Source organism: Leuciscus leuciscus, assembly GCF_965113295.1.
Source record: "Leuciscus leuciscus genome assembly, chromosome: 3".
NCBI lineage: Eukaryota > Metazoa > Chordata > Actinopteri > Cypriniformes > Leuciscidae > Leuciscus > Leuciscus leuciscus.
The window spans coordinates 22,534,923-22,601,943 of NC_138727.1; the positions used below are offsets into that span (position 1 = coordinate 22,534,923).

The 67,021-nt window shown below is 40.7% G+C and overlaps 1 long non-coding RNA gene across 1 annotated transcript; it reads right to left on the bottom strand.

Moving 5' to 3' along the window:
* Nucleotides 1-6,390: 6,390 nt before the first annotated feature.
* LOC309495077 lies at nucleotides 6,391-59,575 on the bottom strand. Its single transcript, XR_014204545.1, has 3 exons — nucleotides 58,981-59,575; nucleotides 51,283-52,873; nucleotides 6,391-6,508 (listed from the first exon to the last, which is right to left on the bottom strand). It is a non-coding gene; the product is annotated as an uncharacterized lncRNA (long non-coding RNA).
* Nucleotides 59,576-67,021: the final 7,446 nt, after the last annotated feature.

Genomic DNA, 67,021 nt, shown 5'->3' on the forward strand with positions numbered 1-67,021 from the left:
AGGCCTTACGGTTTGTCCTGCACGATGCGTTTTACGAATCCTTACAATTACAATAGGGTTTCAGCATTTCATGCTTGAACCCCTAATTAAAGCTGCAAGCAGCATTTATCGGGGTTCAAGCAGTTAAGGCCTTTAAGGCCTTTAAGCACACAAGCATCAAAAGACATTAAGTTTTATTTAGCAAGCATTTAACAACTGACATAATAGACGGAAAAGACCATTTACAGCCAATACAGGCAGTTTACCATGGGAAATATATGGTTTTAAAGCTTTTTAACAGTTATAGCGCCACCTTTGGTCCGATCTCCATAAAATTTGGCATGCTTGTTAATGATGTTATGTCACATATGCGCACCAATTTTTGTGAAGTTCTGAGTTTTCATTTATGATTTATAGGCTTTTTAGTGTATTTTGCCACGCCCCTTTTATAAATTACCCTATTACAGCCACCCAAATGCAAAAGTTCAACTTTTTTTCGATAATTATTTATCTAGAGAGTCCAGAGAATTGTCCTAGACTGGTCTGGTTCCGATCGGGCGAAAAACCAGGGACTAGTTCGCAAAAGTAGGTTTTTAACATATTCATGAATATTTAATGAACGGTTTGATTGACAGCAATGGTTCTTGAGGCAAAGTTGTTCAGCATGAGCAGATCTATCAGATGATATGCATTTTGTGATGATAAGTATAACACCACGTGATTGGAGAGCCATAAAACTCGTTAGCGCCAACTAGTGGCCAATTTCTTTCAAAATTCTTACAGACCTCTAGGGGCTTGAGCCGAACATGCCCACCGAGTTTCGCTCCGATCGGACTTCGTTAACGGTGCTCAAACCTCATTGGCCAATGGCGGCCATGTTTTTCGAGATACGCCAATATCCTTTTAGACATACATGGCCCCTTGGGCCAAGACACTGCATACCAAATTTCAAGTAATTCGGAAAAACGGTCAGGTGTCTATATGTTTATTTTTGTTTATAGCGCCACCATGTGGCCAATCGACGAAATTTTTTTTACTGTGACCTTAGATTGACCTCTTAAACACGTGTGCCAAGTTTGGTGAAGATATCTCATTTACTTCTCGAGTTATAGCCATTTTAGTGAAATAGGCTCCTCCCACAACCTTAATTTATCACCCCCTAGCGACCATGAATCGGAATTTCGAAATTTTTTCGATAATTATTGATATTCAGACTCCAGAGAACAATTCTGCACTGGTTTGGTTCCGATCGGAAAAAAAACCAGGGACTAGTTCACAAAAGTAGGTTTTTGACAAAATTCAAAATGGCGGAAAATCTATCATGGCGGAAATAAAATCGGAGATATACGTTTTGTTCGACATGCGTCCAGCTTTCCAATGATATAAGACACTTGAGTCTATGACTTACCGTCTAGGAGTTATGACCAGTTTCGCGCTTTTGGTTGCTATAGCGCCACCTATGGGCCAATCAGCGTCATAATTTGATAACCTCTCCTCGATTTTTGTACTACCATCTGGCAAAGTTTCAAGGCTCCAGCCCTTACGGTTTGGGCTGCACGATGCGTTTTACGGCAGAAGAATAATAATAATAAAAATCAGTACAATTACAATAGGGTTTCAGCACTTCGTGCTTGAACCCCTAATAATAAAAATCAGGGCAATAACAATAGGGTTTCAGCACTTCGTGCTTGAACCCCTAATAAGAAGAGACGTTTTTGCCAGTTATAGCGCCACCTATTGTCCGATCTTCACGAAACTTGGCATGCTTCTTCACCATGTTAGGACACATATGTCCATCGATTTTTGTGAAGTTTGATGTTTTCCCTTAGGTTGTATAGGCTTTTGAGTGTTTTTTGTCCCTCCACTTTCCTAAATGACCCTGTTACAGCCAGGCAAATGCTAAAGTTCAACTTTTTTTCGATAATTATTTATCTAGAGAGTCCAGAGAATTGTCCTAGACTGGTCTGGTTCCAATTGGACCAAAAACCAGGGACTAGTTCGCCAAAGTAGGCTTTGGACAAAAGTGGCCATATAAATTTTTTTTTTGCTCAAATCGCGATTTGGAGATAGCCAGGTTGTTCGTCTGGAGCCAGGGATCACAGTGATGCTAAATTTGAGCCTCTATGACAAAGTATGTAGGAGTTATGACCAATTTAGTAAATGTGGTCATTATAGCACCACCTATGGGCCGATTGGGCTCAGTCCGTGTATCTGAGTAGCGAGCAATACTACTACCATCTGGCCAAGTTTCAAGTCTCTAGGTCTTACGGTTTGGGCTGCACGATGCGTTTTAGGGAAGAATAATAATAATAATAAAAATCAGGGCAATAACAATAGGGTTTCAGCACTTCGTGCTTGAACCCCTAATAAGAAGAGACGTTTTTGCCAGTTATAGCGCCACCTATTGTCCGATCTTCACGAAACTTGGCATGCTTCTTCACCATGTTAGGACACATATGTCCATCGATTTTTGTGAAGTTTGATGTTTTCCCTTAGGTTGTATAGGCTTTTGAGTGTTTTTTGTCCCTCCACTTTCCTAAATGACCCTGTTACAGCCAGGCAAATGCTAAAGTTCAACTTTTTTTCGATAATTATTTATCTAGAGAGTCCAGAGAATTGTCCTAGACTGGTCTGGTTCCAATTGGACCAAAAACCAGGGACTAGTTCGCCAAAGTAGGCTTTGGACAAAAGTGGCCATATAAATTTTTTTTTTGCTCAAATCGCGATTTGGAGATAGCCAGGTTGTTCGTCTGGAGCCAGGGATCACAGTGATGCTAAATTTGAGCCTCTATGACAAAGTATGTAGGAGTTATGACCAATTTAGTAAATGTGGTCATTATAGCACCACCTATGGGCCGATTGGGCTCAGTCCGTGTATCTGAGTAGCGAGCAATACTACTACCATCTGGCCAAGTTTCAAGTCTCTAGGTCTTACGGTTTGGGCTGCACGATGCGTTTTAGGGAAGAATAATAATAATAATAAAAATCAGGGCAATAACAATAGGGTTTCAGCACTTCGTGCTTGAACCCCTAATAAGAAGAGACGTTTTTGCCAGTTATAGCGCCACCTATTGTCCGATCTTCACGAAACTTGGCATGCTTCTTCACCATGTTAGGACACATATGTCCATCGATTTTTGTGAAGTTTGATGTTTTCCCTTAGGTTGTATAGGCTTTTGAGTGTTTTTTGTCCCTCCACTTTCCTAAATGACCCTGTTACAGCCAGGCAAATGCTAAAGTTCAACTTTTTTTCGATAATTATTTATCTAGAGAGTCCAGAGAATTGTCCTAGACTGGTCTGGTTCCAATTGGACCAAAAACCAGGGACTAGTTCGCCAAAGTAGGCTTTGGACAAAAGTGGCCATATAAATTTTTTTTTTGCTCAAATCGCGATTTGGAGATAGCCAGGTTGTTCGTCTGGAGCCAGGGATCACAGTGATGCTAAATTTGAGCCTCTATGACAAAGTATGTAGGAGTTATGACCAATTTAGTAAATGTGGTCATTATAGCACCACCTATGGGCCGATTGGGCTCAGTCCGTGTATCTGAGTAGCGAGCAATACTACTACCATCTGGCCAAGTTTCAAGTCTCTAGGTCTTACGGTTTGGGCTGCACGATGCGTTTTAGGGAAGAATAATAATAATAATAAAAATCAGGGCAATAACAATAGGGTTTCAGCACTTCGTGCTTGAACCCCTAAAAATCAGTACAATTACAATAGGGTTTCAGCACTTCGTGCTTGAACCCCTAAAAATCAGTACAATTACAATAGGGTTTCAGCACTTCGTGCTTGAACCCCTAATTAAAGCTGCAAGCAGCATTTATCGGGGTTCAAGCAGTTAAGGCCTTTAAGGCATTTAAGCACAAAAGCATCAAAAGTTATTAAGTTTTATTTAACAAACCAAAAATCTCGCTAGCGCCAACTAGTGGCTGATTTCTTTCAAAATTCTTACAGACCTCTAGAGCCATGATTTGAACATGCCTACCGAGTTTTGTTCCGATCGGCCTCCGTTAACCTTGTCTAATAGATGCTCAAACTTCATTGGCCGATGGCGGCCATGTTTTTTGAGATACGCCAATGTCCTCATAGACATACATGGCACCTTGGACCAAGACACTGCATACCAATTTTCAAGTCATTTGGACTAACGGTCAGGTGGTTATAGCCCTTTTCATGTTTTTTTCATGTTATAGCGCCACCTATTGTTCAATCGTCGAGATTTATTTACTGTGACCCCAGATTGAACTCATACACATGTGTACCAAGTTTGGTGAAGATATCTCATTTACTTCTCGAGTTATAGCCATTTTAGTAAAATAGGCTCCTCCTACAACGTTCAATTAGCGCCCCCTATCGACCATGAATCAAAATTTCAACTTTTTTTCGATAATTATTGATATTCAGACTCCAGAGAACATTTCTGCACTGGTTTGGTTCCGATCGGACAAAAAACCAGGGACTAGTTCGCAAAAGTAGGTTTTTGACATAATTCAAAATGGCGGAAAATTTACATACCAGAAATGAAATCGGAGATATACGTTTTGACCTTTAGTCGTTAAGCTTTCCAACGATATAAGACACTTGAGCCTACGACATAAGGTCTAGGAGTTATGAGCAGTTTCGCGCTTTTGGTCGCTATAGCGCCACCTATGGGCCAATCGAGGTCATAATTTGATAACCTCTCCTCGATTTTTGTACTACCATATGGCAAAGTTTCAAGGTTCCTGGTCTTACGGTTTGGGCTGCACGATGCGTTTTACGGCGGAATAATAATAATAATAATAATAATAATTAAAGCTGCAAGCAGCATTTATCGGGGTTCAAGCATTTAAGGCCTTTAAGCACATAAGCATTTAAGACATTACGTTTTATTTAGCAAGCTTTTAACCACTGAAATAATAGATGGAAAAATCCATTTACAGCCAATAAAGGCAATTTACCATAGGAAATATGTGGTTTTCAAACCTTTTTGCCAGTTATAGCGCCACCTATGGTCCAATCTCCATGAAACTCTGCATGCTTCTTCACCATGTTATGACACATATGCCCACCAATTTTCGTGAAGTTCTGAGTTTTCATTTATGATTTATAGGCATTTTAGTGTATTTTGCCACGCCCCTTTTATAAATTACCCTATTACAGCCACCCAAATGCAAAAGTTCAACTTTTTTTTGATAATTATTGATCTAGAGAGTCCAGAGAATTGTCCTAGACTGGTCTGGTTCCGATCGGGCGAAAAACCAGGGACTAGTTCGCAAAAGTAGGTTTTTAACATATTCATGAATATTTAATGAACGGTTTGATTGACAGCAATGGTTCTTGAGGCAAAGTTGTTCAGCATGAGCAGATCTATCAAATTATATGCATAATGTGACAATAAGTTTAACACCACGTGATTACAGAGCCATAAAACTCGTTAGCGCCAACTAGTGGCCGATTTCTTTCAAAATTCTTACAGACCTCTAGGGGCTTGAGCCGAACATGCCCACCGAGTTTCACTCCGATCGGACTTCGTTAACGGTGCTCAAATTTCATTGGCCAATGGCGGCCATGTTTTTCGAGATACGCCAATATCCTTTTAGACATACATGGCCCCTTGGACCAAGACACTGCATACCAAATTTCAAGTCATTCGGAAAAACGGTCAGGTGTCTATACGTTTTTTTTGTTTTATAGCGCCACCATGTGGCCAATCGACGCAATTTTTTTACTGTGACCTCAGATTGACGTCTTACACATGTGTACCAAGTTTGGTGAAGTTTACTTAATTAGTTCTTGAGTTATAGCCGTTTTAGTAAAATAGGCTCCTCCCACAACGTTAATTTTGCACCCCCTAGCGACCATTAATCGAAATTTCAACTTTTTTTCGATAATTATTGATCTTCAGACTCCAGAGAACAATTCTGCACTGGTTTGGTTCCGATCGGGCGAAAAACCAGGGACTAGTTCGCAAAAGTAGGTTTTTGACAAAATTCAAAATGGCGGAAAAATTTGCATACTACAAATAAAATCGGAGATATACGTTTTGACCTTCAGATGTCCAGCTGTCCAATGATATAAGACACTTGAGTCTACGACATACGGTCTAGGAGTTATGACCAGTTTCGCGCTTTTGGTTGCTATAGCGCCACCTATGGGCCAATCGGGGTCATAATTTGATAACCTCTCCTCGATTTTTGTACTACCATCTGGCCAAGTTTCAAGTCTCTAGCACTTACGGTTTTGGCTGCACGATGCGTTTTACGGCGGAAGAATAATAATAATAATAATAATAATAATAAAAATCAGTACAATTACAATAGGGTTTCAGCACTTCGTGCTTGAACCCCTAATAATAATAAAAATCAGTACAAATACAATAGGTGTTCAGCACTTCGTGCTTGAACCCCTAATAAAAATCAGTACAAATACAATAGGTGTTCAGCACTTCGTGCTTGAACCCCTAATAATAATAATAATAATAATAAAAATCAGTACAAATACAATAGGTGTTCAGCACTTCGTGCTTGAACCCCTAATAATTAAAGCTGCAAGCAGCATTTATCGGGGTTCAAGCAGTTAAGGCCTTTAAGGCATTTAAGCACAAAAGCATCAAAAGTTATTAAGTTTTATTTAACAAACCAAAAATCTCGCTAGCGCCAACTAGTGGCTGATTTCTTTCAAAATTCTTACAGACCTCTAGAGCCATGATTTGAACATGCCTACCGAGTTTTGTTCCGATCGGCCTCCGTTAACCTTGTCTAATAGGTGCTCAAACTTCATTGGCCGATGGCGGCCATGTTTTTTGAGATACGCCAATGTCCTCATAGACATACATGGCACCTTGGACCAAGACACTGCATATCAATTTTCAAGTCATTTGGACTAACGGTCAGGTGGTTATAGCCCTTTTCGTGTTTTTTTCATGTTATAGCGCCACCTATTTTTCAATCGTCGAGATTTATTCACTGTGACCCCAGATTGACCTCATACACATGTGTACCAAGTTTGGTGAAGATATCTCATTTACTTCTCGAGTTATAGCCATTTTAGTAAAATAGGCTCCTCCCACAACATTAATTTATCACCCCCTAGCGACCAACAATCGAAATTTCGACTTTTTTTCGATAACTATTGATATTCAGACTCCAGAGAACATTTCTGCACTGGTTTGGTTCCGATCGAACAAAAAACCAGGGACTAGTTCGCAAAAGTAGGTTTTTGACATAATTCAAAATGGCGGAAAATTTACATACCAGAAATGAAATCGGAGATATACGTTTTGACCTTTAGTCGTTAAGCTTTCCAACGATATAAGACACTTGAGCCTACGACATACGGTCTAGGAGTTATGAGCAGTTTCGCGCTTTTGGTCGCTATAGCGCCACCTATGGGCCAATCGAGGTCATAATTTGATAACCTCTCCTCGATTTTTGTACTACCATATGGCAAAGTTTCAAGGTTCCTGGTCTTACGGTTTGGGCTGCACGATGCGTTTTACGGCGGAATAATAATAATAATTAAAGCTGCAAGCAGCATTTATCGGGGTTCAAGCAGTTAAGGCCTTTAAGGCCTTTAAGCACACAAGCATCAAAAGACATTAAGTTTTATTTAGCAAGCATTTAACAACTGACATAATAGACGGAAAAGACCATTTACAGCCAATACAGGCAGTTTACCATGGGAAATATATGGTTTTAAAGCTTTTTAACAGTTATAGCGCCACCTTTGGTCCGATCTCCATAAAATTTGGCATGCTTGTTAATGATGTTATGTCACATATGCGCACCAATTTTTGTGAAGTTCTGAGTTTTCATTTATGATTTATAGGCATTTTAGTGTATTTTGCCACGCCCCTTTTATTAATTATCCTATTACAGCCACCCAAATGCAAAAGTTCAACTTTTTTTCGATAATTATTGATCTAGAGAGTCTAGAGAATTGTCCTAGACTGGTCTGGTTCCGATCGGGCGAAAAACCAGGGACTAGTTCGCAAAAGTAGGTTTTTAACATATTCATGAATATTAAATGAACGGTTTGATTGACAGCGATGGTTCTTGAGGCAAAGTTGTTCAGCATGAGCAGATATATCAGATGATATGCATTTTGTGATGATAAGTGTAACACCACGTGATTACAGAGCCATAAAACTCGTTAGCGCCAACTAGTGGCCAATTTCTTTCAAAATTCTTACAGACCTCTAGGGGCTTGAGCCGAACATGCCCACCGAGTTTCGCTCCGATCGGCCTCTGTTAACCTTGTCTAATAGGTGCTCAAACTTCATTGGCCGATGGCGGCCATGTTTTTTGAGATACACCAATGTCCTCATAGACATACATGGCACCTTGGACCAAGACACTGCATACCAATTTTCAAGTCAATCGGACTAACGGTCAGGTGGTTATAGCCATTTTTGTCCTGTTATAGCACCCCCTAGTGGCCAATCGTCACGATTTTTTGCACGTGACCAAACATTAATCTCAAACACAGGTGTTCCAAATTTGGTAAAGATATCTCATTCCATTGACGAGTTATAGCCATTTTAGTCAAATTGGCTCCACCCACTTCGAACAATTTGGCGCCCCTTAGCAACCTTGAATCGAAATTTCAACTTTTTTTTGATAATTATTGATCTTCAGACTCCAGAGAACATTTCTGCACTGGTTTGATTCTGATCGGACGAAAAACCTAGGACTAGTTCACAAAAGTAGGTTTTTGACAAATTCAAAATGGTGAAAAATCGTCATGACGGAATTGAAATCGGAGATATACATTTTGTCCTTCTTGACCCAAGGATTCCAATGATATAGGACACTTGAGTCTACGATTAACGAACTATGAGTTATGAGCAGTTTCGCGTTTTTGATTGCTATAGCGCCACCTATGGGCCGATTGGTCTGAGTCCGTGTATCTGAGTAGCGAGCAATAGTACTACCATCTGGCCAAGTTTCAAGTCTCTAGGCCTTACGGTTTTGGCTGCACGATGCGTTTTATGGCGGAAAAATAATAATAATAATAATAATTAAAGCTGCAAGCAGCATTTATCGGGGTTCAAGCATTTAAGGCCTTTAAGCACATAAGCATTTAAGACATTAAGTTTTATTTAGCAAGCTTTTAACCACTGAAATAATTGATGGAAAAATCCATTTACAGCCAATACAGGCAATTTACCATAGGAAATATGTGGTTTTCCAACCTTTTTGCCAGTTATAGCGCCACCTATTGTCCGATCTTCACGAAACTGGGCATGCTTCTTCACCATGCTATGACACATATGCCCACCAATTTTCGTGAAGTTCTGAATTTTCATTTATGATTTATGGGCATTTTAGTGTATTTTGCCACGCCCCTTTTATAGATTGCCCTATTACAGCCACCCAAATGCCAAAGGTCAACTTTTTTTCGATAATTATTTATCTAGAGAGTCCAGAGAATTGTCCTAGACTGGTCTGGTTCCAATCGGGCGAAAAACCAGGGACTAGTTCGCAAAAGTAGGTTTTTAACATATTCATGAATATTTAATGAACGGTTTGATTGACAGCAATGGTTCTTGAGGCAAAGTTGTTCAGCATGAGGAGGTCTATCAAATGATATGCATTTTGTGACAATAAGTGTAACACCACGTGATTAAAGAGCCTTAAAACTCGTTAGCGCCAACTAGTGGCCGATTTCTTTCAAAATTCTTACAGACCTCTAGGGGCTTGAGCCGAACATGCCCACCGAGTTTCGCTCCGATCGGACTTCGTTAACGGTGCTCAAACCTCATTGGCCAATGGCGGCCATGTTTTTCGAGATACACCAATATCCTTTTAGACATACATGGCCCCTTGGGCCAAGACACTGCATACCAAATTTCAAGTAATTCGGAAAAACGGTCAGTTGTCTATACGTTTTTTTTGTTTTATAGCACCACCCTGTGGCCAATCGACGCACTTTTTTTTACTGTGACCTCAGATTGACCTCTTACACATGTGTACCAAGTTTGGTGAAGTTTACTTAATTACTTCTTGAGTTATAGCCATTTTAGTAAAATAGGCTCCTCCCACAACGTTAATTTTGCACCCCCTTGCGACCATGAATCGAAATTTCAACTTTTTTTCGATAATTATTGATCTTCAGACTCCAGAGAACAATTCTGCACTGGTTTGGTTCCGATCGGGCGAAAAACCAGGGACTAGTTCGCAAAAGTAGGTTTTTGACAAAATTCAAAATGGCGAAAAATCTATCATGGCGGAAATGAAATCGGAGATATACGTTTTTTTCTTCAGGAGCTCTGGATTTCAATGATATAAGACACTTGAAGCTACGCCTTACGGTCTGGGAGTTCTGAGCAGTTTCGCGCTTTTGATTGCTATAGCGCCACCTATGGGCCGATTGGGCTGAGTCCGTGTATCTGAGTAGCGAGCAATAGTACTACCATCTGGCAAAGTTTCAAGTCTCTAGGTCTTACGGTTTGGGCTGCACGATGCGTTTTATGGCGGAAAAATAATAATAATAAAAATCAGGACAATTACAATAGGGTTTCAGCACTTCGTGCTTGAACCCCTAATTAAAGCTGCAAGCAGCATTTAGCGGGGTTCAAGCAATCAAGGCCTTTAAGCACAAAAGCATCAAAAGTTATTACGTTTTATTTAGCAAGCATGACATAATAGACGGAAAAGACCATTTACAGCAAATACAGGTAGTTTACCATGGGAAATATATGGTTTTAAAGCTTTTTAACAGTTATAGCGCCACCTATGGTCCAATCTCCATAAAAATGTCCATGCTTCTTTAGCATATTATGTCACATATGCTCATCAATTTTTGTGAAGTTCTGAGTTTTTATTAAGGATTTATTAGCTTTTTAGTGTATTTTGCCACGCCCATTTTCTAAATGACCCTATTACAGCCATTCAAATGCAAAAGTTCAACTTTTTTTCGATAATTATTGATCTAGAGAGTCCAGAGAATTGCCCTAGACTGGTCTGGTTCTGATCGGGCGAAAAACCAGGGACTAGTTCGCAAAAGTAGGTTTTTAACATGTTTGTGAATATTTAATGAACGGTTTGATTGACAGCAGTGGCTCTTGAGGCAAAGTTGTTCAGCATGAGCAGATCTATCAAATGATATGCATATTGTGTTGATGTGTGCAACACCACGTGATTACAGAGGGCGTAAACCTTGTTAGCGCCAACTAGTGGTCGATTTCTTTCAAAATTCTTACAGACCTCTAGGGCCATGAGTCGAACATGCCCACTGAGTTTTGTTTCAATCAGCCACCGTTAACCTTGTCTAATAGGTGCTCAAACTTCATTGGCCGATGGCGGCCATGTTTTTTGAGATACACCAATGTCCTCATAGACATACATGACACCTTGGACCAAGACACTGCATACCAATTTTCAAGTCAATCGGACTAACGGTCAGGTGGTTATAGCCTGTTTTATGTTTTTTTCATGTTATAGCGCCACCATGTGGCCAATCGCCGCTATTTTTTTACTGTGACCTCAGATTGACCTCTTACACATGTGTACCGAGTTTGGTGAAAATATCTCATTTCGTTCACGAGTTATAGCCATTTTAGTAAAATGAGCTCCGCCTCCTGCAAACGTTTTGACGCCCCTTAGCAACCGTGGATCGAAATTTCAACTTTTTTTCGATAATTATTGATAACCAGACTCCAGAGAACATGTATGCACTTTTTTGGTTCCGATCAGGCAAAAAACCAGGGACTAGTTCGCAAAAGTAGGTTTTGGACAAAATTCAAAATGGCGGAAAATTTTTCCAGGCGGAAATGAAATCGGAGATATACATTTTGTCCGTCTTGAGCCAAGGATTACAGTGATATAAGATACTTGAGTCTATGACAAACGGTCTAGGAGTTATGGCTGATTTCATACTTTTGCTTGCTGTAGCGCCACCTATTGGCCAATCGTTGTCATACTTTGATAGGTTCTCCCCAAATTGAGGACTACCATTTGGCTGAGTTTCAAGTCTCCAGCATTTACGGTTTGGGCTGCACGATGCGTTTTAGGGGAAAATAATAATAATAAAAATCCTTACAATAACAATAGGTGTTCAGCACTTCGTGCTTGAACCCCTAATAATAAAAATCAGCACAATTACAATAGGGTTTCAGCACTTCGTGCTTGAACCCCTAATTAAAGCTGCAAGCAGCATTTATCGGGGTTCAAGCAGTTAAGGCCTTTAAGGACTTTAAGCACACAAGCATCAAAAGACATTAAGTTTTATTTAGCATTTAACAACTGCATTTAACAACTGCCATCCTAGATGAAAAAGTACATTTACAGCCAGTACAGGCAGTTTACCATAGGAAATATATGGTTTTAAAGCGTTTTTACAGTTATAGCACCTTTTTGCCTGAGTCTTCTTATAGTCTTGCCTGATCTCCACCACTTATATTAGTAGTACTCAAAGTGTGCCCATATATATGTGTCAGATTTGTTGTAAATATGTAATTTTGATAAGGAGTTTAGACAATTATATTCAGTGGCGTAACGAGCCAACACCGGGCCCTTAAGTAGGATTATCAAGGCGGGCCCCTTGATGACGCAATTGATGACATTGATGACGCAATGTCCGCGAGTAGGCTACCATGAATAGGGCAGGATATGATCATACACAGCATATAAGAGATGAGATGACTAACAAAATCAGGAGTAGCCTACGCTCACCAAAAACAAAACAAAAAAACAACAAAAAAAAACACTGGTGACAGCGCACCATAACACATTGTTAGGCCTAAGTCCAAATACATAAAAAAGATGCTCTCTTACATTATAGCGGGATTTTCCGAGCTTTCCTTTGTGCAACATAATCCGCCTTTTTGTCCAACAAAGCAGTCAGGAGAGTTAGTAGATTAACATTGGAGGATTTAAATTTGAAAAACAAAGTGTACTGACGTCTTAGCACTTTAAAACAACATTCCTTTTATGTTCATTCATGTTTATTTTAATGCTATAAATTAACTAGAAGGAAGAGATGATCAGTTCACAAGCAGCTTTAACTGAGCCTCGAGTCTACAGCGATCTGTCAGACACATTAAAGAGTCACAAAACGGTATTTATTGTTTAAATGTCTCTAAAAAATGACTACATTTGAAAGGTGAGACTTTGTTTCATATCAAAAGTACTTGTCTGTCAGCGCGCAGTCTTTTCTCTGATCCGCAATGTATTTTTCACTGTGTGAGAACTTGGTGTGGTGTGAGAGTGGCGTCGCTTGTCAGACATAGCAACAGTAACTAAAGTGGGCGGGTCTTTGCGAACGGTCATTGACAGTATGGACGGGGATTTGCCAGTCCCAATTCAAAACAAATTTCATCACAATCCATCATTGTTCGTTTCAAACATGTGAGAGCATCAAAATGATTCATGGGTGAAATTGATTGGATTAAATTTTTTTTTTTTTGTCAGTTCCTATCATAATTTTAACATTTTGGCGTTATTGTTTAGCTATTTACCTATGTTTTCAAATTTCCTTTGTTTTTTTGTTGTTGTCTCGATCGGACTAACGGCTTTGAAGATAACCACAATTTTTTAAAGCTCTAAATGACACTTACAAAAACCATAAGGCGAAACCTGGCATGTTTGGTATTGTTGGACTCGGCAAGGATTCAGGAGTCTTAGGAGGTCACTCCTGTGAAAAAAACACGGGCTTGAAACTTCTAAGGCTCCTTCAAGGCATTGTGCCAATGACGTATACTGAGTTTTTTGAGATACATCAATGTTCTCATAGACTATTGGCGCTTTTCCACTGCATGGTACGGCTCGGTTCGGAACGGTTCGGCTCGCTTCGCTTTTCCACTGCGTGGTACGACTCGGCTCGGTACTGCACGGTTCGGTTCGCTTTAGCTCGGTTGCTTTTCCACTGCAGTTAGTACCACTTCAAAGTGGGTGTGACTGATCGTTATAGTTGCCGTCTCTACTGCCATGACATCATCATATTAAATGCGAATTTTTCATTCCGGGTTTCCCCATCCGCTCCTCGGCAACCAACAAGAGGAACGTCTGCACCTCGTCCACTGACCACGATTCAGCCATTTATTTTTTTAAGTTTATACTCTTTTTTTGAATCAAATACTTTTAAAACAGGCGCTACAGCGTTGGCTGTTGTCTACTGGCTATTTAAATCTAGCGGGTTTAGTGTCTCGTGTTGTAAATACAATGACGCTGGTAGTGATGATTCTGTCTGACCAATCAGTGATCTGCAGTGTTTTCACGTCACATTTTAGTATCGGTACGGTACGCTTGGAACCTCAACAGAGGTGGTACCATTTAAAGCGAGCCGAAGCGAGCCGTACTGTACCCAGGGTGTCTACAGATATAAACAAGTTAAATTTAAGACTTTTTAAGACCTTTTTAATGCCACTTTGAATTAAATTTAAGACCAAACCTGTGATGGAAATACACATTATATTACATGCGTATATGTAATATTTAACCTAAGTAATTGAAATAATTTAATATTCACTCAGGGCCTGAATTTCATTTTGGAAAATGGGGGGGAAATCCCCCCTTAGGTGATTCTTATGGGGATCAGTTTAGACTTTTTTTTTAATTACATGTATCTCGCCTAATGTATGCTCACTCATCGCATTTTTACAATGGGGTAATTTTGGTCTTAAGAATTTACACAACACAAGGAAGCTTGATTTCAATGTTTGAATTAAATTGAAAAAAGTAGCACAAATAAATACAATAGAATAAAGATACCAATAAATAGAAATAAAGAGAGAAGTGTTTGCTTAGGTCTAACACTAGTATTCAGAAATACTACAGAGACTGAATAAAGTAATCAAATGTAAAATAACACTGGGTAGTATTTTAGTCCTGACTAAATTAAATACATAGGCTATTAATCCTGATTCCTTAAAATGAAAGCTATGTTTTGTTGTTTTGACAACCAAATGAATGACAGACACATATGGCTGCTGTCCCTTTAAGAGCTAGTGCACGGGTCCTGTGTTCATGTTCGGTCACGTGCGATTTATGCTTATTTAAGACATAACCGACTGTGTTTAGAGGATACTCACCAAGACCGAAATTAACATCATTTTCGCATGTTTTTGACTGTTAAAGCGATCAAAACCACGAAAAATAACTTTTGTTACCCGCGAGCTGTTTGTGAGGCGGCTTCACTCTATGTATGTGTGCAGAGAAACATCTCTCAGACAGCGCGCAAGTACAGAATAGTTTCAAATCGCGTGAATGTTTAAACTGGTAAAACTTTAAAAGACGTGCAACTGGTAAACTTTAGTTACTCATGATGCAATGCTGGCCCGATTATGCAAGTGACAATTCCGTCTATCCCGACTCCCGAAACCCGAGAGTGTATTATTGCCGCCTGGTGCTCTTAACGAGCTGATAGAAGACCGAAATTCGAGCCCTGCACTACTTGTTTATTGAACTAAAATCAATGTAACATTTGCAATCGTGAGAATATTCAGCAAAATAGCTCCCGTCATGTTATGTTACTTAACTATATCACATGTTATAAATAAAAAAACTCAACATTTTGAATTTTTACCTCAGTATGTTTCTTCTGGGAGTTTTTTTATGTTTGCCGTTATGCTCATTTGTCATCAAATCTATCACAGAGACAAGCACCGCGAGCCTCAACAGTATTACCAGAAAAAGCCTTCATTAGCATTATCAATAGCTGTTTATGTAATAAAATCTGAATCATTCTCGCGATTCGATGCTTCACTGGTTATTTGACGGATATTAGGTCCGTCAGACTGGAGAAATTTTAGCGGTAACGTGACCAGAAATATTTAAGACCTATCGAATCTGAATTTAAGACATTTTAAGACTTTTTAAGGCCTTTTATTAGGAAAACTTTATTTAAGACATTTTAAGACTTTTTAAGGACCCGCGGCCACCCTGTGTACCGTACCATGCAGTGGAAATGCGTCATAAGTGAGCCGTACTGAACCGAGCCGTACCGTACCATGCAGTGGAAAAGCGCCAAAGCGTGCCGTACCGAACCGAACCGTACCGTACCATGCAGTGGAAAAGCGCCATATCATGGCACCCTGGACAAAGACACTGCGTGCCAATTTTCAGTAGACTAACGGTTGGGTGCGCTTATAGCTATTTTCATGATTTTTTCACTGTTATAGCGCCACCAAGTGGCCAATTCTCACGATTTTTTTCATGTCAACTCAGATTGAGCTTATGAACATGTGTCCCAAGTTTAGCGAAAATATCTAATTCCGCTCACAAGTTATAACCATTTTATAACGCCACCAAGTGGCCAATTGCCGTGATTTTTTTCACGTGACCTCAGAATGAGCTCATGAACATGTGTCCCAAGTTTTGCGAAAATATCTCTTTCCGTTCACAAGTTATAACCGTTTTATAGCGTCACCTAGTGGCCAATTTTTGTGATTTTTTTCAAGTGATCTCAGATTGAGCTCAGGAAGATGTGTCCCAAGTTTAGCAAAAAAATCTCTTTCTGTTCACAATTTATAACCGTTTTAGTAAAAGTGGCCCTGGTGCCATCAAAGATTTTGGTTCCCCTCATCGACCGTTAATTGAAATTTTGAATTTTTTGGATGATTATTGATTGTCAGACTCCAGAGAATATTCTTGCAGTGGTTTGGTTCCAATTGGTCGAAAAACCAAGGAGAAGTTCGCAAAAATAGGTTTTTCAAAAAAATGCAATTTACTCGGCGAGCAAATCTGAGATAGCCATTTTGTCCGCCTTGAGCCAAGGATTCCAACGATATAAGACACTTGATCCTGGGACAAACGGTTTAAGAGTTATGAGCGATTTAGTACTTTTGGTTGCTGTAGCGCCACCTATGGGCCAATTGGGGTCATACTCTGATAGGTTGTCCCCAAATTGAGGCCTACCATCTGGCCAGGTTTCACGTCTCTAGGCCTTACGGTTTGTCCTGCACGATGCGTTTTACGAATCCTTACAATTACAATAGGGTTTCAGCATTTCATGCTTGAACCCCTAATAAGAATGAAGGCTTTTTGCCAGTTATAGCGCCACCTATGGTCCGATCTCCATGAAACTCTGCATGCTTCCTCACCATGTTCTGACACATATGCTCATCAATTTTTGTGAAGTTCTGAGTTTTCATTTGGGATTTATAGGCTTTTTAGTGTATTTTGCCACGCCCCTTTTCTAAATGACCCTGTTACAGCCACCCAAATGCAAAAGTTCAACTTTTTTTCGATAATTATTGATCTAGAGAGTCCAGAGAATTGTCCTAGACTTGTTTGGTTCCGATCGGGCGAAAAACCAGGGACTAGTTCGCAAAAGTAGGTTTTTAACATATTCATGAATATTTAATGAACAGTTTGATTGACAGCAATAGTTCTTGAGGCAAAGTTGTTCAGCATGAGCAGATCTATCAGATGATATGCATTTTGTGATGATAAGTGTAACACCACGTGATTACAGAGCCATAAAACTCGTTAGCGCCAACTGGTGGCCGATTTCTTTCAAAATTCTTACAGACCTCTAGGGGCTTGAGCCGAACATGCCCACCGAGTTTCGTTCCGATCGGACTTCGTTAACGGTGCTCAAACCTCATTGGCCAATGGCGGCCATGTTTTTTGAGATACGCCAATATCCTTTTAGACATACATGGCCCCTTGGGCCAAGACACTGCATACCAAATTTCAAGTCATTCGGAAAAACGGTCAGGTGTGTATACGTTTTTTTTGTTTTATAGTGCCACCATGAGGCCAATCGACGCAATTTTTTTACTGTGACCTCAAATTGACCTCCTACATATGTGTACCAAGTTTGGTGAAGATATCTCATTTCGTTCACGAGTTATAACAATTTTAGTAAAACTGACTCCACCTCCTTTGAACATTTTGGCGCCCCATAGCGACCATGAATCGAAATTTCAACTTTTTTTCGATAATTATTGATAGTCAGACTCCAGAGAACATTTCTGCACTAGTTTGGTTCCGATCGGACAAAAAACCACAGACTAGTTCGCAAAAGTAGGTTTTTGACAAAATTCAAAATGGCGGAAAAATTTGCCTACCGGAAATGAAATCGGAGATATACGTTTTGTCCGACTTGAGCCAAGGATTACAGTGATATAAGACACTTGAGTCTACGACAAACCGTCTAGGAGTTATTAGCGATTTTATACTTTTGCTTACCATAGCGCCACCTATTGGCCAATCGGGGTCATAATTTGATAACCTCTCCTCGATTTTTGTACTACCATCTGGCAAAATTTCAAGGTTCCAGCTCTTACGGTTTGGGCTGCACGATGCGTTTTACGGCGGAAGAATAATAATAAAAATCCTTACAATTACAATAGGGTTTCAGCACTTCGTGCTTGAACCCCTAATTAAAGCTGCAAGCAGCATTTATTGGGGTTCAAGCAATTAAGGCCTTTAAGGCCTTAAAGCACAAAAGCATCAAAAGCTATTAAGTTTTATTTAGCAAGCATGTAACCACTGACATAATAGATAGAAAAGACCATTTACAGCCAATACAGGCAATGTGTCATAGGAAATATATGGTTTTAAAACTTTTTAACAGTTATAGCGCCACCTTTGGTCCGATCTCCATAAAATTTGGCATGCTTGTTAATGATGTTATGTCACATATGTTCACCAATTTTTGTGAAGTTCTGAGTTATCATCTATGATTTATAGGCTTTTTAATGTATTTTGCCACGCCCATTTTATAAATGACCCTATTACAGCCATCCAAATGCAAAAGTTCAACTTTTTTTTGATAATTATTGATCTAGAGAGTCCAGAGAATTGTCCTAGACTGGTCTGGTTCCGATCGGGCAAAAAACCTAGGACTAGTTCGCAAAAGTATGTTTTTTACATATTCATGAATATTTAATGAACTGTTTGATTGACAGCAATGGTTCTTGAGGCAAAGTTGTTCAGCATGAGCAGATCTATCAAATGATATGCATTTTGTGACGATAAGTATAACACCACGTGATTACAGAGCCATAAAACTCGTTAGCGCCAACTAGTGGCCGATTTCTTTCAAAATTCTTACAGACCTCTAAGGCCATGAGTCGAACATGCCCATCGAGTTTCGTTCCGATCGGCCTCCGTTAACCTTGTCTAATAGGTGCTCAACTTTATTGGCCAATGGCGGCCATGTTTTTTGAGATACACCAATATCCTCGTAGACATACATGGCACCTTGGACCAAGACACTGCATACCAATTTTCAAGTCAATCTGACTAATGGTCAGGTGGTTATAGCCCTTTTCATGTTTTTTTCATGTTATAGCGCCACCTAGTGCTCAATCGTCGCGATTTTTTTACTGTCACCCCAGACTGAACCCATACACATGTGTACCAAGTTTGGTTAAGCTATCTAATTTACTTTTGGAGTTATAGCCGTTTTAGTAAAATAGGCTCCGCCCACAACGTTAATTTTATGCCCCCTAGCAACCATGAATCAAAATTTCGACTTTTTTTTAATAATTATTGATCTTCAGACTCCAGAGAACATTTCTGCACTGGTTTGGTTCCGATCGGACAAAAAACCTAGGACTAGTTCGCAAAAGTAGGTTTTTGACAAAATTCAAAATGGCGGAAAATCTATCATGACGGAAATGAAATCGGAGATATACGTTTTGTTCGTCAGGCGTCCAGCTTTCCAATGATATAAGACACTTGAGTCTACGACTTACGGTCTAGGAGTTATGAGCTGAATTGTCCTAGACTGGTCTGGTTCCGATCGGGCGAAAAACCTAGGACTAGTTCGCAAAAGTAGGTTTTTAACATGTTCATGAATATTTAATGAACGGTTTGATTGACAGCAATGGTTCTTGAGGCAAAGTTGTTCAGCATGAGGAGATCCATCAAATGATATGCATTTGGTGACGATATTTGTTACACCACGTGATTACAGAGCCATAAAACTCGTTAGCGCCAACTAGTGGCCGATTCCTTTCAAAATTCTTACAGACCTCTAGGGGCTTGAGCCGAACATGTCCACCGAGTTTCGTTCCGATCGGACTTCGTTAATAGGTGCTCAAACCTCATTGGCCAATGGCGGCCATGTTTTTTGAGATACGCCAATATCCTTTTAGACATACATGGCCCCTTGGGCCAAGACACTGCATACCAAATTTCAAGTCATTCGGAAAAACGGTCAGGTGTCTATACGTTTTTTTTGTTTTATAGCGCCACCATGAGGCCAATCGACGCAATTTTTTACTGTGACCTCAAATTGACCTCCTACATATGTGTACCAAGTTTGGTGAAGATATCTCATTTCGTTCACGAGTTTTAACAATTTTAGAAAACTGACTCCGCCTCCTTCGAACATTTTGGCGCCCCATAGCGACCATGAATCGAAATTTCAACTTTTTTTCAATAATTATTGATCTTCAGACTCCAGAGAACATTTCTGCACTGGTTTGGTTCCGATCGGACAAAAAACCACAGACTAGTTCGCAAAAGTAGGTTTTTGACAAATTTCAAAATGGCGGAAAAATTTGCCTACCAGAAATGAAATCGGAGATATACGTTTTTTCCGCCTTGAGCCAAGGATTACAGTGATATAAGACACTTGAGTCTACGAGAAACCGTCTAGGAGTTATTAGCGATTTTATACTTTTGCTTACTATAGCGCCACCTATTGGCCAATCGGGGTCATAATTTGATAACCTCTCCTCGATTTTTGTACTACCATCTGGCAAAGTTTCAAGGTTCCAGCTCTTACGGTTTGGGCTGCACGATGCGTTTTACGGCGGAAGAATAATAATAAAAATTAAAGCTGCAAGCAGCATTTATCGGGGTTCAAGCAGTTAAGGCCTTTAAGGCATTTAAGCACAAAAGCATCAAAAGTTATTAAGTTTTATTTAACAAACCAAAAATCTCGCTAGCGCCAACTAGTGGCTGATTTCTTTCAAAATTCTTACAGACCTCTAGAGCCATGATTTGAACATGCCTACCGAGTTTTGTTCCGATCGGCCTCCGTTAACCTTGTCTAATAGATGCTCAAACTTCATTGGCCGATGGCGGCCATGTTTTTTGAGATACGCTAATGTCCTCATAGACATACATGGCACCTTGGACCAAGACACTGCATACCAATTTTCAAGTCATTTGGACTAACGGTCAGGTGGTTATAGCCCTTTTCATGTTTTTTTCATGTTATAGCGCCACCTATTGTTCAATCGTCGAGATTTATTTACTGTGACCCCAGATTGAACTCATACACATGTGTACCAAGTTTGGTGAAGATATCTCATTTACTTCTCGAGTTATAGCCATTTTAGTAAAATAGGCTCCTCCTACAACGTTCAATTAGCGCCCCCTATCGACCATGAATCAAAATTTCAACTTTTTTTCGATAATTATTGATATTCAGACTCCAGAGAACATTTCTGCACTGGTTTGGTTCCGATCGGACAAAAAACCAGGGACTAGTTCGCAAAAGTAGGTTTTTGACATAATTCAAAATGGCGGAAAATTTGCATACCAGAAATGAAATCGGAGATATACGTTTTGACCTTTAGTCGTTAAGCTTTCCAACGATATAAGACACTTGAGCCTACGACATACGGTCTAGGAGTTATGAGCAGTTTCGCGCTTTTGGTCGCTATAGCGCCACCTATAGGCCAATCGAGGTCATAATTTGATAACCTCTCCTCGATTTTTGTACTACCATATGGCAAAGTTTCAAGGTTCCTGGTCTTACGGTTTGGGCTGCACGATGCGTTTTACGGCGGAATAATAATAATAATTAAAGCTGCAAGCAGCATTTATCGGGGTTCAAGCAGTTAAGGCCTTTAAGGCCTTTAAGCACACAAGCATCAAAAGTTATTAAGTTTTCTTTAGCAAGCATTTAACAACTGACATAATAGACGGAAAAGACCATTTACAGCCAATACAGGCTGTTTACCATGGAAAATATATGGTTTTAAAGCTTTTTAACAGTTATAGCGCCACCTTTGGTCCGATCTCCATAAAATTTGGCATGCTTGTTAATGATGTTATGTCACATATGCTCACCAATTTTTGTGAAGTTCTGAGTTTTCATTTATGATTTATAGGCATTTTAGTGTATTTTGCCACGCCCCTTTTATAAATTACCCTATTACAGCCACCCAAATGGAAAAGTTCAACTTTTTTTCGATAATTATTGATCTAGAGAGTCCAGAGAATTGTCCTAGACTGGTCTGGTTCCGATCGGGCGAAAAACCAGGGACTAGTTCGCAAAAGTAGGTTTTTAACATATTCATGAATATTTAATTAAGTGTTTGATTGACAGCAATGGTTCTTGAGGCAAAGTTGTTCAGCATGAGCAGATCTATAAGATGATATGCATTTTGTGATGATCAGTGTAACACCACGTGATTACAGAGCCATAAAACTCGTTAGCGCCAACTAGTGGCCGATTTCTTTCAAAATTCTTACAGACCTCTAGGGGCTTGAGCCGAACATGCCCACCGAGTTTCGCTCCGATCGGACTTCGTTAACGGTGCCTCAACCTCATTGGCCAATGGCGGCCATGTTTTTCGACATACGCCAATATCCTTTTAGACATAGGTGGCCCCTTGGGCCAAGACACTGCATACCAAATTTCAAGTCATTCGGAAAAACGGTCAGGTGTTTATATGTTTTTTTTGTTTATAGCGCCACCATGTGGCCAATCGACGTAATTTTTTTTACTGTGACCTCAGATTGACCTATTAAACATGTGTGCCAAGTTTGGTGAAGATATCTCATTTACTTCTCGAGTTATAGCCATTTTAGTAAAATAGGCTCCTCCCACAACCTTAATTTATCACCCCCTAGCGACCAGGAATCGGAATTTCGACTTTTTTTCGATAATTATTGATCTTCAGACTCCAGAGAACAATTCTGCTCTGGTTTGGTTCCGATCGGACGAAAAACCAGGGAGTAGTTTGCAAAAGTAGGTTTTTGACAAAATTCAAAATGGCGGAAAATCTATCATGACGGAAATAAAATCGGAGATATACGTTTTGTTCGTCAGGCGTCCAGCTTTCCAATGATATAAGACACTTGAGTCTATGACTTATCGTCTAGGAGTTATGACCAGTTTCGCGCTTTTGGTTGCTATAGCGCCACCTATGGGCCAATCAGCGTCATAATTTGATAACCTCTCCTCGATTTTTGTACTACCATCTGGCCAAGTTTCAAGTCTCTAGCACTTACGGTTTGGGCTGCACGATGCGTTTTACGGCGGAAGAATAATAATAATAATAATAATAATAAAAATCAGTACAATTACAATAGGGTTTCAGCACTTCGTGCTTGAACCCCTAATTAAAGCTGCAAGCAGCATTTATCGGGGTTCAAGCAGTTAAGGCCTTTAAGGCCTTTAAGCACACAAGCATCAAAAGACATTAAGTTTTATTTAGCAAGCATGTAACAACTGACATAATAGACGGAAAAGACCATTTACAGCCAATACAGGCAGTTTACCATGGGAAATATATGGTTTTAAAGCTTTTTAACAGTTATAGCGCCACCTTTGGTCCGATCTCCATAAAATTTGGCATGCTTGTTAATGATGTTATGTCACATATGCTCACCAATTTTTGTGAAGTTCTGAGTTTTCATTTATGATTTATAGGCATTTTAGTGTATTTTGCCACGCCCCTTTTTATAAATTACCCTATTACAGCCACCCAAATGCAAAAGTTAAACTTTTTTTTGATAATTATTGATCTAGAGAGTCCAGAGAATTGTCCTAGACTGGTCTGGTTCCGATCGGGCGAAAAACCAGGGACTAGTTCGCAAAAGTAGGTTTTTAACATATTCATGAATATTTAATGAACTGTTTGATTGACAGCAATGGTTCTTGAGGCAAAGTTGTTCAGCATGAGCAGATCTATCAGATGATATGCATTTTGTGATGATAAGTGTAACACCACGTGATTACAGAGCCATAAAACTCGTTAGCGCCAACTAGTGGCCGATTTCTTTCAAAATTCTTACAGACCTCTAGGGGCTTGAGCCAAACATGCCCAACGAGTTTCGCTCCGATCGGACTTCGTTAACGGTGCTCAAATTTCATTGGCCAATGGCGGCCATGTTTTTCGAGATACGCCCATATCCTTTTAGACTTACATGGCCCCTTGGGCCAAGACACTGCATACCAAATTTCAAGTCATTCAGAAAAACGGTCAGGTGTCTATATGTTTTTTTTTGTTTACAGCGCCACCATGTGGCCAATCGACGCACATTTTTTACTGTGACCTCAGATTGACCTCTTAAACACGTGTGCCAAGTTTGGTGAAGATATCTCATTTACTTCTCGAGTTATAGCCATTTTAGTAAAATAGGCTCCTCCCACAACCATAATTTATCACCCCCTAGCGACCAGGAATCGGAATTTCGACTTTTTTTCAATAATTATTGATTTTCAGACTCCAGAGAACAATTCTGCACTGATTTGGTTCCGATCGGACAAAAAACCAGGGACTAGTTCGCAAAAGTAGGTTTTTGACAAAATTAAAAATGGCGGAAAATCTATCATGGCGGAAATAAAATCGGAGATATACGTTTTGTTTGACAGGCGACCAGCTTTCCAATGATATAAGACACTTGAGTCTATGACTTACCGTCTAGGAGTTATGACCAGTTTCGCGCTTTTGGTTGCTATAGCGCCACCTATGGGCCAATCGGCGTCATAATTTGATAACCTCTCCTCGATTTTTGTACTACCATCTGGCAAAGTTTCAAGGCTCTAGCCCTTACGGTTTGGGCTGCACAATGCGTTTTACGGCGGAAGAATAATAATAATAATAATAATAATAATAATTAAAGCTGCAAGCAGCATTTATCGGGGTTCAAGCAGTTAAGGCCTTTAAGGCCTTTAAGCACACAAGTATCAAAAGACATTAAGTTTTATTTAGCAAGCATTTAACAACTGCCATCATAGATGAAAAAGTCAATTTACAGCCAATACAGGCAGTTTACCTTAGGAAATATATGGTTTTAAAGCGTTTTTACAGTTATAGCACCTTTTTGCCTGAGTCTTCTTATAGTCTTGCCTGATCTCCACCACTTATATTAGTAGTACTCAAAGTGTGCCCATATATATGTGTCAGATTTGTTGTAAATATGTAATTTTGATAAGGAGTTTAGACAATTATATTCAGTGGCGTAACGAGCCAACACCGGATCCTTAAGTGTGATTAACAAGGCGGGCCCCTTGATGACGCAATTGATGACATTGATGACGCAATGTCCACGAGTAGGCTACCATGAATAGGGCAGGATATGATCATACACAGCATATAAGAGATGAGATGACTAACAAAATCAGGAGTAGCCTACGCTCACCAAAAAAACAAAAAAAACAAAACAAAAAAAAACACTGGTGACAGCGCACCATAACACATTGTTAGGCCTAGGTCCAAATACATAAAAAAGATGCTCTCTTAAATTATAGCGGGATTTTCCGAGCTTTCCTTTGTGCAACTGCAAAGTTGTCGATTAGATTAAGATTGTGCGCACAGGCATTCTCAATTGACCCTTCGCAGGGAGTTTTGATTGACAGGCGATCTGACTAATCATAATCCGCCATTTTGTCCAACAAAGCAGTCAGGAGAGTTACTAGATTAACATTGGAGGATTTAAATTTGAAAAACAAAGTGTACTGATGTCTTAGCACTTTAAAACAACATTCCTTTTATGTTCATTCATGTTTATTTTAATGCTATAAATTAACTAGAAGGAAGAGATGATCAGTTCACAAGCAGCTTTAACTGAGCCTCGAGTCTACAGCGATCTGTCAGACACATTAAAGAGTCACAAAACGGTATTTATTGTTTAAATGTCTCTAAAAAATGACTTTTCTCTGATCCGCAATGTATTTTTCACTGCGTGAGAACTTGGTGTGGTGTGAGAGTGGCGTCGCTTGTCAGACATAGCAACAGTAACTAAAGTGGGCGGGTCTTTGCGAACGGTCATTGACAGTATGGACGGGGATTCACCAGTCCCAATTCAAAACAAATTTCATCACAATCCATCATTGTTCGTTTCAAACATGTGAGAGCATCAAAATGATCCATGGGTGAAATTGACTGGATTTAATTTATTTTTTTGTCAGTTCCTATCATAATTTTAACATTTTGCCGTTATTGTTTAGCTATTTACTAGGGGTGTAACGATTCGTTTTAACAACGATTCGATTCGTATCGCGATTCGTGGTTGTCGATACGATTCAAGGACGATATTGGATCATTTAGAACGATCCGATCCGAAACGATTCAGTGACTTGAGATCGATTCAGTGACTTTTTTGCCAAAAATTCTTGTAAGGGAATCAGGTATAAGGAATAAAGTAGGACTGCACGATTATGACAAAAATTATAACTGTCGATTATTCCCTTGAATTTGTAATTGTGATTATTAATTACGATTATCACAACATTGAATGATGTTTTGAATAGTTTAGCCATGGGACCCACATTTCCCCATGGTCATCAAGCCGCGACCCACCTTTTTAGGAATTATATAAGCCTATTATAATACATTTGTTTACACAAAAATTGTTGACTCACAAGTTATGTCCCCCTTTACTTAACATACAAAATAAAATTGTAAGAATATTTCAAATACTGATAAACAGTAGGCACTGCGAGGTTAAGCTATATAGCAGTCCCAAACTAGTTTTTGTTAATACAATCTTGGTATGAGCCACCACAGTCATATAAAAATATACAAAATAACCATTAAGTGGCATTTTGTTATGTTAACAACAACAGTTAGGCTACCAAGGTGATACACAATACTTAGAAGAACTGGTAAAGAAACATGGAAACTGCTCCTGATAAATAGCAACACACATGACGTACCAATAACGTAATTTATGGGTATTTTACTTTTATTTCTTAACTTACTAATTTACGACGTTGCATTCTCGTGTCTTTTGCGCTTTAGTGAAGTGATACAGCGCGCGCTGGCGCATTTGCGCGTGCAGTTGAAGAGTGCGCGCTCCTGCAGTATAGCGGTTTGGTATTGTTGGTATTGTTGGACTCGGCAAGGATTCAGGAGTCTTAGGAGGTCACTCCTGTGAATAAAACACGGGCTGGAAACTTCTAAGGCTCCTTCAAGGCATTGTGCCAATGACGCGTATACTGAGTTTTTTGAGATACACCAATGTTCTCATCGACTATCATGGCACCCTGGACAAAGACACTGCGTGCCAATTTTCAGTAGACTAACGGTTGGGTGCGCTTATAGCTATTTTCATGATTTTTTCACTATTATAGCGCTACCAAATGGCCAATTGTCACGATTTTTTTCATGTCAACTCAGATTGAGCTTATGAACATGTGTCCCAAGTTTAGCAAAAATATCTCTTTCCGCTCACAAGTTATAACCATTTTATAGCGCCACCAAGTGGCCAATTGTCGTGATTTTTTTTCACGTGACCTCAGAATGAGCTCATGAACGTGTCCCAAGTTTTGCGAAAATATCTCTTTCCATTCACAAGTTATAACCGTTTTATAGTGCCACCTAGTGGCCAATTGTTGCGATTTTTTTCAAGTGATCTCAGATTGAGCTCAGGAAGAAGTGTCCCAAGTTTAGCAAAAAAATCTCTTTCCGTTCACAATTTATAACCGTTTTAGTAAAAGTGGCCCTGGTGCCATCAAATATTTTGGTTCCCCTTATCGACCGTTAATTGAAATTTAGAATTTTTTGGATGATTATTGATTGTCAGACTCCAGAGAATATTCTTGCAGTGGTTTGGTTCCGATCGGGGCAAAAACCTAGGAGAAGTTCGCAAAAATAGGTTTTTCCAAAAAATGCAATTTACTCGAAATTGGCGCCTGAAGGGCGAGCAAATCGGAGATAGCCATTTTGTCCGCCTTGAGCCAAGGATTCCAACGATATAAGACACTTGATCCTGGGACAAACGGTCTAAGAGTTGTGAGCGATTTAGTACTTTTGGTTGCTGTAGCGCCACCTATGGGCCAATTGGGGTCATACTCTGATAGGTTGTCCCCAAATTGAGGCCTACCATCTGGCCAGGTTTCACGTCTCTAGGCCTTACGGTTTGTCCTGCACGATGCGTTTTACGAATCCTTACAATTACAATAGGGTTTCAGCATTTCATGCTTGAACCCCTAATAAGAATGAAGGCTTTTTGCCAGTTATAGCGCCACCTATGGTCCGATCTCCATGAAACTCTGCATGCTTCCTCACCATGTTCTGACACATATGCTTATCAATTTTTGTGAAGTTCTGAGTTTTCATTTGGGATTTATAGGCTTTTTAGTGTATTTTGCCACGCCCCTTTTCTAAATGACCCTGTTACAGCCACCCAAATGCAAAAGTTCAACTTTTTTTCGATAATTATTGATCTAGAGAGTCCAGAGAATTGTCCTAGACTGGTTTGGTTCCGATCGGGCCAAAAACCAGGGACTAGTTCGCCAAAGTAGGTTTTGGACAAAATCCGACATAGCAGAAAATTTTCCCTGCCTACATCCAAATCGGAGATGGCCATTTTGTCCGCCTTGAGCCAAGGATTCCAACGATATAAGACACTTGATCCTGGGACAAACGGTCTAAGAGTTGTGAGCGATTTAGTACTTTTGGTTGCTGTAGCGCCACCTATGGGCCAATTGGGGTCATACTCTGATAGGTTGTCCCCAAATTGAGGCCTACCATCTGGCCAGGTTTCACGTCTCTAGGCCTTACGGTTTGTCCTGCACGATGCGTTTTACGAATCCTTACAATTACAATAGGGTTTCAGCATTTCATGCTTGAACCCCTAATAAGAATGAAGGCTTTTTGCCAGTTATAGCGCCACCTATGGTCCGATCTCCATGAAACTCTGCATGCTTCCTCACCATGTTCTGACACATATGCTCATCAATTTTTGTGAAGTTCTGAGTTTTCATTTGGGATTTATAGGCTTTTTAGTGTATTTTGCCACGCCCCTTTTCTAAATGACCCTGTTACAGCCACCCAAATGCAAAAGTTCAACTTTTTTTCGATAATTATTGATCTAGAGAGTCCAGAGAATTGTCCTAGACTGGTTTGGTTCCGATCGGGCCAAAAACCAGGGACTAGTTCGCCAAAGTAGGTTTTGGACAAAATCCGACATAGCAGAAAATTTTCCCTGCCTACATCCAAATCGGAGATGGCCATTTTGTCCGCCTTGAGCCAAGGATTCCAACGATATAAGACACTTGATCCTGGGACAAACGGTCTAAGAGTTGTGAGCGATTTAGTACTTTTGGTTGCTGTAGCGCCACCTATGGGCCAATTGGGGTCATACTCTGATAGGTTGTCCCCAAATTGAGGCCTACCATCTGGCCAGGTTTCACGTCTCTAGGCCTTACGGTTTGTCCTGCACGATGCGTTTTACGAATCCTTACAATTACAATAGGGTTTCAGCATTTCATGCTTGAACCCCTAATAAGAATGAAGGCTTTTTGCCAGTTATAGCGCCACCTATGGTCCGATCTCCATGAAACTCTGCATGCTTCCTCACCATGTTCTGACACATATGCTCATCAATTTTTGTGAAGTTCTGAGTTTTCATTTGGGATTTATAGGCTTTTTAGTGTATTTTGCCACGCCCCTTTTCTAAATGACCCTGTTACAGCCACCCAAATGCAAAAGTTCAACTTTTTTTCGATAATTATTGATCTAGAGAGTCCAGAGAATTGTCCTAGACTGGTTTGGTTCCGATCGGGCCAAAAACCAGGGACTAGTTCGCCAAAGTAGGTTTTGGACAAAATCCGACATAGCAGAAAATTTTCCCTGCCTACATCCAAATCGGAGATGGCCATTTTGTCCGCCTTGAGCCAAGGATTCCAACGATATAAGACACTTGATCCTGGGACAAACGGTCTAAGAGTTGTGAGCGATTTAGTACTTTTGGTTGCTGTAGCGCCACCTATGGGCCAATTGGGGTCATACTCTGATAGGTTGTCCCCAAATTGAGGCCTACCATCTGGCCAGGTTTCACGTCTCTAGGCCTTACGGTTTGTCCTGCACGATGCGTTTTACGAATCCTTACAATTACAATAGGGTTTCAGCATTTCATGCTTGAACCCCTAATAAGAATGAAGGCTTTTTGCCAGTTATAGCGCCACCTATGGTCCGATCTCCATGAAACTCTGCATGCTTCCTCACCATGTTCTGACACATATGCTCATCAATTTTTGTGAAGTTCTGAGTTTTCATTTGGGATTTATAGGCTTTTTAGTGTATTTTGCCACGCCCCTTTTCTAAATGACCCTGTTACAGCCACCCAAATGCAAAAGTTCAACTTTTTTTCGATAATTATTGATCTAGAGAGTCCAGAGAATTGTCCTAGACTGGTTTGGTTCCGATCGGGCCAAAAACCAGGGACTAGTTCGCCAAAGTAGGTTTTGGACAAAATCCGACATAGCAGAAAATTTTCCCTGCCTACATCCAAATCGGAGATAGCCATTTTGTCCGCCTTGAGCCAAGGATTCCAACGATATAAGACACTTGATCCTGGGACAAACGGTCTAAGAGTTGTGAGCGATTTAGTACTTTTGGTTGCTGTAGCGCCACCTATGGGCCAATTGGGGTCATACTCTGATAGGTTGTCCCCAAATTGAGGCCTACCATCTGGCCAGGTTTCACGTCTCTAGGCCTTACGGTTTGTCCTGCACGATGCGTTTTACGAATCCTTACAATTACAATAGGGTTTCAGCATTTCATGCTTGAACCCCTAATAAGAATGAAGGCTTTTTGCCAGTTATAGCGCCACCTATGGTCCGATCTCCATGAAACTCTGCATGCTTCCTCACCATGTTCTGACACATATGCTCATCAATTTTTGTGAAGTTCTGAGTTTTCATTTGGGATTTATAGGCTTTTTAGTGTATTTTGCCACGCCCCTTTTCTAAATGACCCTGTTACAGCCACCCAAATGCAAAAGTTCAACTTTTTTTCGATAATTATTGATCTAGAGAGTCCAGAGAATTGTCCTAGACTGGTTTGGTTCCGATCGGGCCAAAAACCAGGGACTAGTTCGCCAAAGTAGGTTTTGGACAAAATCCGACATAGCAGAAAATTTTCCCTGCCTACATCCAAATCGGAGATGGCCATTTTGTCCGCCTTGAGCCAAGGATTCCAACGATATAAGACACTTGATCCTGGGACAAACGGTCTAAGAGTTGTGAGCGATTTAGTACTTTTGGTTGCTGTAGCGCCACCTATGGGCCAATTGGGGTCATACTCTGATAGGTTGTCCCCAAATTGAGGCCTACCATCTGGCCAGGTTTCACGTCTCTAGGCCTTACGGTTTGTCCTGCACGATGCGTTTTACGAATCCTTACAATTACAATAGGGTTTCAGCATTTCATGCTTGAACCCCTAATAAGAATGAAGGCTTTTTGCCAGTTATAGCGCCACCTATGGTCCGATCTCCATGAAACTCTGCATGCTTCCTCACCATGTTCTGACACATATGCTCATCAATTTTTGTGAAGTTCTGAGTTTTCATTTGGGATTTATAGGCTTTTTAGTGTATTTTGCCACGCCCCTTTTCTAAATGACCCTGTTACAGCCACCCAAATGCAAAAGTTCAACTTTTTTTCGATAATTATTGATCTAGAGAGTCCAGAGAATTGTCCTAGACTGGTTTGGTTCCGATCGGGCCAAAAACCAGGGACTAGTTCGCCAAAGTAGGTTTTGGACAAAATCCGACATAGCAGAAAATTTTCCCTGCCTACATCCAAATCGGAGATGGCCATTTTGTCCGCCTTGAGCCAAGGATTCCAACGATATAAGACACTTGATCCTGGGACAAACGGTCTAAGAGTTGTGAGCGATTTAGTACTTTTGGTTGCTGTAGCGCCACCTATGGGCCAATTGGGGTCATACTCTGATAGGTTGTCCCCAAATTGAGGCCTACCATCTGGCCAGGTTTCACGTCTCTAGGCCTTACGGTTTGTCCTGCACGATGCGTTTTACGAATCCTTACAATTACAATAGGGTTTCAGCATTTCATGCTTGAACCCCTAATAAGAATGAAGGCTTTTTGCCAGTTATAGCGCCACCTATGGTCCGATCTCCATGAAACTCTGCATGCTTCCTCACCATGTTCTGACACATATGCTCATCAATTTTTGTGAAGTTCTGAGTTTTCATTTGGGATTTATAGGCTTTTTAGTGTATTTTGCCACGCCCCTTTTCTAAATGACCCTGTTACAGCCACCCAAATGCAAAAGTTCAACTTTTTTTCGATAATTATTGATCTAGAGAGTCCAGAGAATTGTCCTAGACTGGTTTGGTTCCGATCGGGCCAAAAACCAGGGACTAGTTCGCCAAAGTAGGTTTTGGACAAAATCCGACATAGCAGAAAATTTTCCCTGCCTACATCCAAATCGGAGATAGCCATTTTGTCCGCCTTGAGCCAAGGATTCCAACGATATAAGACACTTGATCCTGGGACAAACGGTCTAAGAGTTGTGAGCGATTTAGTACTTTTGGTTGCTGTAGCGCCACCTATGGGCCAATTGGGGTCATACTCTGATAGGTTGTCCCCAAATTGAGGCCTACCATCTGGCCAGGTTTCACGTCTCTAGGCCTTACGGTTTGTCCTGCACGATGCGTTTTACGAATCCTTACAATTACAATAGGGTTTCAGCATTTCATGCTTGAACCCCTAATAAGAATGAAGGCTTTTTGCCAGTTATAGCGCCACCTATGGTCCGATCTCCATGAAACTCTGCATGCTTCCTCACCATGTTCTGACACATATGCTCATCAATTTTTGTGAAGTTCTGAGTTTTCATTTGGGATTTATAGGCTTTTTAGTGTATTTTGCCACGCCCCTTTTCTAAATGACCCTGTTACAGCCACCCAAATGCAAAAGTTCAACTTTTTTTCGATAATTATTGATCTAGAGAGTCCAGAGAATTGTCCTAGACTGGTTTGGTTCCGATCGGGCCAAAAACCAGGGACTAGTTCGCCAAAGTAGGTTTTGGACAAAATCCGACATAGCAGAAAATTTTCCCTGCCTACATCCAAATCGGAGATAGCCATTTTGTCCGCCTTGAGCCAAGGATTCCAACGATATAAGACACTTGATCCTGGGACAAACGGTCTAAGAGTTGTGAGCGATTTAGTACTTTTGGTTGCTGTAGCGCCACCTATGGGCCAATTGGGGTCATACTCTGATAGGTTGTCCCCAAATTGAGGCCTACCATCTGGCCAGGTTTCACGTCTCTAGGCCTTACGGTTTGTCCTGCACGATGCGTTTTACGAATCCTTACAATTACAATAGGGTTTCAGCATTTCATGCTTGAACCCCTAATAAGAATGAAGGCTTTTTGCCAGTTATAGCGCCACCTATGGTCCGATCTCCATGAAACTCTGCATGCTTCCTCACCATGTTCTGACACATATGCTCATCAATTTTTGTGAAGTTCTGAGTTTTCATTTGGGATTTATAGGCTTTTTAGTGTATTTTGACACGCCCCTTTTCTAAATGACCCTGTTACAGCCACCCAAATGCAAAAGTTCAACTTTTTTTCGATAATTATTGATCTAGAGAGTCCAGAGAATTGTCCTAGACTGGTTTGGTTCCGATCGGGCCAAAAACCAGGGACTAGTTCGCCAAAGTAGGTTTTGGACAAAATCCGACATAGCAGAAAATTTTCCCTGCCTACATCCAAATCGGAGATAGCCATTTTGTCCGCCTTGAGCCAAGGATTCCAACGATATAAGACACTTGATCCTGGGACAAACGGTCTAAGAGTTGTGAGCGATTTAGTACTTTTGGTTGCTGTAGCGCCACCTATGGGCCAATTGGGGTCATACTCTGATAGGTTGTCCCCAAATTGAGGCCTACCATCTGGCCAGGTTTCACGTCTCTAGGCCTTACGGTTTGTCCTGCACGATGCGTTTTACGAATCCTTACAATTACAATAGGGTTTCAGCATTTCATGCTTGAACCCCTAATAAGAATGAAGGCTTTTTGCCAGTTATAGCGCCACCTATGGTCCGATCTCCATGAAACTCTGCATGCTTCCTCACCATGTTCTGACACATATGCTCATCAATTTTTGTGAAGTTCTGAGTTTTCATTTGGGATTTATAGGCTTTTTAGTGTATTTTGCCACGCCCCTTTTCTAAATGACCCTGTTACAGCCACCCAAATGCAAAAGTTCAACTTTTTTTCGATAATTATTGATCTAGAGAGTCCAGAGAATTGTCCTAGACTGGTTTGGTTCCGATCGGGCCAAAAACCAGGGACTAGTTCGCCAAAGTAGGTTTTGGACAAAATCCGACATAGCAGAAAATTTTCCCTGCCTACATCCAAATCGGAGATAGCCATTTTGTCCGCCTTGAGCCAAGGATTCCAACGATATAAGACACTTGATCCTGGGACAAACGGTCTAAGAGTTGTGAGCGATTTAGTACTTTTGGTTGCTGTAGCGCCACCTATGGGCCAATTGGGGTCATACTCTGATAGGTTGTCCCCAAATTGAGGCCTACCATCTGGCCAGGTTTCACGTCTCTAGGCCTTACGGTTTGTCCTGCACGATGCGTTTTACGAATCCTTACAATTACAATAGGGTTTCAGCATTTCATGCTTGAACCCCTAATAAGAATGAAGGCTTTTTGCCAGTTATAGCGCCACCTATGGTCCGATCTCCATGAAACTCTGCATGCTTCCTCACCATGTTCTGACACATATGCTCATCAATTTTTGTGAAGTTCTGAGTTTTCATTTGGGATTTATAGGCTTTTTAGTGTATTTTGCCACGCCCCTTTTCTAAATGACCCTGTTACAGCCACCCAAATGCAAAAGTTCAACTTTTTTTCGATAATTATTGATCTAGAGAGTCCAGAGAATTGTCCTAGACTGGTTTGGTTCCGATCGGGCCAAAAACCAGGGACTAGTTCGCCAAAGTAGGTTTTGGACAAAATCCGACATAGCAGAAAATTTTCCCTGCCTACATCCAAATCGGAGATAGCCATTTTGTCCGCCTTGAGCCAAGGATTCCAACGATATAAGACACTTGATCCTGGGACAAACGGTCTAAGAGTTGTGAGCGATTTAGTACTTTTGGTTGCTGTAGCGCCACCTATGGGCCAATTGGGGTCATACTCTGATAGGTTGTCCCCAAATTGAGGCCTACCATCTGGCCAGGTTTCACGTCTCTAGGCCTTACGGTTTGTCCTGCACGATGCGTTTTACGAATCCTTACAATTACAATAGGGTTTCAGCATTTCATGCTTGAACCCCTAATAAGAATGAAGGCTTTTTGCCAGTTATAGCGCCACCTATGGTCCGATCTCCATGAAACTCTGCATGCTTCCTCACCATGTTCTGACACATATGCTCATCAATTTTTGTGAAGTTCTGAGTTTTCATTTGGGATTTATAGGCTTTTTAGTGTATTTTGCCACGCCCCTTTTCTAAATGACCCTGTTACAGCCACCCAAATGCAAAAGTTCAACTTTTTTTCGATAATTATTGATCTAGAGAGTCCAGAGAATTGTCCTAGACTGGTTTGGTTCCGATCGGGCCAAAAACCAGGGACTAGTTCGCCAAAGTAGGTTTTGGACAAAATCCGACATAGCAGAAAATTTTCCCTGCCTACATCCAAATCGGAGATAGCCATTTTGTCCGCCTTGAGCCAAGGATTCCAACGATATAAGACACTTGATCCTGGGACAAACGGTCTAAGAGTTGTGAGCGATTTAGTACTTTTGGTTGCTGTAGCGCCACCTATGGGCCAATTGGGGTCATACTCTGATAGGTTGTCCCCAAATTGAGGCCTACCATCTGGCCAGGTTTCACGTCTCTAGGCCTTACGGTTTGTCCTGCACGATGCGTTTTACGAATCCTTACAATTACAATAGGGTTTCAGCATTTCATGCTTGAACCCCTAATAAGAATGAAGGCTTTTTGCCAGTTATAGCGCCACCTATGGTCCGATCTCCATGAAACTCTGCATGCTTCCTCACCATGTTCTGACACATATGCTCATCAATTTTTGTGAAGTTCTGAGTTTTCATTTGGGATTTATAGGCTTTTTAGTGTATTTTGCCACGCCCCTTTTCTAAATGACCCTGTTACAGCCACCCAAATGCAAAAGTTCAACTTTTTTTCGATAATTATTGATCTAGAGAGTCCAGAGAATTGTCCTAGACTGGTTTGGTTCCGATCGGGCCAAAAACCAGGGACTAGTTCGCCAAAGTAGGTTTTGGACAAAATCCGACATAGCAGAAAATTTTCCCTGCCTACATCCAAATCGGAGATAGCCATTTTGTCCGCCTTGAGCCAAGGATTCCAACGATATAAGACACTTGATCCTGGGACAAACGGTCTAAGAGTTGTGAGCGATTTAGTACTTTTGGTTGCTGTAGCGCCACCTATGGGCCAATTGGGGTCATACTCTGATAGGTTGTCCCCAAATTGAGGCCTACCATCTGGCCAGGTTTCACGTCTCTAGGCCTTACGGTTTGTCCTGCACGATGCGTTTTACGAATCCTTACAATTACAATAGGGTTTCAGCATTTCATGCTTGAACCCCTAATAAGAATGAAGGCTTTTTGCCAGTTATAGCGCCACCTATGGTCCGATCTCCATGAAACTCTGCATGCTTCCTCACCATGTTCTGACACATATGCTCATCAATTTTTGTGAAGTTCTGAGTTTTCATTTGGGATTTATAGGCTTTTTAGTGTATTTTGCCACGCCCCTTTTCTAAATGACCCTGTTACAGCCACCCAAATGCAAAAGTTCAACTTTTTTTCGATAATTATTGATCTAGAGAGTCCAGAGAATTGTCCTAGACTGGTTTGGTTCCGATCGGGCCAAAAACCAGGGACTAGTTCGCCAAAGTAGGTTTTGGACAAAATCCGACATAGCAGAAAATTTTCCCTGCCTACATCCAAATCGGAGATGGCCATTTTGTCCGCCTTGAGCCAAGGATTCCAACGATATAAGACACTTGATCCTGGGACAAACGGTCTAAGAGTTGTGAGCGATTTAGTACTTTTGGTTGCTGTAGCGCCACCTATGGGCCAATTGGGGTCATACTCTGATAGGTTGTCCCCAAATTGAGGCCTACCATCTGGCCAGGTTTCACGTCTCTAGGCCTTACGGTTTGTCCTGCACGATGCGTTTTACGAATCCTTACAATTACAATAGGGTTTCAGCATTTCATGCTTGAACCCCTAATAAGAATGAAGGCTTTTTGCCAGTTATAGCGCCACCTATGGTCCGATCTCCATGAAACTCTGCATGCTTCCTCACCATGTTCTGACACATATGCTCATCAATTTTTGTGAAGTTCTGAGTTTTCATTTGGGATTTATAGGCTTTTTAGTGTATTTTGCCACGCCCCTTTTCTAAATGACCCTGTTACAGCCACCCAAATGCAAAAGTTCAACTTTTTTTCGATAATTATTGATCTAGAGAGTCCAGAGAATTGTCCTAGACTGGTTTGGTTCCGATCGGGCCAAAAACCAGGGACTAGTTCGCCAAAGTAGGTTTTGGACAAAATCCGACATAGCAGAAAATTTTCCCTGCCTACATCCAAATCGGAGATGGCCATTTTGTCCGCCTTGAGCCAAGGATTCCAACGATATAAGACACTTGATCCTGGGACAAACGGTCTAAGAGTTGTGAGCGATTTAGTACTTTTGGTTGCTGTAGCGCCACCTATGGGCCAATTGGGGTCATACTCTGATAGGTTGTCCCCAAATTGAGGCCTACCATCTGGCCAGGTTTCACGTCTCTAGGCCTTACGGTTTGTCCTGCACGATGCGTTTTACGAATCCTTACAATTACAATAGGGTTTCAGCATTTCATGCTTGAACCCCTAATAAGAATGAAGGCTTTTTGCCAGTTATAGCGCCACCTATGGTCCGATCTCCATGAAACTCTGCATGCTTCCTCACCATGTTCTGACACATATGCTCATCAATTTTTGTGAAGTTCTGAGTTTTCATTTGGGATTTATAGGCTTTTTAGTGTATTTTGCCACGCCCCTTTTCTAAATGACCCTGTTACAGCCACCCAAATGCAAAAGTTCAACTTTTTTTCGATAATTATTGATCTAGAGAGTCCAGAGAATTGTCCTAGACTGGTTTGGTTCCGATCGGGCCAAAAACCAGGGACTAGTTCGCCAAAGTAGGTTTTGGACAAAATCCGACATAGCAGAAAATTTTCCCTGCCTACATCCAAATCGGAGATAGCCATTTTGTCCGCCTTGAGCCAAGGATTCCAACGATATAAGACACTTGATCCTGGGACAAACGGTCTAAGAGTTGTGAGCGATTTAGTACTTTTGGTTGCTGTAGCGCCACCTATGGGCCAATTGGGGTCATACTCTGATAGGTTGTCCCCAAATTGAGGCCTACCATCTGGCCAGGTTTCACGTCTCTAGGCCTTACGGTTTGTCCTGCACGATGCGTTTTACGAATCCTTACAATTACAATAGGGTTTCAGCATTTCATGCTTGAACCCCTAATAAGAATGAAGGCTTTTTGCCAGTTATAGCGCCACCTATGGTCCGATCTCCATGAAACTCTGCATGCTTCCTCACCATGTTCTGACACATATGCTCATCAATTTTTGTGAAGTTCTGAGTTTTCATTTGGGATTTATAGGCTTTTTAGTGTATTTTGCCACGCCCCTTTTCTAAATGACCCTGTTACAGCCACCCAAATGCAAAAGTTCAACTTTTTTTCGATAATTATTGATCTAGAGAGTCCAGAGAATTGTCCTAGACTGGTTTGGTTCCGATCGGGCCAAAAACCAGGGACTAGTTCGCCAAAGTAGGTTTTGGACAAAATCCGACATAGCAGAAAATTTTCCCTGCCTACATCCAAATCGGAGATAGCCATTTTGTCCGCCTTGAGCCAAGGATTCCAACGATATAAGACACTTGATCCTGGGACAAACGGTCTAAGAGTTGTGAGCGATTTAGTACTTTTGGTTGCTGTAGCGCCACCTATGGGCCAATTGGGGTCATACTCTGATAGGTTGTCCCCAAATTGAGGCCTACCATCTGGCCAGGTTTCACGTCTCTAGGCCTTACGGTTTGTCCTGCACGATGCGTTTTACGAATCCTTACAATTACAATAGGGTTTCAGCATTTCATGCTTGAACCCCTAATAAGAATGAAGGCTTTTTGCCAGTTATAGCGCCACCTATGGTCCGATCTCCATGAAACTCTGCATGCTTCCTCACCATGTTCTGACACATATGCTCATCAATTTTTGTGAAGTTCTGAGTTTTCATTTGGGATTTATAGGCTTTTTAGTGTATTTTGACACGCCCCTTTTCTAAATGACCCTGTTACAGCCACCCAAATGCAAAAGTTCAACTTTTTTTCGATAATTATTGATCTAGAGAGTCCAGAGAATTGTCCTAGACTGGTTTGGTTCCGATCGGGCCAAAAACCAGGGACTAGTTCGCCAAAGTAGGTTTTGGACAAAATCCGACATAGCAGAAAATTTTCCCTGCCTACATCCAAATCGGAGATAGCCATTTTGTCCGCCTTGAGCCAAGGATTCCAACGATATAAGACACTTGATCCTGGGACAAACGGTCTAAGAGTTGTGAGCGATTTAGTACTTTTGGTTGCTGTAGCGCCACCTATGGGCCAATTGGGGTCATACTCTGATAGGTTGTCCCCAAATTGAGGCCTACCATCTGGCCAGGTTTCACGTCTCTAGGCCTTACGGTTTGTCCTGCACGATGCGTTTTACGAATCCTTACAATTACAATAGGGTTTCAGCATTTCATGCTTGAACCCCTAATAAGAATGAAGGCTTTTTGCCAGTTATAGCGCCACCTATGGTCCGATCTCCATGAAACTCTGCATGCTTCCTCACCATGTTCTGACACATATGCTCATCAATTTTTGTGAAGTTCTGAGTTTTCATTTGGGATTTATAGGCTTTTTAGTGTATTTTGCCACGCCCCTTTTCTAAATGACCCTGTTACAGCCACCCAAATGCAAAAGTTCAACTTTTTTTCGATAATTATTGATCTAGAGAGTCCAGAGAATTGTCCTAGACTGGTTTGGTTCCGATCGGGCCAAAAACCAGGGACTAGTTCGCCAAAGTAGGTTTTGGACAAAATCCGACATAGCAGAAAATTTTCCCTGCCTACATCCAAATCGGAGATAGCCATTTTGTCCGCCTTGAGCCAAGGATTCCAACGATATAAGACACTTGATCCTGGGACAAACGGTCTAAGAGTTGTGAGCGATTTAGTACTTTTGGTTGCTGTAGCGCCACCTATGGGCCAATTGGGGTCATACTCTGATAGGTTGTCCCCAAATTGAGGCCTACCATCTGGCCAGGTTTCACGTCTCTAGGCCTTACGGTTTGTCCTGCACGATGCGTTTTACGAATCCTTACAATTACAATAGGGTTTCAGCATTTCATGCTTGAACCCCTAATAAGAATGAAGGCTTTTTGCCAGTTATAGCGCCACCTATGGTCCGATCTCCATGAAACTCTGCATGCTTCCTCACCATGTTCTGACACATATGCTCATCAATTTTTGTGAAGTTCTGAGTTTTCATTTGGGATTTATAGGCTTTTTAGTGTATTTTGCCACGCCCCTTTTCTAAATGACCCTGTTACAGCCACCCAAATGCAAAAGTTCAACTTTTTTTCGATAATTATTGATCTAGAGAGTCCAGAGAATTGTCCTAGACTGGTTTGGTTCCGATCGGGCCAAAAACCAGGGACTAGTTCGCCAAAGTAGGTTTTGGACAAAATCCGACATAGCAGAAAATTTTCCCTGCCTACATCCAAATCGGAGATAGCCATTTTGTCCGCCTTGAGCCAAGGATTCCAACGATATAAGACACTTGATCCTGGGACAAACGGTCTAAGAGTTGTGAGCGATTTAGTACTTTTGGTTGCTGTAGCGCCACCTATGGGCCAATTGGGGTCATACTCTGATAGGTTGTCCCCAAATTGAGGCCTACCATCTGGCCAGGTTTCACGTCTCTAGGCCTTACGGTTTGTCCTGCACGATGCGTTTTACGAATCCTTACAATTACAATAGGGTTTCAGCATTTCATGCTTGAACCCCTAATAAGAATGAAGGCTTTTTGCCAGTTATAGCGCCACCTATGGTCCGATCTCCATGAAACTCTGCATGCTTCCTCACCATGTTCTGACACATATGCTCATCAATTTTTGTGAAGTTCTGAGTTTTCATTTGGGATTTATAGGCTTTTTAGTGTATTTTGCCACGCCCCTTTTCTAAATGACCCTGTTACAGCCACCCAAATGCAAAAGTTCAACTTTTTTTCGATAATTATTGATCTAGAGAGTCCAGAGAATTGTCCTAGACTGGTTTGGTTCCGATCGGGCCAAAAACCAGGGACTAGTTCGCCAAAGTAGGTTTTGGACAAAATCCGACATAGCAGAAAATTTTCCCTGCCTACATCCAAATCGGAGATAGCCATTTTGTCCGCCTTGAGCCAAGGATTCCAACGATATAAGACACTTGATCCTGGGACAAACGGTCTAAGAGTTGTGAGCGATTTAGTACTTTTGGTTGCTGTAGCGCCACCTATGGGCCAATTGGGGTCATACTCTGATAGGTTGTCCCCAAATTGAGGCCTACCATCTGGCCAGGTTTCACGTCTCTAGGCCTTACGGTTTGTCCTGCACGATGCGTTTTACGAATCCTTACAATTACAATAGGGTTTCAGCATTTCATGCTTGAACCCCTAATAAGAATGAAGGCTTTTTGCCAGTTATAGCGCCACCTATGGTCCGATCTCCATGAAACTCTGCATGCTTCCTCACCATGTTCTGACACATATGCTCATCAATTTTTGTGAAGTTCTGAGTTTTCATTTGGGATTTATAGGCTTTTTAGTGTATTTTGCCACGCCCCTTTTCTAAATGACCCTGTTACAGCCACCCAAATGCAAAAGTTCAACTTTTTTTCGATAATTATTGATCTAGAGAGTCCAGAGAATTGTCCTAGACTGGTTTGGTTCCGATCGGGCCAAAAACCAGGGACTAGTTCGCCAAAGTAGGTTTTGGACAAAATCCGACATAGCAGAAAATTTTCCCTGCCTACATCCAAATCGGAGATAGCCATTTTGTCCGCCTTGAGCCAAGGATTCCAACGATATAAGACACTTGATCCTGGGACAAACGGTCTAAGAGTTGTGAGCGATTTAGTACTTTTGGTTGCTGTAGCGCCACCTATGGGCCAATTGGGGTCATACTCTGATAGGTTGTCCCCAAATTGAGGCCTACCATCTGGCCAGGTTTCACGTCTCTAGGCCTTACGGTTTGTCCTGCACGATGCGTTTTACGAATCCTTACAATTACAATAGGGTTTCAGCATTTCATGCTTGAACCCCTAATAAGAATGAAGGCTTTTTGCCAGTTATAGCGCCACCTATGGTCCGATCTCCATGAAACTCTGCATGCTTCCTCACCATGTTCTGACACATATGCTCATCAATTTTTGTGAAGTTCTGAGTTTTCATTTGGGATTTATAGGCTTTTTAGTGTATTTTGCCACGCCCCTTTTCTAAATGACCCTGTTACAGCCACCCAAATGCAAAAGTTCAACTTTTTTTCGATAATTATTGATCTAGAGAGTCCAGAGAATTGTCCTAGACTGGTTTGGTTCCGATCGGGCCAAAAACCAGGGACTAGTTCGCCAAAGTAGGTTTTGGACAAAATCCGACATAGCAGAAAATTTTCCCTGCCTACATCCAAATCGGAGATAGCCATTTTGTCCGCCTTGAGCCAAGGATTCCAACGATATAAGACACTTGATCCTGGGACAAACGGTCTAAGAGTTGTGAGCGATTTAGTACTTTTGGTTGCTGTAGCGCCACCTATGGGCCAATTGGGGTCATACTCTGATAGGTTGTCCCCAAATTGAGGCCTACCATCTGGCCAGGTTTCACGTCTCTAGGCCTTACGGTTTGTCCTGCACGATGCGTTTTACGAATCCTTACAATTACAATAGGGTTTCAGCATTTCATGCTTGAACCCCTAATAAGAATGAAGGCTTTTTGCCAGTTATAGCGCCACCTATGGTCCGATCTCCATGAAACTCTGCATGCTTCCTCACCATGTTCTGACACATATGCTCATCAATTTTTGTGAAGTTCTGAGTTTTCATTTGGGATTTATAGGCTTTTTAGTGTATTTTGCCACGCCCCTTTTCTAAATGACCCTGTTACAGCCACCCAAATGCAAAAGTTCAACTTTTTTTCGATAATTATTGATCTAGAGAGTCCAGAGAATTGTCCTAGACTGGTTTGGTTCCGATCGGGCCAAAAACCAGGGACTAGTTCGCCAAAGTAGGTTTTGGACAAAATCCGACATAGCAGAAAATTTTCCCTGCCTACATCCAAATCGGAGATAGCCATTTTGTCCGCCTTGAGCCAAGGATTCCAACGATATAAGACACTTGATCCTGGGACAAACGGTCTAAGAGTTGTGAGCGATTTAGTACTTTTGGTTGCTGTAGCGCCACCTATGGGCCAATTGGGGTCATACTCTGATAGGTTGTCCCCAAATTGAGGCCTACCATCTGGCCAGGTTTCACGTCTCTAGGCCTTACGGTTTGTCCTGCACGATGCGTTTTACGAATCCTTACAATTACAATAGGGTTTCAGCATTTCATGCTTGAACCCCTAATAAGAATGAAGGCTTTTTGCCAGTTATAGCGCCACCTATGGTCCGATCTCCATGAAACTCTGCATGCTTCCTCACCATGTTCTGACACATATGCTCATCAATTTTTGTGAAGTTCTGAGTTTTCATTTGGGATTTATAGGCTTTTTAGTGTATTTTGCCACGCCCCTTTTCTAAATGACCCTGTTACAGCCACCCAAATGCAAAAGTTCAACTTTTTTTCGATAATTATTGATCTAGAGAGTCCAGAGAATTGTCCTAGACTGGTTTGGTTCCGATCGGGCCAAAAACCAGGGACTAGTTCGCCAAAGTAGGTTTTGGACAAAATCCGACATAGCAGAAAATTTTCCCTGCCTACATCCAAATCGGAGATAGCCATTTTGTCCGCCTTGAGCCAAGGATTCCAACGATATAAGACACTTGATCCTGGGACAAACGGTCTAAGAGTTGTGAGCGATTTAGTACTTTTGGTTGCTGTAGCGCCACCTATGGGCCAATTGGGGTCATACTCTGATAGGTTGTCCCCAAATTGAGGCCTACCATCTGGCCAGGTTTCACGTCTCTAGGCCTTACGGTTTGTCCTGCACGATGCGTTTTACGAATCCTTACAATTACAATAGGGTTTCAGCATTTCATGCTTGAACCCCTAATAAGAATGAAGGCTTTTTGCCAGTTATAGCGCCACCTATGGTCCGATCTCCATGAAACTCTGCATGCTTCCTCACCATGTTCTGACACATATGCTCATCAATTTTTGTGAAGTTCTGAGTTTTCATTTGGGATTTATAGGCTTTTTAGTGTATTTTGCCACGCCCCTTTTCTAAATGACCCTGTTACAGCCACCCAAATGCAAAAGTTCAACTTTTTTTCGATAATTATTGATCTAGAGAGTCCAGAGAATTGTCCTAGACTGGTTTGGTTCCGATCGGGCCAAAAACCAGGGACTAGTTCGCCAAAGTAGGTTTTGGACAAAATCCAACATAGCAGAAAATTTTCCCTGCCTACATCCAAATCGGAGATAGCCATTTTGTCCGCCTTGAGCCAAGGATTCCAACGATATAAGACACTTGATCCTGGGACAAACGGTCTAAGAGTTGTGAGCGATTTAGTACTTTTGGTTGCTGTAGCGCCACCTATGGGCCAATTGGGGTCATACTCTGATAGGTTGTCCCCAAATTGAGGCCTACCATCTGGCCAGGTTTCACGTCTCTAGGCCTTACGGTTTGTCCTGCACGATGCGTTTTACGAATCCTTACAATTACAATAGGGTTTCAGCATTTCATGCTTGAACCCCTAATAAGAATGAAGGCTTTTTGCCAGTTATAGCGCCACCTATGGTCCGATCTCCATGAAACTCTGCATGCTTCCTCACCATGTTCTGACACATATGCTCATCAATTTTTGTGAAGTTCTGAGTTTTCATTTGGGATTTATAGGCTTTTTAGTGTATTTTGCCACGCCCCTTTTCTAAATGACCCTGTTACAGCCACCCAAATGCAAAAGTTCAACTTTTTTTCGATAATTATTGATCTAGAGAGTCCAGAGAATTGTCCTAGACTGGTTTGGTTCCGATCGGGCCAAAAACCAGGGACTAGTTCGCCAAAGTAGGTTTTGGACAAAATCCGACATAGCAGAAAATTTTCCCTGCCTACATCCAAATCGGAGATAGCCATTTTGTCCGCCTTGAGCCAAGGATTCCAACGATATAAGACACTTGATCCTGGGACAAACGGTCTAAGAGTTGTGAGCGATTTAGTACTTTTGGTTGCTGTAGCGCCACCTATGGGCCAATTGGGGTCATACTCTGATAGGTTGTCCCCAAATTGAGGCCTACCATCTGGCCAGGTTTCACGTCTCTAGGCCTTACGGTTTGTCCTGCACGATGCGTTTTACGAATCCTTACAATTACAATAGGGTTTCAGCATTTCATGCTTGAACCCCTAATAAGAATGAAGGCTTTTTGCCAGTTATAGCGCCACCTATGGTCCGATCTCCATGAAACTCTGCATGCTTCCTCACCATGTTCTGACACATATGCTCATCAATTTTTGTGAAGTTCTGAGTTTTCATTTGGGATTTATAGGCTTTTTAGTGTATTTTGCCACGCCCCTTTTCTAAATGACCCTGTTACAGCCACCCAAATGCAAAAGTTCAACTTTTTTTCGATAATTATTGATCTAGAGAGTCCAGAGAATTGTCCTAGACTGGTTTGGTTCCGATCGGGCCAAAAACCAGGGACTAGTTCGCCAAAGTAGGTTTTGGACAAAATCCGACATAGCAGAAAATTTTCCCTGCCTACATCCAAATCGGAGATAGCCATTTTGTCCGCCTTGAGCCAAGGATTCCAACGATATAAGACACTTGATCCTGGGACAAACGGTCTAAGAGTTGTGAGCGATTTAGTACTTTTGGTTGCTGTAGCGCCACCTATGGGCCAATTGGGGTCATACTCTGATAGGTTGTCCCCAAATTGAGGCCTACCATCTGGCCAGGTTTCACGTCTCTAGGCCTTACGGTTTGTCCTGCACGATGCGTTTTACGAATCCTTACAATTACAATAGGGTTTCAGCATTTCATGCTTGAACCCCTAATAAGAATGAAGGCTTTTTGCCAGTTATAGCGCCACCTATGGTCCGATCTCCATGAAACTCTGCATGCTTCCTCACCATGTTCTGACACATATGCTCATCAATTTTTGTGAAGTTCTGAGTTTTCATTTGGGATTTATAGGCTTTTTAGTGTATTTTGCCACGCCCCTTTTCTAAATGACCCTGTTACAGCCACCCAAATGCAAAAGTTCAACTTTTTTTCGATAATTATTGATCTAGAGAGTCCAGAGAATTGTCCTAGACTGGTTTGGTTCCGATCGGGCCAAAAACCAGGGACTAGTTCGCCAAAGTAGGTTTTGGACAAAATCCGACATAGCAGAAAATTTTCCCTGCCTACATCCAAATCGGAGATAGCCATTTTGTCCGCCTTGAGCCAAGGATTCCAACGATATAAGACACTTGATCCTGGGACAAACGGTCTAAGAGTTGTGAGCGATTTAGTACTTTTGGTTGCTGTAGCGCCACCTATGGGCCAATTGGGGTCATACTCTGATAGGTTGTCCCCAAATTGAGGCCTACCATCTGGCCAGGTTTCACGTCTCTAGGCCTTACGGTTTGTCCTGCACGATGCGTTTTACGAATCCTTACAATTACAATAGGGTTTCAGCATTTCATGCTTGAACCCCTAATAAGAATGAAGGCTTTTTGCCAGTTATAGCGCCACCTATGGTCCGATCTCCATGAAACTCTGCATGCTTCCTCACCATGTTCTGACACATATGCTCATCAATTTTTGTGAAGTTCTGAGTTTTCATTTGGGATTTATAGGCTTTTTAGTGTATTTTGCCACGCCCCTTTTCTAAATGACCCTGTTACAGCCACCCAAATGCAAAAGTTCAACTTTTTTTCGATAATTATTGATCTAGAGAGTCCAGAGAATTGTCCTAGACTGGTTTGGTTCCGATCGGGCCAAAAACCAGGGACTAGTTCGCCAAAGTAGGTTTTGGACAAAATCCGACATAGCAGAAAATTTTCCCTGCCTACATCCAAATCGGAGATAGCCATTTTGTCCGCCTTGAGCCAAGGATTCCAACGATATAAGACACTTGATCCTGGGACAAACGGTCTAAGAGTTGTGAGCGATTTAGTACTTTTGGTTGCTGTAGCGCCACCTATGGGCCAATTGGGGTCATACTCTGATAGGTTGTCCCCAAATTGAGGCCTACCATCTGGCCAGGTTTCACGTCTCTAGGCCTTACGGTTTGTCCTGCACGATGCGTTTTACGAATCCTTACAATTACAATAGGGTTTCAGCATTTCATGCTTGAACCCCTAATAAGAATGAAGGCTTTTTGCCAGTTATAGCGCCACCTATGGTCCGATCTCCATGAAACTCTGCATGCTTCCTCACCATGTTCTGACACATATGCTCATCAATTTTTGTGAAGTTCTGAGTTTTCATTTGGGATTTATAGGCTTTTTAGTGTATTTTGCCACGCCCCTTTTCTAAATGACCCTGTTACAGCCACCCAAATGCAAAAGTTCAACTTTTTTTCGATAATTATTGATCTAGAGAGTCCAGAGAATTGTCCTAGACTGGTTTGGTTCCGATCGGGCCAAAAACCAGGGACTAGTTCGCCAAAGTAGGTTTTGGACAAAATCCGACATAGCAGAAAATTTTCCCTGCCTACATCCAAATCGGAGATAGCCATTTTGTCCGCCTTGAGCCAAGGATTCCAACGATATAAGACACTTGATCCTGGGACAAACGGTCTAAGAGTTGTGAGCGATTTAGTACTTTTGGTTGCTGTAGCGCCACCTATGGGCCAATTGGGGTCATACTCTGATAGGTTGTCCCCAAATTGAGGCCTACCATCTGGCCAGGTTTCACGTCTCTAGGCCTTACGGTTTGTCCTGCACGATGCGTTTTACGAATCCTTACAATTACAATAGGGTTTCAGCATTTCATGCTTGAACCCCTAATAAGAATGAAGGCTTTTTGCCAGTTATAGCGCCACCTATGGTCCGATCTCCATGAAACTCTGCATGCTTCCTCACCATGTTCTGACACATATGCTCATCAATTTTTGTGAAGTTCTGAGTTTTCATTTGGGATTTATAGGCTTTTTAGTGTATTTTGCCACGCCCCTTTTCTAAATGACCCTGTTACAGCCACCCAAATGCAAAAGTTCAACTTTTTTTCGATAATTATTGATCTAGAGAGTCCAGAGAATTGTCCTAGACTGGTTTGGTTCCGATCGGGCCAAAAACCAGGGACTAGTTCGCCAAAGTAGGTTTTGGACAAAATCCGACATAGCAGAAAATTTTCCCTGCCTACATCCAAATCGGAGATAGCCATTTTGTCCGCCTTGAGCCAAGGATTCCAACGATATAAGACACTTGATCCTGGGACAAACGGTCTAAGAGTTGTGAGCGATTTAGTACTTTTGGTTGCTGTAGCGCCACCTATGGGCCAATTGGGGTCATACTCTGATAGGTTGTCCCCAAATTGAGGCCTACCATCTGGCCAGGTTTCACGTCTCTAGGCCTTACGGTTTGTCCTGCACGATGCGTTTTACGAATCCTTACAATTACAATAGGGTTTCAGCATTTCATGCTTGAACCCCTAATAAGAATGAAGGCTTTTTGCCAGTTATAGCGCCACCTATGGTCCGATCTCCATGAAACTCTGCATGCTTCCTCACCATGTTCTGACACATATGCTCATCAATTTTTGTGAAGTTCTGAGTTTTCATTTGGGATTTATAGGCTTTTTAGTGTATTTTGCCACGCCCCTTTTCTAAATGACCCTGTTACAGCCACCCAAATGCAAAAGTTCAACTTTTTTTCGATAATTATTGATCTAGAGAGTCCAGAGAATTGTCCTAGACTGGTTTGGTTCCGATCGGGCCAAAAACCAGGGACTAGTTCGCCAAAGTAGGTTTTGGACAAAATCCGACATAGCAGAAAATTTTCCCTGCCTACATCCAAATCGGAGATAGCCATTTTGTCCGCCTTGAGCCAAGGATTCCAACGATATAAGACACTTGATCCTGGGACAAACGGTCTAAGAGTTGTGAGCGATTTAGTACTTTTGGTTGCTGTAGCGCCACCTATGGGCCAATTGGGGTCATACTCTGATAGGTTGTCCCCAAATTGAGGCCTACCATCTGGCCAGGTTTCACGTCTCTAGGCCTTACGGTTTGTCCTGCACGATGCGTTTTACGAATCCTTACAATTACAATAGGGTTTCAGCATTTCATGCTTGAACCCCTAATAAGAATGAAGGCTTTTTGCCAGTTATAGCGCCACCTATGGTCCGATCTCCATGAAACTCTGCATGCTTCCTCACCATGTTCTGACACATATGCTCATCAATTTTTGTGAAGTTCTGAGTTTTCATTTGGGATTTATAGGCTTTTTAGTGTATTTTGCCACGCCCCTTTTCTAAATGACCCTGTTACAGCCACCCAAATGCAAAAGTTCAACTTTTTTTCGATAATTATTGATCTAGAGAGTCCAGAGAATTGTCCTAGACTGGTTTGGTTCCGATCGGGCCAAAAACCAGGGACTAGTTCGCCAAAGTAGGTTTTGGACAAAATCCGACATAGCAGAAAATTTTCCCTGCCTACATCCAAATCGGAGATAGCCATTTTGTCCGCCTTGAGCCAAGGATTCCAACGATATAAGACACTTGATCCTGGGACAAACGGTCTAAGAGTTGTGAGCGATTTAGTACTTTTGGTTGCTGTAGCGCCACCTATGGGCCAATTGGGGTCATACTCTGATAGGTTGTCCCCAAATTGAGGCCTACCATCTGGCCAGGTTTCACGTCTCTAGGCCTTACGGTTTGTCCTGCACGATGCGTTTTACGAATCCTTACAATTACAATAGGGTTTCAGCATTTCATGCTTGAACCCCTAATAAGAATGAAGGCTTTTTGCCAGTTATAGCGCCACCTATGGTCCGATCTCCATGAAACTCTGCATGCTTCCTCACCATGTTCTGACACATATGCTCATCAATTTTTGTGAAGTTCTGAGTTTTCATTTGGGATTTATAGGCTTTTTAGTGTATTTTGCCACGCCCCTTTTCTAAATGACCCTGTTACAGCCACCCAAATGCAAAAGTTCAACTTTTTTTCGATAATTATTGATCTAGAGAGTCCAGAGAATTGTCCTAGACTGGTTTGGTTCCGATCGGGCCAAAAACCAGGGACTAGTTCGCCAAAGTAGGTTTTGGACAAAATCCGACATAGCAGAAAATTTTCCCTGCCTACATCCAAATCGGAGATAGCCATTTTGTCCGCCTTGAGCCAAGGATTCCAACGATATAAGACACTTGATCCTGGGACAAACGGTCTAAGAGTTGTGAGCGATTTAGTACTTTTGGTTGCTGTAGCGCCACCTATGGGCCAATTGGGGTCATACTCTGATAGGTTGTCCCCAAATTGAGGCCTACCATCTGGCCAGGTTTCACGTCTCTAGGCCTTACGGTTTGTCCTGCACGATGCGTTTTACGAATCCTTACAATTACAATAGGGTTTCAGCATTTCATGCTTGAACCCCTAATAAGAATGAAGGCTTTTTGCCAGTTATAGCGCCACCTATGGTCCGATCTCCATGAAACTCTGCATGCTTCCTCACCATGTTCTGACACATATGCTCATCAATTTTTGTGAAGTTCTGAGTTTTCATTTGGGATTTATAGGCTTTTTAGTGTATTTTGCCACGCCCCTTTTCTAAATGACCCTGTTACAGCCACCCAAATGCAAAAGTTCAACTTTTTTTCGATAATTATTGATCTAGAGAGTCCAGAGAATTGTCCTAGACTGGTTTGGTTCCGATCGGGCCAAAAACCAGGGACTAGTTCGCCAAAGTAGGTTTTGGACAAAATCCGACATAGCAGAAAATTTTCCCTGCCTACATCCAAATCGGAGATAGCCATTTTGTCCGCCTTGAGCCAAGGATTCCAACGATATAAGACACTTGATCCTGGGACAAACGGTCTAAGAGTTGTGAGCGATTTAGTACTTTTGGTTGCTGTAGCGCCACCTATGGGCCAATTGGGGTCATACTCTGATAGGTTGTCCCCAAATTGAGGCCTACCATCTGGCCAGGTTTCACGTCTCTAGGCCTTACGGTTTGTCCTGCACGATGCGTTTTACGAATCCTTACAATTACAATAGGGTTTCAGCATTTCATGCTTGAACCCCTAATAAAAATCAGTACAATTACAATAGGGTTTCAGCACTTCGTGCTTGAACCCCTAATAATTAAAGCTGCAAGCAGCATTTATCGGGGTTCAAGCATTTAAGGCCTTTAAGCACATAAGCATTTAAGACATTAAGTTTTATTTAGCAAGCTTTTAACCACTGAAATAATAGATGGAAAAATCCATTTACAGCCAATACAGGCAATTTACCATAGGAAATATGTGGTTTTCAAACCTTTTTGCCAGTTATAGCGCCACCTATGGTCCGATCTACATGAAATTTTGCATGCTTGTTTAGAATGTTATGGCACATATGCTCACCCATTTTCGTGAAGTTCTGAGTTTTCGTTTAGGATTTATAGGCTTTTGAGTGCATTTTGCCACGCCCATTTTCTTTATGACCCAATTATACCCAAGCGAAAAATGCAAAAGTTCAACTTTTTTTCGATAATTATTGATCTAGAGAGTCCAGAGAATTGTCCTAGACTGGTCTGGTTCCGATCGGGAGAAAAACCAGGGACTAGTTCGCAAAAGTAGGTTTTTAACATATTCATGAATTTTTAATGAACGGTTTGATTGACAGCGATGGTTCTTGAGGCAAAGTTGTTCAGCATGAGCAGATCTATCAGATGATATGCATTTTGTGATGATAAGTGTAACACCACGTGATTACAGAGCCATAAAACTCGTTAGCGCCAACTAGTGGCCGATTTCTTTCAAAATTCTTACAGACCTCTAGGGGCTTGAGCCGAACGTGCCCACCGAGTTTCGCTCCGATCGGACTTCGTTAACGGTGCTCAAACCTCATTGGCCAATGGCGGCCATTTTTTTCGAGATACGCCAATATCCTTTTAGACTTACATGGGCCCTTGGGCCAAGACACTGCATACCAAATTTCAAGTCATTCGGAAAAACGGTCAGGTGTCTATATGTTTTTTATTGTTTATAGCGCCACCATGTGGCCAATCGACGCAATTTTTTTACTGTGACCTCAAATTGACCGCTTAAACATGTGTGCCAAGATTGGTGAAGATATCTCATTTACTTCTCGAGTTATAGCCATTTGAGTAAAATAGGCTCCTCCCACAACCTTAATTTATCACCCCCTAGCGACCAGGAATCGGAATTTCGACTTTTTTTCGATAATTATTGATCTTCAGACTCCAGAGAACAATTCTGCACTGGTTTGGTTCCGATCGGGCAAAAAACCAGGGACTAGTTTGCAAAAGTAGGTTTTCGATAAAATTCAAAATGGCGGAAAATCTATCATGGCGGAAAAAAATCGGAGATATACGTTTTTTTCGTCAGGCGTCCAGCTTTCCAATGATATAAGACACTTGAGTCTATGACTTACCGTCTAGGAGTTATGAGCAGTTTCGCGCATTTGGTTGCTATAGCGCCACCTATGGGCCAATCGGCGTCATAATTTGATAACCTCTCCTCGATTTTTGTACTACCATCTGGCAAAGTTTCAAGGCTCTAGCCCTTACGGTTTGGGCTGCACGATGCGTTTTACGGCAGAAGAATAATAATAATAATTAAAGCTGCAAGCAGCATTTATCGGGGTTCAAGCAGTTAAGGCCTTTAAGCACATAAGCATTTAAGACATTAAGTTTTATTTAGCAAGCTTTTAACCACTGAAATAATAGATGGAAAAATCCATTTACAGCTAATACAGGCAATTTACCATAGGAAATACATGGTTTTCAAACCTTTTTGCCAGTTATAGCGCCACCTATTGCCCAATCTCCATGAAACTCTGCATGCTTCTTCACCATGTTATGACACATATGCCCACCAATTTCCGTGAAGTTCTGAGTTTTTATTTATGATTTATAGGCATTTTAGTGTATTTTGCCACGCCCCTTTTATAAATTACCCTATTACAGCCAGGCAAATGTAAAAGTTCAACTTTTTTTCGATAATTATTTATCTAGAGAGTCCAGAGAATTGTCCTAGACTGGTCTGGTTCCGATCGGGCGAAAAACCAGGGACTAGTTCGCAAAAGTAGGTTTATGACATATTCATGAATATTTAATGAACGGTTTGATTGACAGCAATGGTTCTTGAGGCAAAGTTGTTCAACATGAGCATATCTATCAAATGATATGCATTTTGTGATGATAAGTGTAACACCACGTGATTACAGAGCCATAAAACTCGTTAGCGCCAACTAGTGGCCGATTTCTTTCAAAATTCTTACAGACCTCTAGGGGCTTGAGCCGAACATGCCCACCGAGTTTCGCTCCAATCGGACTTCGTTAACGGTGCTCAAACCTCATTGGCCAATGGCGGCCATTTTTTTTCGAGATACGCCAATATCCTTTTAGACTTACATGGCCCCTTGGGCCAAGACACGACATATCAAATTTCAAGTCATTCGGAAAAACGGTCAGGTGTCTATACGTTTTTTTTGTTTTATAGCGCCACCATGTGGCCAATCGATGCAATTTTTTTACTGTGACCTCAGATTGACCTCTTACACATGTGTACCAAGTTTGGTGAAGTTTACTTAATTAGTTCTTGAGTTATAGCCGTTTTAGTAAAATAGGCTCCTCCCACAACGTTAATTTTGCACCCCCTACCGACCATGAATCGAAATTTCAACTTTTTTTCGATAATTATTGATCTTCAGACTCCAGAGAACAATTCTGCACTGGTTTGGTTCCGATCGGGCGAAAAACCAGGGACTAGTTCGCAAAAGTAGGTTTTTGACAAAATTCAAAATGGCGGAAAAATTTGCATACTGCAAATAAAATCGGAGATATACGTTTTGACCTTCAGATGTCCAGCTTTCCAAAGATTTAAGACACTTGAGTCTACGACATACGGTCTAGGAGTTATGACCAGTTTTGCGCTTTTGGTTGCTATAGCGCCACCTATGGGCCAATCGGGGTCATAATTTGATAACCTCTCCTCGATTTTTGTACTACCATCTGGCCAAGTTTCAAGTCTCTAGCACTTACGGTTTGGGCTGCACGATGCGTTTTACGGCGGAAGAATAATAATAATAATAATTAAAGCTGCAAGCAGCATTTATCGGGGTTCAAGCAGTTAAGGCCTTTAAGGCCTTTAAGCACACAAGCATCAAAAGACATTAAGTTTTATTTAGCAAGCATTTAACAACTGACATAATAGACGGAAAAGACCATTTACAGCCAATACAGGCAGTTTACCATGGGAAATATATGGTTTTAAAGCTTTTTAACAGTTATAGCGCCACCTTTGGTCCGATCTCCATAAAATTTGGCATGCTTGTTAATGATGTTATGTCACATATGCTCACCAATTTTTGTGAAGTTCTGAGTTTTCATTTATGATTTATAGGCATTTTAGTGTATTTTGCCACGCCCCTTTTATAAATTACCCTATTACAGCCACCCAAATGCAAAAGTTAAACTTTTTTTCGATAATTATTGATCTAGAGAGTCCAGAGAATTGTCCTAGACTGGTCTGGTTCCGATCGGGCGAAAAACCAGGGACTAGTTCGCAAAAGTAGGTTTTTAACATATTCATGAATATTTAATGAACGGTTTGATTGACAGCAATGTTTCTTGAGGCAAAGTTGTTCAGCATGAGCAGATCTATCAGATGATATGCATTTTGTGATGATAAGTTTAACACCACGTGATTACAGAGCCATAAAACTCGTTAGCGCCAACTAGTGGCCGATTTCTTTCAAAATTCTTACAGACCTCTAGGGCCATGAGTCGAACATGCCCATCGAGTTTCGTTCCGATCGGACTTCGTTAACGGTGCTCAAATTTCATTGGCCAATGGCGGCCATGTTTTTCGAGATACGCCAATATCCTTTTAGACATACATGGCCCCTTGGGCCAAGACACTGCATACCAAATTTCAAGTCATTCGGAAAAACGGTCAGGTGTCTATACGTTTTTTTTTGTTTCATAGCGCCACCATGTGGCCAATCGACGCAATTTTTTTACTGTGACCTCAGATTGACCTCTGACACATGTGTACCAAGTTTGGTGAAGTTTAATTAATTACTTCTTGAGTTATAGCCATTTTAGTAAAATAGGCTCCTCCCACAACGTTAATTTTGCACCCCCTAGCGACCATGAATCGAAATTTCAACTTTTTTTCGATAATTATTGATCTTCAGACTCCAGAGAACAATTCTGCACTGGTTTGGTTCCGATCGGGCAAAAAACCAGGGACTAGTTTGCAAAAGTAGGTTTTCGACAAAATTCAAAATGGCGGAAAATCTATCATGGCGGAAATAAAATCGGAGATATACGTTTTTTTCGTCAGGCGTCCAGCTTTCCAATGATATAAGACACTTGAGTCTATGACTTACCGTCTAGGAGTTATTATCAGTTTCGCGCTTTTGGTTGCTATAGCGCCACCTATGGGCCAATCGGCGTCATAATTTGATAACCTCTCCTCGATTTTTGTACTACCATCTGGCAAAGTTTCAAGGCTCTAGCCCTTACGGTTTGGGCTGCACGATGCGTTTTACGGCAGAAGAATAATAATAATAAAAATCAGTACAATTACAATAGGGTTTCAGCACTTCGTGCTTGAACCCCTAATAATAATAATAAAAATCAGTACAATTACAATAGGGTTTCAGCACTTCGTGCTTGAACCCCTAATTAAAGCTGCAAGCAGCATTTATCGGGGTTCAAGCAGTTAAGGCCTTTAAGGCCTTTAAGCACACAAGCATCAAAAGACATTAAGTTTTATTTAGCAAGCATTTAACAACTGACATAATAGACGGAAAAGACCATTTACAGCCAATACAGGCAGTTTACCATGGGAAATATATGGTTTTAAAGCTTTTTAACAGTTATAGCGCCACCTTTGGTCCGATCTCCATAAAATTTGGCATGCTTGTTAATGATGTTATGTCACATATGCTCACCAATTTTTGTGAAGTTCTGAGTTTTCATTTATGATTTATTAGCATTTTAGTGTATTTTGCCACGCCCCTTTTATAAATTACCCTATTACAGCCACCCAAATGCAAAAGTTAAACTTTTTTTCGATAATTATTGATCTAGAGAGTCCAGAGAATTGTCCTAGACTGGTCTGGTTCCGATCGGGCGAAAAACCAGGGACTAGTTCGCAAAAGTAGGTTTTTAACATATTCATGAATAATTAATGAATGGTTTGATTGACATTAGTGGTTCTTGAGGCAAAGTTGTTCAGCATGAGCAGATCTATCAGATGATATGCCTTTTGTGATGATAAGTGTAACACCACGTGATTACAGAGCCATAAAACTCGTTAGCGCCAACTAGTGGCCGATTTCTTTCAAAATTCTTACAGACCTCTAGGGGCTTGAGCCGAACCTGCCCACCGAGTTTCGCTCCGATCGGACTTCGTTAACGGTGCTCAAATTTCATTGGCCAATGGCGGCCATGTTTTTTGAGATACGCCAATATCCTTGTAGACATACATGGCTCCTTGGGCCAAGACACTGCATACCAAATTTCAAGTCATTCGGAAAAACGGTCAGGTGTCTATACGTTTTTTTTGTTTTATAGCGCCACCATGTGGCCAATCGACGCAATAATTCTACTGTGACCTCACATTGACCTCTTACACATGTGTACCAAGTTTGGTGAAGTTTACTGAATTACTTCTTGAGTTATAGCCATTTTAGTAAAATAGGCTCCTCCCACAATGTTAATTTTGCCCCCCCTAGCGACCACGAATCGAAAATTCTACTTTTTTTCGATAATTATTGATCGTCAGACTCCAGAGAACAATTCTGCACTGGTTTGGTTCCGATCGGGCAAAAAACCAGGGACTAGTTCGCAAAAGTAGGTTTTTGACAAAATTCAAAATGGCGGAAAAATTTGCCTACTGCAAATAAAATCGGAGATATACGTTTTGACCTTCAGATGTCCAGCTTTCCAATGATATAAGACACTTGAGTCTACGACATACGGTCTAGGAGTTATGACCAGTTTCGCGCTTTTGGTTGCTATAGCGCCACCTATGGGCCAATTGGGGTCATAATTTGATAACCTCTCCTCGATTTTTGTACTACCATCTGGCAAAGTTTCAAGGTTCCAGCTCTTACGGTTTGGGCTGCACGATGCGTTTTACGGCGGAAGAATAATAATAATAATAATAATTAAAGCTGCAAGCAGCATTTATCGGGGTTCAAGCAGTTAAGGCCTTTAAGGCCTTTAAGCACACAAGCATCAAAAGACATTAAGTTTTATTTAGCAAGCATTTAACAACTGACATAATAGACGGAAAAGACCATTTACAGCCAATACAGGCAGTTTACCATGGGAAATATATGGTTTTAAAGCTTTTTAACAGTTATAGCGCCACCTTTGGTCCGATCTCCATAAAATTTGGCATGCTTGTTAATGATGTTATGTCACATATGCGCACCAATTTTTGTGAAGTTCTGAGTTTTCATTTATGATTTATAGGCATTTTAGTGTATTTTGCCACGCCCCTTTTATTAATTATCCTATTACAGCCACCCAAATGCAGAAGTTCAACTTTTTTTCGATAATTATTGATCTAGAGAGTCCAGAGAATTGTCCTAGACTGGTCTGGTTCCGATCGGGCGAAAAACCAGGGACTAGTTCGCAAAAGTAGGTTTTTAACATATTCATGAATATTAAATGAACGGTTTGATTGACAGCGATGGTTCTTGAGGCAAAGTTGTTCAGCATGAGCAGATCTATCAGATGATATGCATTTTGTGATGATAAGTGTAACACCACGTGATTACAGAGCCATAAAACTCGTTAGCGCCAACTAGTGGCCAATTTCTTTCAAAATTCTTACAGACCTCTAGGGGCTTGAGCCGAACATGCCCACCGAGTTTCGCTCCGATCGGCCTCTGTTAACCTTGTCTAATAGGTGCTCAAACTTCATTGGCCGATGGCGGCCATGTTTTTTGAGATACACCAATGTCCTCATAGACATACATGGCACCTTGGACCAAGACACTGCATACCAATTTTCAAGTCAATCGGACTAACGGTCAGGTGGTTATAGCCATTTTTGTCCTGTTATAGCACCCCCTAGTGGCCAATCGTCATGATTTTTTGCACGTGACCAAACATTAATCTCAAACACAGGTGTTCCAAATTTGGTAAAGATATCTCATTCCATTGACGAGTTATAGCCATTTTAGTCAAATTGGCTCCACCCACTTCGAACAATTTGGCGCCCCTTAGCAACCGTGAATCGAAATTTCAACTTTTTTTTGATAATTATTGATCTTCATACTCCAGAGAACATTTCTGCACTGGTTTGATTCTGATCGGACGAAAAACCTAGGACTAGTTCACAAAAGTAGGTTTTTGACAAATTCAAAATGGTGAAAAATCGATCATGACGGAATTGAAATCGGAGATATACATTTTGTCCTTCTTGACCCAAGGATTCCAATGATATAGGACACTTGAGTCTACGATTAACGAACTATGAGTTATGAGCAGTTTCGCGTTTTTGATTGCTATAGCGCCACCTATGGGCCGATTGGTCTGAGTCCGTGTATCTGAGTAGCGAGCAATAGTACTACCATCTGGCCAAGTTTCAAGTCTCTAGGCCTTACGGTTTTGGCTGCACGATGCGTTTTATGGCGGAAAAATAATAATAATAATAAAAATCAGTACAATTACAATAGGGTTTCAGCACTTCGTGCTTGAACCCCTAATTAAAGCTGCAAGCAGCATTTATCGGGGTTCAAGCAGTTAAGGCCTTTAAGGCATTTAAGCACAAAAGCATCAAAAGTTATTAAGAGTTATTAAGCAAGCATGTAACCACTGACATAATAGATGGAAAAGACCATTTACAGCCAATACAGGCAGTTTACCATGGGAAATATATGGTTTTAAAGCTTTTTAACAGTTATAGCGCCACCTATGGTCCGATCTCCATAACATTGTTTACTGTGACCTCAAATTGAACCCATACACATGCGTACTAAGTTTGGTGAAGATATCTCATTTACTTCTTGAGTTATAGCCATTTTAGTAAAATAGGCTCCTCCCACAACAATTTACCACATTCTAGTATTATTTACTATGATTGTAGCATGATTTACCATAGTTTACCATGATTTACCATGAAATACTACATTCTAGTATGATTTACCATTGTTTGTAGTGTGATTTACCATGATTTACCACATTACTAGCAATTATGTGAAGTGTCAGTTCAAATGAAGTGATAAACACTGACAAAATCTTATTGTGTTATAATTGTTATTGTTACATTAGTGATTTTTAGAGTCTAAATATGAATTTGAGGCCAGCAGAGGGCAGTAGAAGACCACTTATTGGCTCACTTTCACTTTAAACCTCATGGTTTTCACCAGTTTTCTGCACTAAAGCAAACCAGTTTTTCCATGTTAACTCCATAATGTATGCTCTCTCTCTCTCTCTCTCTCTCTCACACACACACACACACACACACACACACACACACACACACACACACAAAGACAAATGTTGTTGTTGTTTTTCAATGCTATTGGGATATGTCATTATGAAAATATATTTGAATGGTCTATAAACATTTCACAAAGTCTTTGTAAACTATTAATCAGATGACATTTGAACCATAGGATGTGATCAAACTGTTTACTGCAAGTCACCTTCAGGATTCACATCTCTCAATGTGACACAATTGTCAGTAGTAATACTTCAATAGATGAATTCTGACTACATTTGATTGTAAATGTATTTTTTTAACAGCAGGGGGCAGTAAAATACCACTTATTGGCTTAATATGTCATTAAATTCATATCATTTTCACCTTTTTAACTGTTATAGAGGCAAATTTTCTCCGATCTGTCTGAAATTTTTGATGCTTATTCAAGAGTGATATTTCACATGTTCTGACTTGTTTTTAAGAAGATCTGAGCATCTTAAAAGATATAAGCTTTCGGGGACACTTGGTCAAGGCCACATTTTGAAGTGACCCTATTATAGCCATCCAAATGAAGAAGTTCAACTTTTTGTGATAATTACTGATCTAGAGAGTCCAGAGAATTGTACTGCACTAGTTTTGAACATTATTATATGAAAATTATATGATCATAGATGGAAAAGACCATTTACAGCCAATACAGGCAATTTACCATAGGAAATATATGGTTTTACAGTTTTTTAACAGTTGTAGCGCTACCTATGGTCCGATCTCCATAAAATTTTGCATGGTTATTAATGATGTTATGTCACATATGCTCACCAATTTTCGTGAAGTTCTGAGTTTTCATTTATGATTTATAGGCTTTTTAGTGCATTTTGCCATGTCCATTTTCTTTATGACCAAATATACCCATGCGCAAAATGCAAAAGTTCAACTTTTTTTTGATAATTATTGATCTAGAGAGTCCATAGAATTGTCCTAGACTGGTCTGGTTCCAATCGGGCGAAAAACCTAGGACTAGTTTGCAAAAGTAGGTTTTTAACATGTTCGTGAATATTTAATGAACGGTCTGATTGACAGCAATGGTTCTTGAGGCAAAGTTGTTCAGCATGAGGAGATCTATCAAATGATATGCATTTTGTGACAATAAGTGTAACACCACGTGATTACAGAGCCTTAAAACTCGTTAGCGCCAACTAGTGGCCGATTTCTTTCAAAATTCTTACAGACCTTTAGGGGCTTGAGCCGAACATGCCCACCGAGTTTCGTTCCGATCGGACTTCGTTAATAGGTGCTCAAACCTCATTGGCCAATGGCGGCCATGTTTTTCGAGATACGCCAATATCCTTTTAGACATACATGGCCCCTTGGGCCAAGACACTGCATACCAAATTTCAAGTCATTCGGAAAAACGGTCAGGTGTCTATACGTTTTTTTTATTTTATAGCGCCACCATGTGGCCAATCGATGCAATTTTTTTACTGTGGCCTCAGATTGACCTCCTACACAGGTTTACCAAGTTTGGTGAAGTTAACTAAATTACTTCTTGAGTTATAGCCATTTTAGTAAAATAGGCTCCTCCCACAACGTTAATTTTGCACCCCCTAGCGACCGTGAATCGAAATTTCAACTTTTTTTCGATAATTATTGATCTTCAGACTCCAGTGAACAATTCTGCACAGGTTTGGTTCCGATCGGGCGAAAAACCTAGGACTAGTTCGCAAAAGTAGGTTTTAGACAAAATTCAAAATAGCGGAAAAATTTGCATACCGGAAATGAAATCGGAGATATACGTTTTGTCCGCCTTGAGCCAAGGATTACATTGATATAAGACACTTGAGTCTACGATGAACCGTCTAGGAGTTATTAGTGATTAAATACTTTTGCTTGCTATAGCGCCACCTATGGGCCAGGGATGGAAATTAGCACCCGCCACCAGCCAAATGCGGGTGATTTTGTGTTGTGGCGGGTAAATTCGCTTCACCTACCGGCCACCGTGGCGGGTAAATAAAAATATACTGTTTCACACAGACGGCGGACACTTTTAGAGGACATAAGTGTACGCTGAAATAAAGTCTTTCACCTCAGAAAAACGGACTTTCTTGTCCTGTCTCGTCAGCCGTTATCCTGTTCTCGTAGCGCACACTCTTCAAATGCACGCGCAAATGCGGCGGCGCGCGCTGTGTATCGCCTCACTGTATTAGTGTATATAAAGTGCAAAATAAACTACGAGCATGCAACGCCGTTACGTTGTAAATTACACAAAATAAAAGTAATGCAGGGATGATTTTCATACTATTCACCAGGAGCAGTTTCCATGGTTCATTAACAGTTATTGTTAATATTGTGTATTCACCATGGTAACTGTCGTTTCCATATTAACCCCAAAATGCCACTTTATTTTTCTTTGTGTTATTTTTTATATTTTTAAATGACTCTAGTGGCTCATACCAACATTGTATTAACAAAAACTAGTTTGGAACTGCTATTTAATAGCTTTAGCATAGGCCTAATGTTTATTTATTAGTACTAGTCTTTACTATTAGTCATATTCTTACAATTTATGTTAAGTAAAGGGGGACAGTACTTGTGCATGTGGAAATAGCCGGTTTCAATAAAACTACTTGTGACATGTCATATTTGGCTTTGACTTTGACTGAACATTTGCTCTCACTTTGCGTAAAAAATATCTGGATATATATCGTATATCGATATTCAGCCTAAATAATCGGGATATGACTTTTGGTCCATATCGCCCAGCCCTAGTTTCATTATTGGGACTAAAAACCTAAAACTGGAAGCCATAAAAGACCACGAATCATTCAAATGCCACATCCAGGTAAAAAAGAGAAATATATATAAGAGAGAAAGAGAAAATGTCAGTATTTCATTGAGACTTGAGATTAAATAAACTGCTTAAGTATTGTAGATCTTGTAGTATTAATTTTCACATGCAGTTACACATTGTCGGTTAAAAACAAGAAAGTGGCTGGTAAAAACATTGAGTGGCTGGTAGATTTTGAAATCCACCAGCCACAGTGGCCGGTGGACAAAAAAGTTAATTTCCATCCCTGCTATGGGCCAATCGGGGTCATATTTTGATAACCTCTCCTCGATTTTTGTACTACCATTTGGCCAAGTTTCAAGGTTCCAGCTCTTACGGTTTGGTCTGGACAATGCGTTTTAGCGGAGAAGAATAATAATAAAAATCGGTACAATTACAATAGGGTTTCAGCACTTCGTGCTTGAACCCCTAATTAAAGCTGCAAGCAGCATTTAGCGGGGTTCAAGCATTTAGGGTCTTTAAGCACATAAGGCAGTTTAGTGAGTTGTCTGAGTTTTTGTTTAGGATTTACAGGCTTTTGAGTGTTTTTTGCCATACACATTTTCTAAATGATCCTGTTATGGCTACCCAATGGGTAAAGTTAAAGTTTTTTATATAATTAATAATCTAGAGCTTCCAGAGAATTGTACTGCACTGGTATATTTCCGATCGGGCGAAAAACCTAGGACTAGTTCGCAAAAGTAGGTTTTTAACATAATCGCAAGTATTTAATGAACAAATTGATTGACAGCAGTAGTTCTTGAGGCAAAGTTGTTCAGTATGAGGAGATCTATCAAATGATATGCATCACGTGATTACATTGCCGTAAAACCTGTTAGCGTCAACTAGTGGCTGATTTTTCAAAATTCTTACAGACCTCTAGGGCCACGAGTCGAACATGCCCACCTAGTTTCGTTCTGATCGGCCTCCGTTAAGAGCAAACTAACAGCTTTGAATTAAAATGGTGAGGTATCCTGTTGTAAACATCAACCATGCCTGTTGACAGTTCTCTTTTGTGGGAAGGGAATGAAAAGTTCTCAAATCCGCAGCACAGCCTCAGACATAACATTTATATCCATGATCTGCCATTTTCACTATTGTCCTTGCTTGCTTCTTCACAATACCTGCAGATCTTCTGATGATTCGGCTGTGCAGGTCCACATTAACACTGCCTGGCCTAGAACATTGACTGGAAAATCCAAATTTGGGGGGTATAAATATTAATGATCCTGACTCCAACGTCACAGTCGGTGTTATGGTGGGATTCACTCATTTTTCAGCGGTCTTTTGCAAACAGGAGATTTACACATGAAGGAGGAAACAATGGTGTTTGAGGCTCACGGTATGTCAGTTCCATGTCCAGAACTCTTATCATTCAACTATGCCAAGATAAATACAGTTTTCAATTGTATGGCACCTTTAAAATAGATGATTAGTAATATAATGCTTACTTGGAGTCTGAAATGGCTTTAACAAAAGAAGAAAAATAGTCTTAGATTTCTGTTCATTCTAATCATGTACAAATAAAGTAGCACAGTAAGATTACATTTATTTGAATGCATTAGTGAGTGTGTGATTGTGCTGTGTGTGCAGCGTATCAATAATAAAAGTGAAGGTGTAGTTGATATCTTTGGTGATAATATCTGTAGTAATCATAAAAAAACAATTAAGAAATAAAGAATTAAAATTACAAATAATATTCTATTAAGATATGAGTTACAATAACATGATTTGCAATAGTAATAATATCAATAATATATGCACAATACACACAGATTAGACTATCAGGTCTGTGTTTTACAAAAACATTAGTATTGCAGCCAATGTGAGTCTGTGGGATTTATAAACAGACAAAATATGATTTGAAATGTTATTTTAATGATTTTATTAAGTTTAAACAATATTTCAAATGGAAAAAAAAATGAAAAATAATATTTTAGTGAGCAGAATGAACCAATGAGTGTTCTTCTGGTGGTTAAAATGTAAATGAAAACAATAATACTTAAACAATAATACTTAATACACTAACCATGCTTGAACACACACATGCACACACATTTTGTTGTAGATGTAGATATTTAAAATAAAAGATAGGTAACAAAATGATAATTGCAAATCTCCTCTGTATAACACCATTTTCAGATTTCAAATTAATCACTGAGAGGCAGAAATGTTCAAACTGAGAGCTCAGTAAAAATGAAGTGATAAACTTTGACAAAACATGACTGTGTTATAATAGGTGATTTTCATGCAAGTAATTTTATATAGTCCAAAAACTAATGCAAAAGCACAGATGAAAATATTTTATTAAGTAGAATGTCCTGCAGAGGGCAGTAGAAGACCACTAATTGACTCACTTTCATTTGAAAGACTTTTTTATCCACCAGTAAAACAAAGCAGTTTCTCCATGTTCTTTCCATTAAGCATGCTTACACACACTAGAGGGAGCACACACACACACAAACACAAACACATCCACACACACACACACAAAGACAAATATGTTTTCAATGTTTTTAGGATGTGATATTGTGAAAATATCTTCATCTCCTCATCTTGAACAACTTTGCCTCAAGAATCACTAATGTCAATCAAACCGTTCATAATCATAATAAAAAAAAATATATATACAAATATCATAATAAATAAAAAAACATCATAATAAAAAAGATTGCTTCTTAAAGCATTTGTTTATTTCCCAATACTGAAAGCGAATTAAAAGATCATGCGTAATCCTGCTGCTCCCTCTAGTAGACAACAGTGGTATTATAGCTTTTTTTACAGTTGAAGTGTTTGAATGAATGAATGGGAATTAGTTTTTTTACTTATATCTCAGGAACCAAAAGGCGAAAAATTCTGAAACTCAGAGCATAGATAGTGCTTGAGGAGCCCTGTTGAATGAGACCATCAAGGTGTTTTTGGGCGATTGGGGCTGGGAGTTATGACTGTTATAAGGCATATCTGTTCGGGCTATTATCTCTGGAATGCCCAGGGCAAATAACACCACATTTGAATCGAAGCTAGCCAAGGACGCGCCCTTTCCAACGAGCTCTCACACAAGGTTCGGGGTGGTTTGGGTCGGGAGTTGCGGTCGTTCAAAGTCGGGGGTCCGCGGGCTTGCGATGCGCGGGGGGGCGCGCTCCCGAGGCCCGCGACGACACGTTTCGATCAAGAGCCCCGAGAGGTCCTCACCATCAAAATTTGAGCGCGCAACGACTTTCCGTTTTCGAGTTATGAATGAATTTGTATTTGGGGGCGTGGCTTAAATGCCGTTATACTTTCGTTTCATTTCATTCATTTACTTTCGTCCATTTCCATATCTCAGTGTAACACAATTGTCAATAGTAATACTCAATAGATGAGTTTTGACAAAATGTGATTGTAAATGTTAAAATAATGATTTTATAAAGTCTAAATATGAATTTTATAACAATATTAGGGAGTAGTATGATGAAATGACAGCAGGGGGCAGTAAAATACCACTTATTGGCTTAATATGTCATTATATTCATATAAAATCACCTTTTGAAGAAGTTAAACTTTTTTTCTGATAATTATTGATCTAGAGAGTTCAGAGAATTGTGCTGCACTGGTTTTGAACATTATGATATGAACATTATATGATAGAAGACACCATTCACAGCAAATACAGGCAATTTACCATAGGAAATATATGGTTTTAAAGCGTTTTAACAGTTATAGCGCCAACTATGGTCCGCTCTCCATAAAATTTTCCATGCTTCTTAAGCAGATTATGACACATATGCTCATCAATTTTCGTGAAGTTCTGAGTTTTCGTTTAGGATTTATAGGCTTTTGAGTGCATTTTACCACGCCCATTTTCTAAATGACCCTGTTAGCCATGCGAAAAATGTAAAAGTTCAACTTTTTTTTGATAATTATTGACCTAGAGAGTCCATAGAATTGTCCTAGACTGGTTTGGTTCCGATCGGGCGAAAAACCTAGGACTAGTTCGCAAAAGTAGGATTTTAACATAATTACGAATATTTAATGAACGGTTTGATTGACAGCAATGGTTCTTGAGGCAAAGTTGTTCAGCATGAGCAGATCTATCAAATGATATGCATATTGTGTTGATGTGTGCAACACCACGTGATTACAGAGGGCGTAAACCTTGTTAGCGCCAACTAGTGGTCGATTTCTTTCAAAATTCTTACAGACCTCTAGGGCCATGAGTCGAACATGCCCACTGAGTTTTGTTTCAATCAGCCACCGTTAACCTTGTCTAATAGGTGCTCAAACTTCATTGGCCGATGACGGCCATGTTTTTTGAGATACACCAATGTCCTCATAGACATACATGACACCTTGGACCAAGACACTGCATACCAATTTTCAAGTCAATCGGACTAACGGTCAGGTGGTTATAGCCTGTTTTATGTTTTTTTCATGTTATAGCGCCACCATGTGGCCAATTGCCGCTATTTTTTTACTGTGACCTCAGATTGACCTCTTACACATGTGTACCGAG